Source organism: Trachypithecus francoisi, unplaced genomic scaffold, assembly GCF_009764315.1.
Source record: "Trachypithecus francoisi isolate TF-2019V2 unplaced genomic scaffold, Tfra_2.0 Lachesis_group2, whole genome shotgun sequence".
NCBI classification, from domain to species: Eukaryota; Metazoa; Chordata; class Mammalia; order Primates; family Cercopithecidae; genus Trachypithecus; species Trachypithecus francoisi.
The window spans coordinates 104,996,705-105,068,793 of record NW_022681465.1 but is presented as its reverse complement, the minus strand read 5'-3'; the positions used below and the strand labels follow the sequence as shown (position 1 = coordinate 105,068,793).

Below are 72,089 nucleotides of genomic sequence, written 5' to 3'. Positions count from 1 at the left end.
AATGCCCAATAAATGGTGGTTATAATAATTAAAAATCAAGGTTTGCACAGGAACCTGCTGAACAAGTGATTTTTGAAGCACTATAGTCACCTAATAACTTGTGAAAGTTGTGAACATTTTTCTTTCTTTTTTTTTTCTGAAATGGAGTCTCACTCTGTCACCCAGGCTGGAGTGCAGTGGACCGATCTCGACTCACTGCAACCTTCACCTCTCGGGTTTAAGTGATTCTCCTGCCTCAGTTCCCCCAGTAACCGGGATTGCAGGCATGTGCTACCACACCTGGCTAATTTTTGTATTTTTAGTAGAGGCAGGGTTTTACCATGATGCCCAGGCTGGTCTTGAACTCCTAACCTCAAGTGATCTGCCTGCTTCAGCCTCCCAAAGTGCTGGGATTATAGGCGTCAGCCACTGTGCCTGGCTGTGAACGTTTTTCAAGTGGCCACATCTGAAACCCAAAGAAAGAGCAAAAGAAATGATAGCCATAGCATCTTTTTATTTAACCATTTTATTTCTTCGATTATTTAGTGAAAAAGATAGATGAGGACTTTTCAAAATTAACACTCTCTTTATAAAGAATTACGATTTTGGAATAATAATGTGAACATGTTTGATTGGAAGAGCTTTGACAGGCTTCCAATCATCATCTGGTATTGATAAAACACTTCCTGAAGGGCCACTTTGAGTTGGCACCTGTCTGCTCCGGCTCCACTCCACTGCAGAGATCAAACAACCGTCTCTGGATCTCTAGGCCATCCAGTTGGTCCTGAACCATCAGGAACAAACTTGGCAGAAAATTAAACACTTAATTCTTTTTCTTTCTTTCACTTTTTCTTTTTCTTTTTTTTTTTGAGACAGAGTCTTGCTCTGTCACCCAGGCTGGAGTGCAGTGGTGTGATCTCGGCTCACTGCAACCTTCACCTCCTGGGTTCAAGCAATTCTCGTGCTTCAGCCTCCTGAGTAGCTGGGATTACAGGCATGCACCACCATGCATGACTAATTTTTGTATTTTCAGTAGAGACGGGGTTTCACCATGTTGGCCAGGCTGGTCTCGAACTCCCGACCTCAGGTGGTCCACCCACCTCAGCTTCCCAAAGTGCTAGGATTACAGGCATGAATCACCGTGCCCAGCCTAAACACCTAATTCTTATGAGCAGGTAAGGTATGAAGTCAGTGTTAAGTGCCCAGTGAACTGTGGCCATCCAACTCCCATTGTGGGCATTTAGTTTCTGATTTCTACTCCATTTCCCTTGACTTAGACATTTCTACTACTGTGCTCCCTTTATCAAAATAGACAACCTTCACCCAGAAAAGAGGTTGGTTGGACAATTGCATTTTAAGGGCAGGGGGAAAAGAGCAAGGTGCAGAAAACAAGGGGGCATATTGTAGACATTTAAAAAGCAATAATAAAAGGAACTAAAAGTTGGTCTTCTGTTATCACCACGAGCTGACCATCATCCAAAACAATGTCAGTGACAAAATGCTCCCATGCTCTGCCAAATCTTTTGTTGGTCTAAGTTCTAAACAACTGACTTTTAATAATTATAATAAGCTTATACATAAGCTTCAAAAGAGCAATTTTTATTATTGTCCTTTACACATTGTACTTTCCATGGAATCTAATTCTAAGGACTCCTAGTTATACAATTGGTCTCCAACAGAGGCACACTCAGACCCATGTTTGTAACGATTCAAAAGCATTTGAGTTCAGTTAGGGTGCAAATTTGTCTCTCTATTGCTTTGGGAGCAAATATTCTTGCATTTAACCAGGGGATTAAAAATGAAAGTGATAGAACAGTGACATGAAGAACATGATCACTTGGAGTTTTTATGTGTGTTTATAATTTTAAACAGAGAATGTGAACTGCAAGATTCATTACTATAAGAGGCCAATATGTATGTATGAGTTTTTTTCTCCTTTCAAAAAATACATAAATGTAAATTAGAAAGAATTAATATATTTTTTCCTTTTATATATTTTAATATGTATTTTATTATTTATTATTATTATTGTTTTAACAGGCTGATTATACATAAGCAGTTCAATAAAAAAATTTCAGTGTGTTTTTTTAAACGTGATTATTAAACTTATTTCATGATTATTTCTAAAAAATAATTGTTTTCTATGGAGAGTGTTAAAAATAATTCACTCAAGGTCTTAAATACTCTGGCTACAACACTGAGTACGAACTCACACTACTTCTTTTGCGCTGTGGTTTGGATTATAGGCCATTCTTTTCCCCAGTGGATTCATTCCAGTATAGGGAGAAAATATTTCTTTCCCATTGCTAGGTTCATGGTGAGGCCCTTCTGTCAAAAGACAGATTAATAAGAGAAAAGCATACAAAGTATTCAATGTAAGTTTTATGTGGTATAGGAGCCTTCAGAAGGAAATGAAGCCCCGAAGAAGCAGGGAAAGCTGTCTATTTTTATGCTTAGGTTTGATGAAGAGTGGACAGTTGTGAAACGGGTGATTGGACAAAGAGGGTATGATCTAATGGTAATAAACTGAAGGAGCTTAGCAAGGCCTGTTTTGTTCAGATTCTTCTCTGTCCCCGTGTCTTCAGAGATAAAGATGTTCTTTTCCTCTGGGTATGGAGAGAGCATCTCTGAAATGAGGGTCTCATGACCTGCTTCAGGAGAGAAGGGTGACGGGAATGTGAGAGTGACCTTCCTGCTTTTGCAGTTTGTTCAAATGCCAAGGCACCTTATTTTGGGGTAGCATATTCTGAACCCCATCACCATCATTTATCATGGTCTCCTTATTCTTAGTTTATTTTCTACTGAAATACCAGCCTGCTTTGTACCAGACCTACTAGAGTTTTGACAGTTGAAGGACTCAATGACCATATCTCCCTGACAGCAAGTATTGAGATGAAATGAAAAGTCTAGTTAATCATCTACATCTTTTGTTTACTCAAAGATAGACATCTGGTTAATTGAACATTTTTATTAGTATAATGATATGGTTGATGCTAGTCTGGTATACTTTTATCTTTCAAGTTCATTAATGGATAATAGTCATGTAGGTGTCCTTCTTATCAGTCAGTAAGAATGGTTAATATTGGCAAAATTAGTCTCTGCTGAATAGAACCCGAATCAGCCATGACTACAGGATCCTATTTGAGCTTCCTTTTGCCAGTACTGGTTTCAAGGGCTTGATTATAATTTGGGCCCCATGTGGTCCAATCTCAAAGTGCTTCAAATAAGTCATTGTTCAACAGAAAAATATGACTAACGCCAACTTTATTTTTAACTTGTCTAGAGAAACCGTAAAAGGAGAGAAGGAAATACATCCTTAATTTATACCATATTATCTTCAAAATCTTGTTTTGCCATTTCAGCCACTCTTAGGGTGCTCTTTACAGAAAGGAGCTGTCCTTCCCTATATCTCTCTCCAGCACCCTTAATTCCCAATCAATAAACAACTCCAAACCCCAAGAAACAAAAACTCTACCATATCCAGCTCCTTTTCTTCTCTTGTTGTTTCCTGTCTCTTCCATTCCTTCTTCTCTCCAGTTCTCTTTCCATTTCCCTGATTCTGCATCACACAAGTACAGAAAGCAGAGCTAAATGAGCAAAGCCCACTTTTTTAAAAGCCTGTAGGAAAGAAAGGTATGCAGTGAACACACACAATAATGACTTTTGTCTCTAAAAGTTTCCTAGGTGTGCTGCTTTAGGAATTATACCTACATGACTGTTATACTTTGATATAGTGCTATACAAATAATATATTTACTTTTTTCCCCTTGGACAGGTAGCACTAATCAGAAGGCATCTAAGGGACTTAAACTCAACACTTGATTAATTGGACCTAATAGAAATCTACTCCACCCATCAACCACAGGATATACATTCTTTTTATCTGCACACAGAACGTATTTCAAGATTGACCACATGCTCAGCCATAAAGCAAGTCTCAATAAATTCAAAATAATTGAAATCATACCAACCATACTCTCAGAACATAGTGGAATAAAAGTAGAATTCAATATCAAGAAGATCTCTCAAAACCACACACGCAAATTAAACAACTTGCTCCTGAACTTTTGGAAAAACAGCAAAATTAAGGCAGAAATGAAGAAATTCTTTGAAATAAATGAAAACAAATAGACAGCACAGCTAAAATCTCTGTGATGCAGCAAAAGTAGTGTTAAGAGGAAAGTTTATGGTGCTAAATGTCTATAACAAAAAGTTAGAAATATATCAAATTAACGATCTAACATCACACCTAGAGGAACTAGAAAAACCAGAACAAACTGACCTCAAAGCTAGCAGAAGAAAGGAAATAATTAAAATCAGAGCAGAGCTGAATGAAACTGAGACGTCCAAATTCATACAAAGAATCAACAAAACCAAAATTTGTTCTTTGAAAAGGTAAACAAGATTAATAGACCACTAGCTATATTAACAAAGAAAAAAAGAGAGAAGATCCAAATAAACACAATTAGAAATGACAAAGGTGACGTTACAACCAATCCCACAGAATACAAAAGCTTCTCAGAGAGTATTGTGAGTACCTCTATGCACACAAACTAGAAAATCTAGAGGAAATGGATAAATTTCTGGAAATGTACAATTCCCAAGATTGAATCAGGAAGAAATTGAAACACTGAACAGACCAACATCGAGTTCTGAAATGGAATCATAATTTAAAAAAAACCTACTAACCAAAAAAAGCCCTGAACCAGATGGATTCACAGTCAAATTCTACTAGATATACAAAGGAGAGCTGGTACCAATTCTAATGAAACTATTCCAAAAAAATCGAGGAGGAGGGACTCCTCCCTAACTTATTCTGTAAAGCCAGGATCACTCTGAAACCAAAATCTGACAAAGACACAATGAAAAAAGAAAACTACAGGCCAATATGCCTGATTAACATAGACACAAAAATCCTATAAATACTAGCAAACCAAATTCAATAGCACATGAAAGAGTTAATTCACCATGATCAAGTAGACTTCATTTCTGGGATGCAAAGTTGATTCAACATACTACACAAATCAATAAATATGATTCACCACATAAACAGAATTAAAAACAAAAACCTATATGATCATCTCCATAGATGCAGAAAGAACTTTCAATAAAATCCAACATCTCTTCATAATAAAATCCCTCAATAGATGAGTCATCAAAGGAACATAACTCAAAATAATAAGAGCCATCTACGACAAACCCACAGCCAACATCACACTGAAAGGGCAAAAACTGGAAACATTTCCCTTGAGAACTGGAACAAGACAAGGATGACCACTGTCACCACTCCTATTCAACATAGTACTGGAAGTACTAGCCAGAGCAATCAGGCAAGAGAAAGAAATAAAAGGCACATAAATAGAAAAAGGAAGTCAAACTATCTCTCTTTGTGGATGATATGATTCTATACCTGGAAAACCCAAAGACTTTACCAAAAATCTCCTGGAACTGATAAATGACTTCAGTAAAGTTTCAGGATACAAAATCAATGTACAAAAACCTGTAGCATTTCTATACACCAATAACATTCAAGCTGAGAACCAAATCAAGAATGCAATCCCATTTACAATAGCCACACAAGAAAATAAAATACCTAGGAATACATCTAACCAAGGAGGTAAAAGATCTCTACAAGGAGTACCACAATACACTCCTAAAAGAAATCACAGATGTCACAAACAAATGGAAAAGCATTCTATACTCGTGGATTGGAAGAATCAATATCATCAAAATGGCCATATTGCCCAAAGCAATCTACAGGCTCAATGCTATTCCTATCAAACTACCAATGTTGTTTTTCACAGAATTGAAAAAAACTATTCTAAAATTCATGTAGAACCAAAGAAGAGTCCAAATAGCCAAAGCAATCTTAAGCAAAAGAATAAAGACAGATGTAATCCCAGCACTTTGGGAGGCCGAGACGGGTGGATCACGAGGTCAGGAGATTGAGACCATCCTGGCTAACACGGTGAAACCCCATCTCTACTAAAAAATACAAAAAACTAGCTGGGCGAGGTGGTGGGCGCCTGTAGTCCCAGCTACTTGGGAGGCTGAGGCAGGAGAATGGCATAAACCCGGGAGGCAGAGCTTGCAGTGAGCTGAGATCCGGCCACTGCACTCCAGCCTGGGCGATAGAGCAAGACTCCGTCTCAAAAAAAAAAAAAAAAAAAAAAAAGAATAAAGACAGAGGCATCACTTACTTGACTTCAAACTATACTAAGGCTACCACAACTCAAAGAGAATAATACTGGTACAAACACAGACACGTAGACCAATGGAACAGAATAGTGAACTCAGAAATAAAACTGCACACTTACAGCCACCTAATTGTCCACAAAGCTGACAAAAACAAGCAATGGAGAAAGGACTCCCTATTCAATAAATGGTACTGGGATAGCTCACTAGCCATGTGCAGAAGAAAGAAACTAGACTCTTACCTTTCATCAAATAAAAAATTAACTCAAGATGGATTAGAAATTTAAATGTTACTACATACCCACAAAAAATAAAAATAAAAATAAAAAATAGACAAAAATTTTTAAAAGTTTTAAATATAAGACCTCAAGCTGTAAGAATCCTAGAAGAGGCCAGGCGCAGTGGCTCACACATGTAATCCCCGCACTTTGGGAGGCCGAGGTGGGTGGATCACAGGGTCAGGAGCTCAAGACCTGTCTGGCCAATGTGGTGAAACTCCGTCTCTACTGAAAACACAAAAATTACCCAGGCGTGGTGGCAGGTGCCTGTAGTCCCAGCTACTTGGGAGGCTGAGGCAGGAGAATCACTTGAATCCAGGAGGCAGAGGTTGCAGTGATCTGAGATCACGCCACTGAACTCCAGCCTGGGCAACAGAGAGAGACTCCGTCTTAAAAAAAAAAAAAAAGAAAAGAATCCTATAAGAAAACTTAGAAACACTCTGGACAGTGGACATGGAAAGAATTTGTGATTAAGTTCTGCACAGCAATTGCAACAAACCAAAAATTGACAAATGGGACCTAATTAAAGAACTTCTGCATAGCAAAAGAAACTATCAACAAGGTAAGCAGACAACCTACAGAATAGGAGAAAATATTTACAAACTATGCGTCTAACAAAGGCCCAATACTCAGAACCTATAAGGAGCTTAAACGATTGAACAAGCACAAAATAAATGACCCCATTAAAAATGGACAAAAGACATGAACAGATACTTCTCAAAAGAAGACATGCAAGCAGCTAACAAACATATTTTAAAAATGCTCAATATCACTAATCAGAGAAATGCAAATCAAAACCACAATTAGATACCATCTTACATCAGTCGGAATGGCTATTATTAAAACGTCAAGAAACAACAGATGTTGGTGAGGCTGTGGAGAAAAAGGAACACGTATACACTATTTGTGAGAATGTAAATTAATTCATCCACCATGCAAAGTGGCTTGACGATTTCCCAAGGAACTTAAAATGGAACTACCATTCGACTCAGCAATCCCATTACTGGGTATATATCTAAAAGAAAACACATTGTTCTCAGAAAGGACATGTGCACTTGTTTGTTCATTGCGGCACTATTCACAATAGCAAAGACATTGAATCAACATAGGTACACATTTAATGGCAGGTTGGATAAAGAAAATGTAGTATATATATACATATCATGGAATGGCATGCAGCCATAAAAAAGAACAAAATCACTCCTTTGCAGCAACATGGATGCAGCTGGAGGCTATTATACTAAGTGAATTAACCCAGTAACATAAAACCAAACACTGCACATTCTCACTTGTAAGTGGGAGCTAAGCACTGGGCACTCCTGGACATAAAGATGGGAACAGTAGACACTGCAGACACTAGAGCAGGGAGGGAGCGGGGAAGAAAGGGTTGGAAAACTATTGGGTACTATGCTCAGTACCTGGGTGATGGGATCATTCGTACCCTAAACCTCAGCATCACACAACATACCCAGATAACAACCCTGCACATGTACCCACTGGATCTAAAATAAAAGTTGGAAAAAAAAAGCATCAAAAGGCACAGGGAACTATAATGTTTGAGACTGATGACAGACCAAAATGCCTTAACAAGTCACTTGATTCAGGCCTCACTCAGCTCCAAGTCATTTCCATTTAATGGCTGCTCTGAGGCCTGTGCAAAGTGGTTCTCTGGTCTCAGTCCAGTCATTGGTGGTCAACTGTCCATGACCAATGGCCTTATTGTTTCACTGTGATGTGTTGGTTGCTGAGCTGTGTCAAATCTGCTTTCCTATTTCTCCTGTAAATATGAGCTCAGGTACTGCACTGTGGTTGTGGGGAGAAGTTTAGGAGCGGAAAGGACATTTTAAAATGTAAAATTACTATTGGCTATTGCTTGTTTTTTGCTCCAGGGGACCGGAAAAACAAGCTCAACCAGTGTCAAACTCCAAGAAGTCTATGAAGCTGCATGTTAATGGCTCAGGCCAGGTGTAATAAATTGCCAGGAACAGGGCATTTCCAGGTTGTTGTGGATTCTGAGGGAAAGCGGCATTTTCACAGGCTCCTGATTATTCTGAAGTGGAGTGTTTTCAGACATGCTAAGGAAATATACAACTGCACTTTCCATAGGCTAATCTTTCCAAAAGGGTGTCTAGTGTTATGGCTGGAGATGTTTTGTCTTAGTTGCTGTGATGGTTTTTTGATCAGTGAACTTTCTCTTTTTTCCTTTTCTCCAATTTCATAGCCCAGTTTACTAGTTCACTTCCTATTGCACATTCACCCTGTCGAATGCAGTTTCAGATGACTGGCATTTTTGTCTTGATCAAAGCTAAGAAGGATTTCATGTTTGCTCTGTTTGCTAGTTCTAAGTCAATGGGGTAATTTTTAGGATATAGTAGAGAATCAGCCAGATACACAGTTCTTCACTTAATTGGAGACCAGGAACCCAACTGTGTGGACCCCAGGAAGTCCCAATGCAGGAATTATTAAAAGAATATGAATTTAGATGATAAACCCAGGACAAACTAATACAGCTTATTCCAGGGCTGTTCTATTCTTTCTGAAAGCAGAACTTCATCTAGTAACTCAAGTAAAAATCAAGTAAAAAGGGGAGTAGATTTTTTCCATTTGTTTCTCCACTTTCATTTTCTCTGGAGTCAGTGACCTGTGGGCTTCTTTATGATCCTTGAGTTGGAGGGACCCAGGAGCCACAGTCCTGGTGCCCTCCTCCTCTCAAGAAAATCTCTCAGGTCAATAACCTTTTATTTCTGACCTTTTAACCGACTCTAGTGGGCCATGAAAACCTAAATGCCATTCTTTTAGATTCCTGGGATGCTCCAAGTCTCTTGAATCCAATTCTCTAGGGGAGTTTTACTCCCATATATTCAGGTCATTGATCCTGCAATAACAGCCCCAAGTCATTTGTGCAAGTCACTTCTCCAGGGAAGGAAAAGCTGCTGCTGAACAGCATCAAGGATGATGTCACTAGATAGCTACAGTCCTCTCCAAAGTCATGAAGCTCTCATTTCTAGGGGCTAGGAGACTTGGAGAAGCATTAGTAATAGGATGCAGATTGCCATCTTAGTGGAAAAGCTTGAAAGACGGATCAACAAGACAAGCTGCTGCTTATTCTGAGATGTATTGAAATTTTTATCCAGAGATCCTGTGGGCAGCACATGGATCTTAAAATAAGAAAGCAGATAGCACCTGTTCTCCAATGTGCTTCTGGTGCCCACGTTTTGACTTGACATGATTTGCAGAGTAACATTACAGGCAATGACAATGGCTTGCCAGAAATATTTGAATACAACTTGAAGTTTCTGCACAAGGCTGACCTGCAAAACAGTAAGAGCAGAAGTCAGACTGGGGAAGTATGGGTCTGCTCTTCTCTAAGGAACTTTGAAGGCCCACCCTAGGCAGGTGGTCTTTTCTATAAGACTTGATTAAATCACCAGTCATGTCATTTTTAGAGAATTAAGTATCCTTTTTCCAATTAGGAAACTGATATTTTACTTGAACAATTCCAGAGACCTTGACTGAGGGTCAACCAATACCTGGATTCTAGCCCTGGCTGTGTCAGTGTTTAGCTGTACCATCTTGGACTTTTAAATTCACTTTCTCATAATTTCTGCATCTGGGCAATGGGAACACCATTATCAGCATGCCTATTTCATAGGGTTGTTGTAGCAACCAGTAATAGATGTGAAAATGCTTTGATAATAATGAAAGCAATTATGCTCATTGTGTCCTTAGAATTTATTCAAACTTTTCTTGACAATGCCCTGGGGAAATAAGTTTCAAAAGTAGGCTACTCACCATATAAGTGATACTTCTTCACCCCTCTACCAATTTTAGGGAGGGCATAAGGTAGGAGGGTGGCAAAGCTTAACTTTGTGTTTTTTAGGCCTTAGTGTGAACTTTATACAGAATGTCTCTTTATCATTTTATTTATCAAGAAGGCTTATTTTTTTAAAATATGATATTTTGCAGCTAAATGGCTAAGAAATAAGCTGATGAATATAAACCTTATAATTCAACAGTTATCTCGTGTTTATAGCATCAATCATACATTTATTTTATTCCACACCAAGATACTGAATGAAGAGTTTAGAGTTTATGAAAATCTTACGTAAATCGTTCATCTTCCCTAATGCATGTTGGCTACCCTGCTGTGTGAGATGTGACTTCAGTTCTTTGCTTCTACTTTATAAACATAAAAGAAACAGAAAATTATTTAGTAAAGGCATTATTAGCAGGAGAGCAGTGATTTTGGTTGAATCACTGCTGGGCTTGGCAAATTAATTTTTGCCTGCATGGTAGGTAGGTTCATATTTAGTAAATGATTTGTGGCTCTCAACAGGTGAGGGGCTATTGTTAATTTGACCAGACTGTTAAACCTCATTTCATTAAAATATGTAGTCCTCTGATTCCCTTAAATCTTTGCCTCAAGCTTTTCTTCTATGCCAAACAAAACGGTTGCTTCCGTTATTGAAATGACAATGGTAAATTGTCAATGACAATGGTAAATGACAAATGACAATGAAATGACAAATGACAAATGAAAATGGTAAATGACAAAAGAATTCTCCTGTGGTAAAATGACATTGCAGTTAGATACATTATTTTCATCTAATTTAGGTTATACTATTTCATTAAATTTCCTAAGAACTCTTTACAAATAAATCTATATTTAAATATGTCAATAATCCACACATTTTTTGTTGTAAAATATTAAAATAACCCTGAAAATCTCCTGAAGGAAGCACTAAACATGGAAAGGAACAACCAGTACCAGCCACTGCAAAAACATGCTAAATTGGAAAGACCGTTGATGCTAGGAAGAAACTACATCAACTAACGAGCGAAATAACCAGCTAACATCATAATGACAGGATCAAATTCATACATAACAATATTAACCTTAAATGTAAATGGGCTAAATGCTCCAATTAAAAGACACAGACTGGCAAATTGGATAAAGAGTCAAGAACCACCAGTGTGCTGTATTCAGGAGACCCATCTCACGGGCAGAGACACACATAGGCTGAAAATAAAGGGATGGAGGAAGATCTACCAAGCAAATGGAAAACAAAAAAAAGCAGGCATTGCAATCCTAGTCTCTGATAAAACAGACTTTAAACCAACAAAGATCAAAAGAGACAAAGAACAGCATTACATAATGGTAAAGGGATCAATTCAACAAGAAGAGCTAACTACCCTAAATATATATGTACCCAATACAGGAGCACTCAAATTCATACAGCAAGTCCTTAGAGACATACAAAGAGACTTAGACTCCCACACAATAATAATGGGAGACTTTAACACCCCATTGTCAACATTAGACAGATCAATGAGACAGAAAGTTAACAAGGATATCCAGGAATTGAACTCAGCTCTGCACCAAATGGACCTAATAGACATCTACAGAACTCTTCACCCCAAATCAACAGAATATACATTCTTCTCAGCACCACATCGCACTTATTCCAAAATTGACCACATAGTTGGAAGTAAAGCACTCCTCAGCAAATGTAAAACAACAGAAATTATAACAAACTGTCTCTCAGACCACAGTGCAATCAAACTAGAACTCAGGATTAAGAAACTCACTCAAAACCACTCAACTACATGGAAACTGAACAACCTGCTCCTGAATGACTACTGGGTACATAACAGAATGAAGGCAGAAATAAAGATGTTCTTTGAAACCAATGGGAACAAAGATACAATATACCAGAATCTCTGGGACACATTTAAAGCAGTGTGTAGAGGGAAACTTATAGCACTAAATGCCCACAAGAGAAAGCAGGAAAGATCTAAAATCGACACCCTAACATCACAATTAAAAGAACTAGAGAAGCAAGAGCAAACATATTCAAAAGCCAGCAGAAGGCAAGAAATAACTAAGATCAGAGCAGAATTGAAGGAGATAGAGACACAAAAACCCTTCAAAAAAATCAATGAATCCAGGAGTTGGTTTTTTGAAAAGATCAACAAAATTGATAGACCGCTAGCAAGACTAATAAAGAAGAAAAGAGAGAAGAATCAAATAGATGCAATAAAAAATGATAAAGGGGATATCACCACCAACCCCACAGAAATACAAACTACCATCAGAGAATACTACAAACACTGCTATGCAAATAAACTAGAAAATCTAGAAGAAATGGATAAATTCCTGGACACATACACCATCCCAAGACTAAAGCAGGAAGAAGCTGAATCCCTGAATAGACCAATAACAGGCTCTGAAATTCAGGCAATAATTAATAGCCTACCAACCAAAAAAAGTCCAGGACCAGAGGTACAAAGAGAAGCTGGTACCATTCCTTCTGAAACTATTCCAATCAATAGAAAAAGAGGGAATCCTCCCTAACTCATTTTATGAGGCCAGCATCATCCTGATACCAAAGCCTGGCAGAGACACAACAAAAAAAGAGAATTTTAGACCAATATCCCTGATGAACATTGATGCAAAAATCCTCAAGAAAATACTGGCAAACCGAATCCAGCAGCACATCAAAAAGCTTATCCAAAACAGCATGGTACTGGCACCAAAACAGAGATATAGATCAATGGACCAGAACGGAGCCCTCAGAAATAATACCACATATCTATAACCATCTGATCTTTGACAAACCTGACAATAACAAGAAATGGGGAAAGGATTCCCTATTTAATAAATGGTGCTAGGAAAACTGGCTAGCCACATGTAGAAAGTTGAAACTGGATCCCTTCCTTACACCTTATACAAAAATTAATTCCAGATGGATTAAAGAGTTAAACATAAGACCTAAAACCATAAAAACCCTAGAGGAAAACCTAGGCAACACCATTCAGGACACAGGCATGGGCAAATACCAAGGGCAATGACAACAAAAGCCAAAATAGACAATGGGATCTAATTAAACTAAGGAGCTTCTGCATAGCAAAACAAACTATCATCAGAATGAACAGACAACCTACAGAATGGGAGAAAATTTTTGCAATCTACCCATCTGACAAAGGGCTAATATCCAGAACCTACAGAAAACTTAAACAAATTTACAAGAAAAAAATCAAACAACCCCATCAAAAAGTGGGTGAAGGATATGAACAGACACTTCTCAAAAGAAGACATTTATGCAGCCAACAGACACATGAAAAAATGCTCATCATCACTGGCTATCAGAGAAATGCAAATCAAAACCACAATGAGATACCATTGCACATCAGTTAGAATGGCGATCATTAAAAAGTCAGGAAACAACAGGTGCTGGAGAGGATGTGAAGAAATAGGAACACTTTTACAATGTTGATGGGACTGTAAACTAGTTCAACCATTGTGGAAGACAGTGTGGCGATTCCTCAAGGATCTAGAACTAGAAATACCGTTTGACCCAGCAATCCCATTATTGGGTATATAACCAAAAGATTGTAAATTATGCTGCTATAAAGACACATGCACATGTATGTTTATTGCAGCACTATTCACAATAGCAAAGACTTGGAACTGACCCAAATGTCCATCAATGATAGACTGGATTAAGAAAATGTGGCATGTATACACCATGGAATACTATGCAGCCATAAAAAAGGATGAGTTCACGTCCTTTGTAGGGAAATGGATGAAGCTGGAAACCATCATTCTGAGTAAACTATCACAAGGACAGAAAACCAAACACTGTGTGTTCTCACTCATAGTTGGGAATTGAACAATGAGAAGACTTGGACACAGGGTGGGGAACATCACACACCAGGGCCTGTGGTGGAGTGGGGTGGAGTGGGGTGGGGTGGGGAGGGATAGCATTAGGAGATATACCTAATGTAAATGATGTGTTAATGGATGCAGTACACTAACATGGCACGTGTATACATATGTAACAAACCTGCATGTTGTGCACATGTATCCTAGAACTTAAAGTATAATAAAATAAAATAAAATAAAAATAAATAAAATAACACTGAAAATCAAAGCTCTCTTGCCAAATTGTCCCATTCTCCTCTCTCCAGTGATGCTGACCCACTTTCCCCTCTTTTTTTTTTTTTTTTTTTTTTGAGACAGAGTCTTGCTCCATTGCCCAGGCTGGAGTGCAATGGGGTGATTTCAGCCCACTGCAACCTCCACCTCTCCGGTTCAAGCGATTCTCCTGCCTCAGCCTCCAGAGTAGCTGAAATTACAGGCACCCACCACCACACCCAACTAATTTTTGTATTTTTAGTAGAGACAGGGTTTCACCGTGTTGACCAGGATGGTCTCGAACTCCTGACCTCAGTGATCCACCCGCCTTGGCCTCCCAAAGTGCTGGGATTACAGGTATGAGCCACCGTGCACAGCCTCCCCTCTTTTCTCTATGTATTTACATTTATATGTGTATATGTGCATATAAAAAAGTATATTTCGTTTTTGTTTTGGGCATGTGTGTATATATTTTAGCATACATGGGGTTATGTTTGCTTTTCAAGTTGCTCTTTATTCCCTGAATAAGTTTTGGAGATCTTTCCAAGTTTTTACCTGAGGATCTATACCATTTTTTAAAACTACTAGCTGGTATTCTAAAATATAGGAGTATAATTTATTATGGTTTCATAGACTTCTTCTAATTTTTTTTATTAGAAACAATTCTACAATGAATATACTTACACAGGCCAAATTTATAAGTGGAAATTTTGGGTAGAAGGGTATGAAGATTTTTGTTTTCTAGAACCAAGGGAAAGGTAGTAGTAAGTTACATGTTGATTACGGTGTATCTGTTTTGTTTGTGATAAAAGATATTTTGGTTTCTATTTTCATAATCATTTCCTCCTGAGTCCCCTTTGGAGGCTATACCTGTCCTCATCTATAGTTGATGAATATGCTATTACTCAAAATAATTCTATCCCAGGAGCACATGGGTTACAGGGCCTTGGACACCAAACAATGCACAGAGACACCCAAATGAATAGTCCTTTGGAAAGAAAGCTGCTTGGCATAAAATTACCCTGGACTTGGAGAAAGCCAGAGAATGTTTTGTTCTCTCCATTATGAGTTGGCAGAGGTGGCTGAGGATGAGGCAATGGGGGAGGTAGGTCATGTATATAATCTTCTCAGGAGCTAATGCGGACTGTGATGAAAGGCCTGGCTTCTGGGTGGAATGAAGGCCCTACTCAGAGGACAGTGTTTTGTGGTGTCCACGCCCCAGGGGTGGTTTTGTGGTCTCCGTGCCCCAGAGTGAGGCACCTAAGTCTCCTGGTGCCAGCCAAGTGGGCACTGTGGCCACAGACTTCCTCTTCGAGAAAAAAGGAATGCAATGCTAAGGTGAGTCCTTTCTCTCCTTTCCAATGGAATATTTAAATTATGTTCACCTTTGATAAGAACATTTCTGGCTATATAGCGGGTCAGTGAAACCCATATTTCTAAGTAGAAAGCATAATAGATAAATCCAAAGCAAGAAAATATACAATTATCTATTTGCAATTATAATTATGCAGTTATCTATTTGCATAATAGATAAATTGAAAGCAAGGTTGAGAGTGTATAAGGTGGAAATGGCAAAATCAAGACAGCTGATGATAAATATAATTATGGTCAGGCATGGTGGCTCATCCCTGTAATCCCAGCACTTTGGGGGGCTGAGGTGGGCATATCACCTAAGGTCAGGAGTTCGAGATCGGCCTGACCAACATGGTAAAACCCTGTCTCTACTAAAAATAGAAAATTATCTGGGTGTGATGGCACATGCCTATAATCCCAGCTACTCGGGAGGCTGAGGCTGGAGAGTCGCTTGAACTCAGAAGGTGAAGGTTGCAGTGAGCCAAGATCGTGCCATTGCACTCCAGCCTGGACAACAAGAGGGAAACTCCATCTCAAAATAATAATAATAATAATAATTACTATTATTATACTAGCTCACATGCATTGAACATATACCATGAACCAGGCACTGTGTATTATTGCTTCATAGCTCATTTCATCTTCCCAGCAACCTTATTATCCCATTTTATAGCCAAAGAAACTTATGCTCAGAGAGGATGCAGAACCAGATCAAGGTCATATGGCTGGTGAGTGGTAGAGTCAGGCTTTGTATCCAGAGCATAAACTCTTAACCATTACTGTGTTTATAATTCTCTACACTCTTGCCTCATGGTGTTCTTTTTACATTTTCTAATTTAAATTTTTTATTTCCATGGGTTTTTGGGGAACAGGTGGTGTTTGGTTACATGAATAAGTTCTTTAGTGGTGATTTCTGAGATTTTGGTGCACCCATCACCCAAGCAGTGTATACTGTACCCAATTTGTAGTCTTTTATCCCTTACCCTTCTCCCACCCATTCCCCTGAGTCCCCAGAGTCTATTGTGTCATGCTAATGCCTTTGTATCATCATAGCTTTGCTCCCACTTATGAGTGAGGACATACGATGTCTGGTTTTCCATTCCTGAGTTACTTCACTTAGAATAATGGTCTCTTATTGCATCCAGCTCGTTGTGAATGCCATTATTTCATTCCTTTTTATGGCTGAGGAACATTCTGTGGTTTATATATACCACAATTTTTCTATTCATTTGATTGATGGGCATTTGGGCTGGTTCCAAATTTTTGCGATTGCAAATTGTGCCGCTATAAATATGCGTGTGCAAGTATCGTTTTTGTATAGTGATTTCTTTTCCTCTGGGTAGATACCCAGTAGTGGGATTGCTGGATCAAATGGTAGTTCCACTTTTAGTTCTTTAAGGAATCTCCACACTGTTTTCCCTAGTGGTTGTACTAATTTACGTTCCCACCAGCAGTGAAAAAGTGTTCCCTTTTCACCACATCCCCACTAAACATCTTTTATTTTTTGATTACGGCCATTCTTGCAGGAGTGAGGTGATATCACATTGTAGTTTTGATTTGCATTTCCCTTATCATTAGTGTTGAGCATTTTTTCGTATGTTTTTTGGCCATTTGTATGTCTTCTTTTGAGAGTTGTCTATTCTCATTTGGTGTTCTGAGAGAGAAAGCTTTTTCTCTTCTCTTTTGAGACGGAGTTTTGCTCTTGTTGCTTAGGCTAGAGTGCAATGGCTCAATCTCAGCTCACTGCAACCTCCTTCTCCCACGTTCAAGTGATTCTCCTGCCTCAACCTCCTGAGTAGCTGGGATTACAGGCACGTGCCACCACACCTGGCTAATTTTTGTATTTTTAGTAGAGATGGGGTTTCACCATGTTGGCCAAGCTGGTCTTGAACTCCTGACCTCAAGTGATCCACCCGCCTTGGTCTCCCAAAGTGCTGGGATTACAGGCGTGAGCCACTGCATGTGGCTGAAAGTTTTTTCTGCATAGATTGTTTGTGTACCCCAAATTCCTGACTTCTTTCTCAGCAGGATGAGCTGGGGTCTACCTAAAGTTCTCCAGGCTGTAAACTCAAGGGAAGGACAAACCAATTCTGGTCCAAGTAGCAGATGAATTCCTTTAGAGGAGAAAGATGATTTCCCAAGCTGTAAAACCTTGATAAAAATATACTTTAAGTCCAACCCTTTTAGCAACAATTTTATTCATTAAGCAAGCTTCTGCTATTATTATTCTTTTGTTGTTGTTGTTTTTGAGACAGAGTCTCACTCTGTTGCCCAGGCTGGAATGCAGTGGCATGATCTCAATGATCTCAGCTCACTACAACCTCCACCTCCTGGGTTCAAGGATTCTCATGCCTCAACCACCCAAGTAGCTGGGAGGTGCATGTCTCCAGGTGCATGCCAACACACTTGGCTAATTTGTGTATTGTTAGTAGAGATGTGGTTTTGCCATGTTGGCCAGGCTGGTCTCAAACTCCTGGTCTCAAGTGATCTACCTGTCTTGATCTCCCAGATTGCTGGGATTACAGGCATGAACCACTGTGCCTGGCCTTCTGCTATTATTTTGATTTTCCTACTGGGAACAGAAGGCTCTATGAGGTTAATATGAGAAGTCTGGTCATTTTGGCCATTATGTTTATTCCTAAAGTAATACACTAGAATTTTGGATTGCTGGCCAATCTCCTGTGATTTTAGTGAAAATGACATAGAGAGCATTCAGAGCAAGGAGAGAAGGAGGAAAGGGGTGTAGAGGAACACACTTTTCTCCTTGACCTGAGACATAGGACGACTGGTAGCCAGAGTCTTCCTGGTCTTGAAGAGAACCTGCTGTCGATTGGCCTGGGGGCTGCTCTGTTTCCCTGGGAGCTGTTGGCCACTCTCATTCTATAGACTGGACTTGGAGAGTGACTCTGCATTCATTTACCAGCTTGTGCTTCAGTTTCGTGTGTATTTTAATTGACTTCCATTTCTTTCCACGCACTATTTTGACTCCCTTTGCTCTCTTACTATTCTCAGAGAATCTGAGTAATCACATGTAAAAATAAAATTTCTGCTCATGGGGATGCCACCTTTAGATGTGGGGGCTGGGGATGACTGATAGCTGTAGGCCATTTTAAGGGCCACAGCATCCACTGCTCATTTGTAAAAACTGACTTTCCTGCCAGTTTCCTGCCAGAACCAATTCAAATCAAAGTGTCAGTTTCTTGACTAAAATAACATTTTTTTTTTTTTCCTTTTGCAAAAAGAGGTTTTCTGCAAAAAGATGCAGTGAGCCAGCGCCTTCTCGTGTCCCCGGGGAGATGGAAAAGCAGTGTGCTCTTTGACACTGCAGGAAGAGATAGTTACTCCTCCTCCCAGCCCTACCCCTCCTGGATTCTGCTCTTGACTGTGCCCAAGACTGAGTGGAGCAGAGACTCACGCTGGCAGCCCCTGGGGGCACATGCTCCAGGTCTCCGTGGGAGCTTTGAAGTCCCAGCAGAAGGGCTCCAGCTACACATTACTGGAAAAGGCCAGGGCTCTGGTCAGAGTGACACAACCTCTTAATCCTCTCCTTACATTCCCGTGACACCCCTCCAACACACATACACACATATGTACACATGCACACACACTCACATGTGCACACACATATAGGCACACACATTCACAATACAAACATATACACAGATACACACACGCATGTGCCCCTCCACATACACACTCTCACACACCTTTGTGCACACATATATACACATGTACACATACAAACACTACTCTAAGTAAGACTCAAGGCTGCATTTTTGCTGATGTTGTATAAAACAAAGCAAATTTATTTTCCATTGTACTCTAGGTAAACCTATACAGTCTGACTTCATTTAGGTGCAAGGACATAAACAGCCTGGAATTTAACTTCTTAGTTGTACCATCAGGTTATTAAAGATCTTTCAAGCAGATGCCATTGTTGAATCACATTCACCAAAAACAAAGGTCAAAAAATTGAAAAACAAAAAACATATTTTTTTCAGTCTGAGAAAAACTTGCTGGTTTAATTCAATTCCTTCCGCCTTGCCCCACCCTCGTTTGTCATAAGTTTTATCACAAGTTCAAAAAAGAAGGCATGACTATGTTTAATCTTTCAGATGACTGTTTCTTTGCAATTCCTTCAAACCTTAACAATTTTCCATTATGTCTTCCTTACCAAGATAAATGAAGGTGTATAACAAGCCTAAAGGGATTGAGAAGTCTGGGAGGTGAGAGAGAGTAGGGAGAGAGAAAACTAGAAATTAACCAAGCTGAACACGCAGGCTAACCTAGGTGCCTTGTCTTAGATTTAACAGCAAGTCACCATGATTTACAAGTTAAGATCTCATTCCTTGCATCTTATATCCCCAAGACATGAGGAATGGAAGGAATGAAAATGTCATTTATTTCTTACCTCAATGACTTATAGATTTTTAAGGAGGTTCTCTTGGACCTCAGAGCAAGTTGCCCTTGACAGATGACTTTGCTACTGTATTTGATTTCACATTCCCACTAAGGAGTGCAAGCAAAATCTGTTATGTTTTAAATTGCCATATATTTCTGCCCCCTTCCCTCTACTCCACCAATATGCCAAACTAAAAAATAAATCACACCAAAGTATTTTAACCACACTCTTTAAATTGAAACAAGCATAAGGGACATTTGTCAAGCAGACATCTGGGCCCATGGTTTAGGAAGAACTTTACCAGGTAATGTTCAATTTTCCTTGACAAATCACGGAGTCCGGCCCATTTGAGAGAGCATTCCAGGGCCATCTGAGGTGGCTGCAGTGCTTCCTTTTGCATCTGATATAGACAAATGACCTGCGAGAACACAAAAGGCTTTTAAAACTATCTAGTCATCCACCGGGTCAATTGAATCATCAAATGTAGATGCTGCCTCCGCCATATGGTCCAGGTCCAGCTGATGCAGCTTACAGAAATAGCCTCTGAACCTAAGGTGACTGAAGATGAAAAGAGAAAAAGAAGAAACAAATCTTAAAAATCAGGCTTAGCTCTTTCTCTCTTGAAGTTTCTGTATTGGCCAATCTGAGGAAGATATTTTCCGGAAAAAAGTAATCTCATGTTCTGCAGACAAGGAAGATGGTTATTATGAAGTCGTTTTGCTTTCTTTTTCTCTTCCTTTTGCTTTTTCTTTCTTCCTCCTCCTTCTTTCTTTTTCTTTCTTCCTCCTTCCCCTCTTTCTGCTCTTCCTCTTCCCGCCCCCTTCATCTCTTTCTTTCTATATTTCTCCCTACCACTCTCTTCCTTTCCTTCTTTCAGGACATAGGAGAGCTTTGGTTACACAGAAGGCACCAATACTTTTTGCTCTTGCTTGATTTGGGTGAGGAGAATGCCTGGGCAGACAGAGGCAGTGTGTCCTGTGGGAATAGTGGCAGTAGCAGGAGCTCTGAAGGAGGTTGTCCTGCACCGCTCTGCAGGAGAAGGAGAAGCCAGAAGGGTGGGAGGGAAATTCCAAAAGACCGATCAATCTCTTGCTGCCAAAGGAGACGAAGAGGGCTGAGAAGTGAGCCATCCAAGAGGAACTTCAAGAGGCGGATTTCTGGGCCAAGAAATGCTTAAAATCCAAACAAGGACGGTTTTCTAGGGAGACTGTGGATATAGCTTCTGAGGGGAAGCTATTGTGAACATGGAATTTAGAACCAAATAACAGCTTTGTTCCTGTTTAGAGTGTATTACCCACAGCGCCTTGTGTCTGATGAGGACAGTAGTAGAATTTCAAAAATTCCCCTGAAATGAATCAGTTGGCTAACATCTGGCAGGCCGTGGGGCACATGCGATTAGAAGTGAGGAAAAAAATGTTAACGTGTCTCATATTTTTATGGAGTGAGAGTGGGTCTCCACCTCATTTCTAGCTTTCCCTCCCTCCTTTGAGGGCAAAGAGTGCAACACTGAATGGCTGAGAAACACAAAGATCACGCAGTAACACAAACACATTTATATTGGTTTCCTGGCCTCAAGAAAGGGGATTTCTGGGTGTCAAAGCCTGACTTTCTTAGGGGTCTCTGAAAAAAAGAAGAAAATGCCTAGGGTATTTTAAAACCTTTAATCCTGGAATATTTCAAACACATAGAGCACAGTATACTGACCCCATCTCCTCATCCTCCAGAGTCAGCAGTGATTCACATGAGCAGACAGCACTTCACTCACTCTCCACCTCTTGCTCCCCACCCCTAACAGGATTATCTCGATACACATCCCAGACATCATATTATTTAATCTGTAAATACTTTACTGTGTATCTCTAAGAGCTATGACTTTCTTTCTCTCCTTTTTGAACATGCCCACAGTATCATTATTACGCTTAAAAAATTCCAACAATAGTTCCTTAATATCATCCACATTTCATGGATTTTTTGACTTAATTGGTTTGGGAACTTCCAGGCTGGTGGGGAGGGGCTCCCTGATGGGTCATTGGGCACCATGTCAATGCTGCTATTATGTAGCATCCATAGGTATAATTAGGCCTATGACCTTTTCAGATCCAGACAGCAACTAATGAAAATGCAGAGCAAAGGAAAAGAAAAATGTCCTGACTTAGCAGCAGCAATTCCCCTCAGGCATTGCCTTTTCCTCCTCTTATGCCATGACCAGTTACGATTTCACAGTTCCCCCATTCCATCCCTGTTCCTGTGCTGTCTAATCAGTGATAAAGCAGCACAGCCTTTGACGGCATTGTGGTGTTTCAAAGACAATCTTTTTCTATTTCTAAGTGTATCCCTTGGGTGCCAGCCATTGAACTCTAGACAGTTTTCAGATTGGGCTGTAATGATGGTGTGGGGTCAGTGACCAAGATTTGGGGAGAACACTAATGTTTCTTAGAGTTAAAAAGGAGACAAGTGAGGACAAGGAGGCCTTTGTTTCTGATGTAGCATCACTTCAGCACAGAAGAAAATAGCAAGGATTGAACCCTGAGCATAGAACTTTCTTTAGCATCTTGGGCAGAGATAACAAATCAACTGATTGTGGCTGGGACAAAATGTTTCTGTACTTCCAGTCTTCACAAGAGAGGTGGATCATGCTGACCATTATTTGGTGTCCATATTGAGTGTTGAACTATAGCAATTAATTCAAAAGCTCTTTAGACTACTGTTTGTGGGTTCGTTTATTTTTTCCAATTTTTAGGTACAACTGACATCTAAGAGCAATAATTGCCACATGAATTGAGATGGCCCAGCAATTGCTCTGTGTTGCAGAATGTTAATTTGAAGAAAGGCCTTCGATTCTTCTTCTATAGTTGCAGCTGTGTGCTGCAGTAGGGCTTTGCCTGTCTCCCTAATGCATTAGGAACATGATCATTATCACATTCCTGACACAGAGTGGTTCCATGTCTGTGCTATCAGGTGGAGCAGCGGGGAGATAACGTTGCCTTTTGTGTCCCCATGATAGGCCCAGACATGCTCCTCGGCGGTAGCCAACTCTGCTGGCCCTCCTCAGGGACTGTCTGGCAGGGTGGGATGTGTCCCTTTTCTTTTTTGCCTCAAAATGTACCTATTTGGGTTAGATTTCCTAGACCTTTGCTCTCTGTAGGTTGAATATTCAATGCGAATAATCACTTCAACACATTTAGCAGCCTTCTCCTACTAAACATGAGGTTTGCAATTCAGTGTGATAAACCAAGAAATAAGCAAGATACAGATTTTTGTGTTCAAGGAACTTAAAATCTTTTAGTGACAATGAGGCCTGTCCACAGATAACCTAATCCAATCTGATCCAATGTCCTGTTGGCTTTATCTCTTAGTTGCCACTAGGATGTGTCCATGTTTCTCCATGGCCATAACCCTCTCTGGCCCAAGCCACCATCATCACTGACTTGGAGGCTTGCAATGACCTGCATGTGGTCTCTGTGCATCCATCCTTCCCTGTCTACAGTCCCATGTCCTCTGTATAGTGGACAAAGCCACCTTCTCAAAATGGAAATGGTGATAAGTCACTCCCAGGCTTAGAGACTAAAGATTAAAATTCTTACCAAGGCTTTCAAGACCCCTCTCACTCTTTTCACCCCTTTTGTTTATCTCCACTTCAGCCTTCCTCTCTGTCCTGCAGCTTCTGGGCCATCTTTCAGCCCTCCTCACCAGGTTGCCTGTGCCACAACTCTGCCTTGCATGAGGTTCCCCTCTGCCTGGTGAACTCTTCCCTCCCATCTGCCTAATTAATTTCTAGGCATCCTTCAGCTCTCAGCTCAAACATCACTCCCCAGGGACCATCCCAGAGAGCCACATAGCACCCTGCTCCTCTCCTCTGCAGCAGTGATCACACTTGTCATTTGACACTTACTGTGGGGTGACTAGATATCTGTCTCTCCATGCTCGTTGGAGTGAAGTCGGTGTGCAGCACAAAGACAGGGACCACTGCTTTGTTCCCCATTGCATCCCTTGTGCCCAACACAGTAGCTGGTGTATGGTTTGTGGAATGGATAAATGAAGCAAAAACCCTAGCTCAGGGGTAGAAGTCATACTGAGAAAGATGGAATGGTGGCTGTCGAAATGGAAGGCAGAGAAGGGAGGGAATGGAGAGGTGAGAAAGACTTTGTGGTGGCAGAACTGAGGTGACTTGGAAATCACTAAAGGTAAGAACTTGAAGATGATTTTGCATTTCCAGGCTTGTTGGCTATTTCCTCATAATGTGTTGCTCAGCACACCTGTCCCGTGAGTTGATTCATAAATGGGAAAAGGGTTCCTTGGACAAATACGTTTGAAAAGTGTTCTAATCTAAGTCTTTCTTTTGGAGCTTCACAATATAAACTATTATATTAAAGACTCTATGGTTATAGGAAGAAAATCTATTTGACTTGAAATAAAGAAGTCAGAGGGAAGAACTGGTTGGGAGGTGAGGAGCATGGGGAAGAAAATTATCTTTTCTGATCTGTTGAGTACAAATGCCAATGGAGTTTCAAGAGGGGATGTTAAACAGGGCATTGCCAATGTAGGTCTTCAGATGAGAGAACAGATACGTGAAAATGCTCCTAAAACATACAGCAGAATTGTTTATTCAGGCATGAACATGCCAGTCTTTTAAGGGAAAGGGCTTTCTGGAGATATAGTCCTTTTGCCCACAGACAAACTGTCTCAGAGGAAAGTTCAGGCATGGGAGCACATTGAGAATTTCTTAGGAATCCATAGATACTTTGATGAGACTCATACTATTGAGCAGAGTGGCATGGTCTGCTGGTTCCCTATACAATGTGCTCTCTATCTCCTTTTTTATCTGTGGCGTATATAATTTGGGATTGCAAATGTGTCCAGGTAAGATACTGCTTACCCTAAATTCTCTTGTAGTTAGGGGTGGCCAATTAAAGCAGAATGCAGGACTTTCTATTAAGCTCTTTAAAAGAAATCTATGCCAATGTCGATAGCGATATTATTCACAATAGACAAAAAGTCCAAATCCATGAATGGATAAACAAAATATGGTATCTATAGGCAACCAAATATTGTCCAGTTCTAAAAAGGAAGAAAATTCTGACATGTGCAACAACATAGATGAACCTTGAGGTACTCATACCAAAGTAAAATATGCCAGCCACAAAAGGACAGATATTGTATCGTGCTGCGTATCTGAGGTACCTAGAGTGTTCAAGTTTACAGACAGAAGTTAGAATGATGGTTGCCAGGGACTAGGGGAGAGGGTGATACGGTTTGGCCATGTCCCCATCCAAATCTCCTCTTGAATTGTAGCTCAGATAATTCTCATGTGTCATGGGAGGGACCCGGTGGGAGGTAATTGAATCCTGGGGGTGGGTCTTTCCTGTGCTGTTCCTGTGTGATAGTGAGTAAGTCTCATGATATCTGATGGTTTTATAAAGGGAAGTTCCCCTACACAAATTTCCTGCCTGCCACCACGTCAGATGTGCCTTTGCTGGACCTTCCACCATGATTGTGAGGCCTCCCCTGCAATGTGTAACTGTAAGTCCACTAAACTTCTTCCCTTTATAAATTACCCAGTCTTGGATATGTCTTTATTAGCAGTGTGAGAATAGACTAATACAGAGGGGCATAGGGAGTTAATGTTTATTGGGTACAGGATTTTAGTTTGGTATGATAAAAAAGTTCTAGAGATGGATGATGATGATGGCTACACAATAATGGACATGTGCTTAATGCCACTGAACTGTACATCTAAAAATAGTTCACATATAAATTCTATTATGTATATTTTACCATAATAAAAACAACAACAACGAGAGATTTAAAAAAATGTTGTTTTTTTTGAGATGGAGTCTCGCTCTGTCGCCCAGGCTGGAGTGCAGTGGTGTGATCTCGGCTCACTGCAAGCTCCGCCTCCCGGGTTCTCACCATCCTCCAGCCTCAGTCTCCCGAGTAGCTGGGACTACAGGTGTCCACCACCACGCCTGGCTAATTTTTGTAGTTTTTTTTTTTTTTTTTTCAGTAGAGATGGAGTTTCACCGTAGCCAGGATGGTCTCGATCTCCTGACCTCGTGATCTGCCTGCCTCCGCCTCCCAAAGTTCTGGGATTATAGGCGTGAGCTACTGCGCCCGGCCTTAAAAATTCTTAAGTTTTTTAAAAAAGAGATTCACTTCACTAAGTGGGATGCATTTTTCTTTTCCTTCTTTCTGCCCTCATTCTAGATTTAATGACCGGTGCTCTAGCAGCCTCCTTGATCTGGAGGCAAACTTGAGTAAATAAGGAGGCAGTGCAAAGATAAAATAAGCCTGGATCCGTAGTGACTGCAGAGACATTATATCAGTTTGGATTTCTTAGCTCTCTTTTGTGCAGAAGAGAGAAAACTGTATCTTGTTTGAACCTCTCATTTTGGTTTTCAGTGATGTACCAGTAAACCTAATCTTAATGAGTACACTCATTCTTTTTTTTTTTTTTTTTTTGTTGTTGTTGTTGAGACGGAGTCTCGCTCTGTCGCCCAGGCTGGAGTGCAGTGGCGGGATCTCAGCTCACTGCAAGCTCCGCCTCCCGGGTTTACGCCATTCTCTCGCCTCAGCCTCCCGAGTAGCTGGGACTACAGGCGCCCGCCATCTCGCCCGGCTAATTTTTTGTATTTTTTTAGTAGAGACGGGGTTTCACCGTGTTAGCCAGGATGGTCTCGATCTCCTGACCTCGTGATCCGCCCGTCTCGGCCTCCCAAAGTGCTGGGATTACAGGCTTGAGCCACCGCGCCCGGCCACAATCATTCTTTTATTTGTTGACTTATTATTTTATAAAACATGTATTGAACTCCTACTATGTTTGAGGCACTGGAGATACAAAAATGAAAAAAGGCAAGGCACAGAGGCTCATACTTGTAATCCCAGCAACTCGGGAGGCTGAGATGAGAGGATTACTTGAGGCCATGAGTTTGAGACCAGTCTGGGCACCATAGCAGACCTCGTCAATATGCAAAATAAAAAATTAAAAAAATTGGCCTGGGTTGGTGGCGTGCAACTGTAATCCCAGCTACTTGGGAGGCTGAGCGGGGAGGATCACTTGAGGCCAAGAGTTTGAGGTTACAGTGAACAATGATTGAATAATTGTACCACTGCATTCTAGTCTGGGTGACAGAATGAGACCCTGTCTCAAAGAAAAGAAGAGAAAAAAAAAAAACAATTCTGCTCTCAAACCTCAAACTCTTGCTTTCTAAAAGGAAGAGCAATAACCAAAAAGCCTAGGCAGGACCACTGATGTGATGTCCGGTTGCTTCCTCTCTGGTAAGCTGGTGAATCATACTTTGTACAGAAATCTTTTTTGATAAAGCCTCTTTGTAAATAATTCAACACCTTAATAACTTTCAGGGGTGAGATTTTGCCAAGTTCTTGGCTGCAGCACATGGCTGGGTATGAGTTGCACTATCTGTGACTGAGCTAATTGTATGTTGCTGATGGTATATGTATATTTATTCAATATCAACCCACGTTTATCTGAGTTCCACTTTGTACTTGCAGTGAGCAGCAATGAACAATAGGCCTGACTGAGCCGCAGTGATGGATCTTATTGCAAACCACAGGCTTTTAAAATTCCCCATTCAGTGCAGAGAGTCTTCACAGAGGGAAAGAACTAAGATCCCTATTGATAACTACAGACACCATGATGATCTCATTGTCTCTGCCTCTCTCCACCGCCAGAGTGTTTCTTAAGGTCCCTAGATAATGGTAACACTGACAGGCTTCTTTGCAGATCAGTCATTAATTTCAATTTTAAAAAGCCTTGGAAACTACATTAGAGCTCAAGGTTAGAAGAATGAAGCACTTGAACCCAAGAGTGGTTGAGGGGTAAGTTGAGAGGAATGCAGAAGCCACCTTGGGTAAGTCTCTTCTCTTCAAACTTGAGTTCCTCATTTCAGAAATAAAAGTGTCGAATGTGATATATCAGGGGCCTTCCAGAGCTGATATTCTGTGATTTCTAGTTATTAGTTTGCTTGAGTGAAATGGCTTACTGGAAGATTCGAAATTGTGCCTGTCTGGAATCCTAGAGCCCTGGGTCACAGGATGTTCAATCACTCATTCACTCACTCATGCATCCATCCACTGAAATTTTTCAAGTGCTTTCCTAATGCCTTTTCTTAGGTGCTAGATCTGTCAAGATGGATATAACACAGTTGTTACCTGAAGAAACTCAGGGTGCATCTGGTGAGGCACAAATACTTTATGAGGCACAAATACTTTATGAGGCATCTTTTAATAAAGATGAGAACACAAAGGGGGAAATGAATGTGGTAGGTGGGGAAGGTTTTCCCAAGGCAACCAAATGAGAGTCATGAGGCACTGCTCGTGTTAAGAATTTTTGTTCATTTTCTGGTTGATACAAGGGAGTGATCAAAAGTAGTTTCTAAAAGCATCTCACTTCCAAGGAGAGTTCAGGACAAGAAAGTATCCAAGGAATTGTTCATATTCATAACTTGGTGGAATGTGACAGCAGAAATTGAAGGGGCTCCCAAGAAGATTCCATGGGCTTAACAGATAATCATTCCACCTGTCTTGCACTGTTAACTTAACACAGTAACATGCTTTAACGTGTCATAGAATTCAATGTCAAATGCTCGGTTTAGGTCCTAATTTTCAATACTGTAAAACAGAATAGACGGCTAAGTTGGATGTGGCTAGAATAAATAAAAGGCCTACGTTGAAGTTAATTAGGGAGTTGGGTATGGGGAGGGGTGCTCATAGGAGAAGGGCAATGGAGAGAGCTAAGGTTGGGGCGGTAATGTAGAGGGTGATGGTCGATGTTGAGGCTTTTAAGGGTTCTTTGGTGAAGAGTTTTATTGCGTCGGCGAAGGGTTGCGATAGTCTATAGGGGCCTACAATGTTAGGTCCTTTGCGCAGTTGTATGTAGCCTAGAATTTTTCATTCAATGTGTGTAAGAAATGCTATGGCAGCTAGTACGGGTATGATAAGAAGTAGGAGGTTGGTTATAGGCATGCTGTTGTGAAGAGGAGTTGAACCTCTGGTTGTAAAGTTTTAAGTTTTGTGCAATTACTGGGCTCTGCCATCTTAACAAACCCTGCTCTTGGGCGGGGTGTGTGATATTATATTAGATTGAGAATATATCATCTATAGGGAGAGGGCACTTTGTGAAGTAGGCCCTATTTTTCTTATTCTTTCATACTGGGTGACATATACAATAGATAGAAACTGACCTGGATTGTTCCAGTCTGAACTCAGATCATGTAGGACTTTAATCATTGAACAGACAAACCCTTGATAGTGGCTGCACCATTAGGATGTCCTGATCCAACATCGAGGTCGTAAACCCTATTGCCGATATGGACTCTAGAATAGGATTGCGCTGTTATCCCTAGGGTAACTTGTTCTGTTGGTCAAGTTATTGGGTCAATTGTGCATGGTAATTCACTTTAACTGGTGTAGTCTTAGCATAGGTTGTTCGGAGGTTGGGTTATGCTCCGAGGTCACCCCAACCAAAATTTTTAATGCAAATGCAGTAATTTAAAGCCTGTGGGTTTATATAGTTTTGTTTGCATTAATAAATTAAAGCTCCATAGGGTCTTCTCGTCTTGCTGTGTCATGCCCGCCTCTTCACGGGCAGGTCAATTTCACTGGTTAAAAGTAAGAGACAGTTAAACCCTCGTGGTGCCATTCATACAAGTCCCTATTTAAGGAACAAGTGATTATGCTACTTTTGCACAGTCAGGGTATTGCGACCGCTAAACATATGTCACTGGGCAGGCAGTGCCTCTAATACTGGTAATGCTGGAGGTGATGTTTTTGGTAAACAGGCGGGGTTAGATTTGCCGAGTTCCTTTTACTTTTTTTAACCTTTCCTTATGAGCATGCCTGTGTTGGGTTAACAGTACGAGTAGTAATGGTTATTAGTTATTTATTAATATTAGGCTGTTAATTGTCAGTGAAGTATTCTGGTCTGATGTAGGCTTGGGAAGTGGAGAAAATTATTCATGTTACTTATACTAACATTATTGCTTCTATAAAATAATAGATTGGTCCAATGTGATGTGAGGAGTTCAGTGATGTAATTGGGATCTTAGGTGTTCAGGTGTTGAGCTTGAATGCTTTCTTAATTGGTGGCTGCTTTTAGGCCTACTATGGGTGTTAAATTTTTTACTCTCTCTACAAGGTTTTTTCCTAGTGTCCAAAGAGCTGTTCCTCTTTGGACTAACAGTTAAATTTACAAGGGGATTTAGAGGGTTCTGTGGGCAAATTTAAAGTTGAACTAAGATTCTATCTTGGACAACCAGCTATCACCAGGCTCGGTAGGTTTGTCGCCTCTACCTATAAATCTTCCCACTATTTTGCTACATAGACGGGTGTGCTCTTTTAGCTGTTCTTAGGTAGCTCGTCTGGTTTCGGGGGTCTTAGCTTTGGCTCTCCTTGCAAAGTTATTTCTAGTTAATTCATTATGCAGAAGGTATAGGGGTTAGTCCTTGCTATATTATGCTTGGTTATAATTTTTCATCTTTCCCTTGCGGTACTATATCTATTGCGCCAGGTTTCAATTTCTATCGCCTATACTTTTGATTGGGTAAATGATTTAGTTGAGATTCTTTGATAATAATATTGGTTAGGTTTGGGGCTAGAATTGGCTCAAGGTAATCAAATTATATTGAAATCTTCTGGGTGTAAGCCAGGTGCTTTGTGTTAAGCTATACCTTGATCCATCCAAGTGCACTTTCCAGTACACTTACCATGTTACGACTTATCTCCTCTATATAAATATGAAGGGAATTTAGTTAAGTTAATCTTTAAATATACTTGAGGAGGGTGACAGGCGGTGTGTGTGTGCTTTATGGCCTTATTCAATTAAGCACTCTGTTCTTAATTTACTGCTAAATCCTCCTTTTGCCCTTAGATTTCATAAGGGCTATTGTGAAATTTTCTGGGGTGGAAAATGTAGCCCATTTCTTACCATCTCATGGGCTACACCTTGACCTAACTTTTTTTATGTGCGTATTTGTGCTTACTTTGTGGCCTTTACGAGGGTTTGCTGAAGATGGTGGTATATAGGCTGAGCAAGAGGTGGTGAGGTGGATTGGGGTTTATCGGTTATAGAACAGGCTTCTCTAGAGGGATGTGAAGCACTGCCAGGTCCTTTGAGTTTTAAGCAATTGCTTGTAGTATTCTGGCAAGTAGTTTTGTTTCTTTACCAACTGAAGTTTAGGACTAAGCATAGCAGGGTATCTAATCCCAGTTTGGATCTTAGCTATTGTGTGTTCAGAGATATTAAAGCCACTTTCATAGTTTATTTTATATCAGCTAGGATTTTTTACAATTGAGATGAAATTTAGCTTTATTGAGAGTAATTCTAAAACACTCTTTACGCCAGTCTCTATTAGCTCAAGTTAATCATATGGCTGTGGTGGCTGGCACGAAATTAACCTACCGTAAGTGTTAGCATAGCTTAAATTTTTGTTTATTGCTAAAGGTTTATCACTGCTGTTTCCCATGGGGATGTGGCTGAGCGAAGTGTTTTGAGCTGCATTAATGCGTGCTTGATACTTACTCCTTTTGATCATAGCGATTTAGAGGGTGATTTCACTGGAGTGGGGATACTTGCATGTGTAATCTTACTAGAGTTAATAGAAAGGCTAGGACCAAACGTGTCTGTTTATGGGGCAGTGTAGGTCCATCTAGACATTTTCAGTGTCTTGCTTTAGATGAGTTAAGCTACATAAACGGGGCCAGATTGGGTTTTAGAGGGCATGTGTGCGCATAGTTGTGAAGTACTGTCTTTGCGGTTGTGGTGGTTTAGGGTACGGATCTAGTAGTGGGCGGGTATATAGGCTGAGTGAAGTCACTGTAAAGGGGGGAGTTAAATTTGGTAGGCAGCGGAATAAAACTAAAAGAAAAAAGTTGTGCTAGTTGAGGGGTAACTGTTAAAGTTGTGTCCAGCCAAAAGATAAAAATTTAGGCTCTGGCTGAATTGGATTGAGGCTTTTGTTTTTGGGGTTTGGCAAAGGTGTCTTTTTCTGGGTTGATGAGGTTGGAGATGGGGGAGGGGGGACTTGTGGAATTTTATTGTTGTATTTAGTGTGAAAAGCAGTTGTTAGCCTATTTAATAATTATTGTTATGTCCTACAAGCATGAATTAATTAACACCTTGTGGTAGTCATGCACGGCTGGAATATTGAACGTAGGTGCAATCAATAATGGTATGTGCTAGGAATCAAAGACAGATCCTGCGACATAGGATGTGGTGAGACCAGGCCTTCCGCGATGTGGATGCTGGCACAGCCGAGAGATAAAATACCAAACGCATGGAGAGCTCTGGTGACTGGTTAATAGGGTGATAGACCCGTGATCCATCGAGATGTCTTATTTAAGGGGAACATGTGGGTGATCTTAGTTTTATGGCCTTGAGGTAAGAACCAGATGCTGGATACAGTTCACTATAGCTACCCCCAAGTGTTACGGGCCCGGAGTGAGGAGAGTAGCTTGTGCGGCATATTGATTTCATGGAAGATGGTGAGCAAGAAACCACTATCTGAGGCGGGTATCCATGGTGACCAGGATTTGTTTAATATAGATGTGCTATGTCCGATGGACGATAGAATGTGCTATGTACTGTTAAGGAGTTAAAGTACTAGTTGATATCCCTGGGGATAAGGTTTGGCGTTGGAGGTTTGCGGTTATGTTCTATAGTTAGTTAAGCTATTAGAGTTCTCACTTGTAAGCGTGTTTTTCAAGCATTGACCGTACTTATGTATTTGTAGGTGCTATGTACAGTTAAACATTTATAGTACTATATAATATTCATGTTGGCTAGCAGTAATGCACGATATACATAAAATTATGGGGTTAAGGGTAAGACTTTGAACTTAGACCTAGGTCAAATCCCAGTCATATGTAACCTTAGGCTGGTTTCTTAACCTGTCTGAATCCCAATTTATTCTTCCATAAGATGAGAATAATACTGCCTACTTTTTAGGGGTTATGGGAATCAAATAAGCTAATGAAAGTAACGTTTTTGGAATTTGTTAGTGCAATGATGCACTTGTACCTGTGATTTTTTTTTTTTTTTTTTTTTTGAGACGGAGTCTCGCTCTGTGCCCAGGCTGGAGTGCACTGGTGTGATCTCAGCTCACTGTGAGCTCCGCCTCCCGGGTTCACGCCATTCTCCTGCCTCAGCCTCCCGAGTAGCTGGGACTACAGGCGCCTGTCACCACGCCCAGCTAATTTTTTTTTTATTTTAGTAGAGATGGGGTTTCACCGTGTTAGCCAGGATGGTCTCGATCTCCTGACATCGTGATCTGCCCGTCTCACCCTCCCAAAGTACTGTACCTGTGATTTTTAAAACTGAAATCTCTCCCCACTAGACTGGGAATTCTGAGAGGGCAACAACTCTGCTTTTACTTCGCCTCCTATCTACGGTGCCTAGCACAGTGCCTGGCTTATGGTAACAAGTGATGATGGTGATGATGATGATGTTGATGTTGATGTTGATGTTTTCTTGTAAAACATGTTGGATGATGATGAGGGACACCCTTTCAGGGTTTCCTTCTACAATATTTGTGAAAGGACTCAGAAGTCAGATGCAATGGCTCATTCTGTTTGTATAGGCCCTGTTTCCAGGCTCTACACTGCCATGCAAGGTGTTTCATAGATGTCAGCTGGATCAGGTAAATTCTCATAGACTGTTAGATTCACGGTGTCAGCAGGAAGGGAGTCCTGGGGCCAGCTGGTTCATTTCCCAAGTAAGGTTCAGTCATCCATTAACATCCTTGTAGCTAGCCACTGGATTGTTTGAGTGATACGCTCTCACTTTCTCTGGGGCTAGTCTGTAGGAATTTCCTAAAGCATGGAGTTTGGGAAATGTAGAACATTAAGGCCTGAGTATTTTTCTGCTACTTGGATTAAACATATTCAGATATCTTCCTCTGTCAGATTTGAAAGTTAAAGACACATCTGCATTGGACCATTTCAAAATACAATTTTGGTGTTTTAGGCCTTATTCTCACTAGGATATGCGAAGAGAAATGTCTTTCATAAGCATAATTCTCTGCTTGGCAATTCCTTTCTGAACATGAAAGAAAGTGGCCCTTTCCTGTTTTCTTTCCTCTGAGATTGAACCTTTACCTACACTTTCCTGGGACAATCTCAAGATCACGGTGTCTTACAAAAAACATGAGCTTCAAAGTCAGACAGGTCTCAGTTCCAGTTTGGGCTTTCTGACTTAACTGCAAAAATGTGGACAAGTGACTTAGACTTATTGTGCCTCAGGTTCTTTATCTACAAAATGGAAATAATAATATATACTCCAGAGGGTTATTATAAATGTCAGAAAATTGAGGACATTGTATTTGCCTTAGTTTCTCATACAGAGACTAATACACTTACTTGGAAGGAATACTTGGATAAGGATAAGCCACTTTGGGTAAAAGACGAGACCCCCAAGAGCAAGCTGAGATGCACGATATGATTGACACACTGAATTGCATTAGATAAAAAAGGAGGACTTTATTTAGCTTCTAACTTGGGGCAGGTGGGACAGAAAGGGGGTGGGAGGAGAAACAGTGGGAGGTGGAGGGAGCTGTGTTATTTGATGGGCTCTTTCTGCATTTCTCCAAACATCTCCCTTTCCTATCCACTTGCAAATCTGTAAATTTGATTAAACTCACTGGATTGGTGTGGAAACAAGCAAAGGGGGGCTGGCTTTCCATTTGGGCAGAAAGAAAAGGCAGCAAGTGTGAATGTAGAAACCAGATGCTGAGAGATTAGGCTCTAAAACTCTAGGAATTCATGGAAATTGAGAGGAGGGCTTTGAACTTGCACAGTTTTTTTAGAGTTGGAAAGTTTAAGCCAAGTTTACTAGAGCTCAAGGGACGAGGAAATCCCACCGGATAGCCAGGTTCATGAGGATTTGAGTTAATGTCCCTCAACAATGTACTCCACAGTGATCACCTAATAATGGGGGCTACTATCTTTGGCTGCAATCAAATCCAAAGTTCAGTAAAGTGTTTGAGTTGAATTGTCCTTTCAATGTTGGGGAGCCCAGACCAAGAAAAGAGATGCAGAAATTAGTCACTTTCTTTTCATCCAGCCCTTTGCTGGGGAGTATCTGCACCTGAGTCCAGACACCAGCGTTGTTGTTTTTTGTCTCATGATAGCTAGTTGTTGAGCTTTTGACATAATCTTCTAAATCTCAGCTTCAGGTTTGGTGTTTATTATATTTTTTAATTGAATTTCCTAACAGTGATCTCCAAAGGAGTGTTGTTGTCAGGTTTGAATGGACAGTGGAAGTGCTTTGCCAACTATAAAGTATCATAGAAGAGTAGCGGCAAGTGTTATCCTGGCCTCCCTGGCCACACCCTGCGAGCCGCAAAAGGACATGAACTCGCTATCTGCTCGAGACTGTATCTCTTTGCCAAAGATGGTGCCTAACACAAAGAAAGTACTGAAAAAGTATTTGTTGAGTGAATAAATGACAATGTACCCCACGTTTCTATTTTAAAATAACCACGTGATAATGGACTCTTTGGCACTGTCTCCGTAGCATCTATGCTGACACTCCCGTGTTCCTCTGACTCCCCACTTCCATTTTCTCCCCTTTAGCCAATGACCTTGTCCACTGCCTTATGGAACACTTAAAAACTAGTTATTGCCATTCTTCCTCTTGAACCAACTGCACCTGCAGTTTCTATTTCTTATTCACAAACCCAAGCAATCTGGTTTCTACCCTGGCACTTGACTAAAATGATTCCCAACAGTTGATGCACATTCACTGATTGGAAAGCCAGTGACCTTTTCTCAGACCTTATTCTCCTTCACATCCTTGCAACACGAAAGACACTTTGCTCACATCTGCTGCTGAAGTGTCATCCCTTGGCTCTTTGACTCTACCACCCCCGGTCTTCTCATGCCCTTCCGACCATATAAGTTGCATATCCTTGTTAGCTTTCTTTCCTTTCTCTATACATCCCCACCAGTGGGCCAAATATGCATTCCCTGCTTACCTGCTCTCCACTGGGCTCTACCCTTTCAGTCTGTCCAACATGTGCCATTCTCGGGGCACCAGCGGCTGCGCTGGTGCCTTCTTGCCTAGACACCTGCTTCCCATGAGCTCCAACTCACTGCTTGATTCTTCAGCGAGGGCATTCTGTATTCTTGGTGCTTGGGATCCACCACCACCCACTGTTAGCCTGGGCAGATCCCCCTTTCATGAAGCTGGCAGGTGGGAGCTGATGTCCCTTCCTCAATCTCCTGCCTCGTGGAATCCATCGCAACATCCTCTGGGATCTCTGTGCAGATGATCCACAGACCTGTTTCTCTGGCTTTCACTTTACCCTCAGACAGCAGCTCTGTGGCTTCCTAGCTATTTCCACATGAAGCTCCTGCCACTCTCTCAGACCCAACTGTACTAGAATCACATCCACTTTCTCACATAACCTGGAGTCACTTTCTTCACAATCAGTAACACCACCATTTGCCCCAGTTTTTCAAGTTTGTCTTTGGTTCTGGTTTTCAATTTCACCTTTGATTCCTCCTGCTACTTCTATTTCTGCCCACTCTATTTGATTATACTAAAATAATTGGTTGCCTCTTCTCCATAATGTCTTTACACTTTTCTGTCTTTCCATTCCCATGCCATTTACATTCCAACTCCAATTTAGTTCATCATCTCTAGTCTGAATGAATACCGTATTCCCCAACCCATCAGGAGAGGGTAAGGTTTGGTTCTGCATTTGGAGTTGGGTTGCCTGGGTTTGTGTCAAGGCCTTGCTGCTTCTTACTGTATATTAAAGGGCTTGTCCTGGTCCCAAATCCCTGGCTGCAAGTCCTGCTCCCTTTTGCTGCTGGAATCCTAATCTTCCTTTATGGCTCAGTTTGCCTCCCCTTTTCCACTCAGCTTCCCTGACCCAGCTAGCTCACATTGCTTTCATGCTCCCCTGAAACACGTTGGTACTTGGGTATTAACACTACCATATCCTAGTTAGAAAACTTCTATCAGACCAGATTAATTCATTTAGCAAATGTTTACCGAGCTCTTTCCTAGGGACTGGGAAAATACTGTGTAACAGGGCATATAAGAAAGCTTATATTCTAATTGTGTGTGTGTCTGTGTGTGTGTCTATGAGAGAGGTAGTTAACAATCACATAAGTATGTAAGCAATCAAGAAGGTATCTAGTGATAAGTGCTATGATGAAGATTTAACACTGATGGACTTGAAAGTGTTTGATGGTCTATTTTGAGTTAGCTGTGCAGAAAAGGATTTTCCAAAGAGGGAACATTTAAACTGAGATGTGAGTCATAAGATGTGTCAGCCCTGGGAAGATCTGGGGAAAGAATTTTCTAGGTAAAGAGGATAGAAAGTTGAATGCCTCAAGAATAGAAGAAGCTTAGTGGTTGCAAGAAGAGAAAAAAGGCCTGTTGCCTATGGGGATGAGGAAGGGCGGTTGAGAGAGGTGGTCCCAAGGGCAGGGAAACCTCAGATCAGGCACAGCCTTGTAGCCTCAGGTAGAAGGTTTTATTATTATTATTATTATTATTTTTTGAGACAGAGTTTTGCTCTTGTCGCCCAGGCTAGAGTGCAGTGGTGCAGCCTTGGTTCACTGCAACCTCTGCCTCCGGGTTCAAGTGATTCTCCTGCCTCAGCCTCCTGTGTAGCTGGGATTACGGGCATCCACCACCACAACTGGTTAATTTTTATAGTTTTAGAAGAGAGAGTTCCACGATATTGGCCAGGCTGCTCTCGAACTCTTGACCTCAGGTGATCCACCCTCCTGGGCCTCCCAAAGTGTTGGGATTACAGGCATGAGCCACCGTGCCTGGCCAGCAGAAGGTTTTAGATTTAAGTTTAGGTGTGACAGGAAGACATTTGAGGATTTTCAGCCAAACAATGATATGATTTAACTTTAAAAATATCATTCTGTCTGCTGTGTGGAGAAATAGTGGTGGATCAACCAAGTGGAGACAGAGAGCCTAGTGAGGAGGCTATTGCAACGGTCTGAGTGAGTGATGGTGGTGAGTGCAGAGAGAGAGAGAGAAGGGTGCAAATTGGGGTATGTTTGGGAGACAAAGATGGCGGTCCTGGTTGAGTGATTGATGTAGTTGTTGGGAGGTCTTGGTCTTGGCTTGGGAAGTCGGGTGGTAAGTGTTGCTGTTTACTGAAGTGAAAGTGGCAGAAGCCTGACAGGGGCACAGGTTAAAGTGTTTTAGAGGAAAGAAAAGTCAGTAGGAGTTGGATGGCCTCATAGTGACTTCATAGAGGGAGTGAGACAAACTAAGCCTTGAAGAAGAATTAGGAGAACAGTGAAAGGGATGGCTCGAGATCCTGGGAAAACCAGGGTTTGTTTTGGACATGTTAAAGTTCAAGGTGTCTACTAGACATCTAAGTGGGGATGACATCTGAAATGTTTTTATTCACCTTTTTTATGTGCACATTTCTTGCTTTGCAACCTAGACAGCAAGCAACTCAGGGTCAGGGATCATGTCTAATATATTTTGCATCTCTCACAGTGCTAGGGAAAAGCCCTACATACAGCAGGCCCTCATTAGATTGGAATGAATGGATATATTTGATCAGCAGGAAAAGTAAGGACTAAAGATGACTAAAGATGCCAAAACTAAGCCTTTTCTAATTAGCTCCAATAATCTTTTTGAACTCAAACTTCATTAGACTCTAGCAATTTTTCAGCCCCTGTTGCAAGAGAGTTAGTATTAGGGAAGAGAGAATCCTAAAGAGCTGGGAGTCCAAACGTCACTGCAGAGGGACTTTTGTTACAATTTTGACCCTCTCCAAAACCTCAGACTTCCAAACAATGGCCTTTTCTGTTAACAATTGTGCTGGGTCTATGCTTTCTGACTTGTCTTCTTGCCTGTGATGGCACCCCAGGTTCTGCTCCCTGCGGGGCTCCTCTAATACCCCTCCCCTCACTGATCCCCAGTCTCCATTGCCTGAGGAACTCTCTTTATCAAAAGCATGTCATCAGAAACCTATTCAGCACCCTACTGTGGATTAGGGAGCTAGACATGCTTCTGGCCTCAAGATTTCTGACAATTCTTAGAGTCTTTCTGCAGAAATTGTCATGGCGCACTCATTTCCATCACCATCTTCAGAGGGTTGGGGAAGTGACAGTGAGGACATGGTTCAGGCTCTGCAGCATGTGCCTGGATGTGGGTGTTAACCAAAAGCAATGCACATCTCCCGGGCTTTCTGCGTTTCAGTGAAGTGGCTGAGAGACAATGCTTGGGAATCACACAGAGCAGGCTCTGAATCCTGACTAGTACTTTCCAGCTGTTTTTCTAGACCTCAGTTTCTTCATTTGGATCGTAGGCTTTTAAAGATCTACTTTGCAGTGTTGTCAGTTATAAATGAACAAATGTATGTAGGGTCACAGTGGCTGACACAGTCAGCATTCAATAAATGGTAACTCCTGCTATTATTAGTATAATTATTTGAGACAGAGTCTCGCTCTGTCACCCAGGCTGGAGCACAGTTGTGTGATCTCAGCTGACCACAACCTTCACCTCCTGAGTAGCTGGGACTACAGGCGTGTGCCACCACACCCAGGTAATTTTTTGTAGTTTTAATAGAGACAGGGTTTCACCATGTTGGCCAGGCTGATCTTGAACTCTTGGCCTCTCAAGTGATCCACCTGCCTTGCCCTCCCAAAGTGCTGCGATTACAGATGTGAGCCACCGCACCCAGCCTCCTGCTATTAATAAAACTGGACACACCATGTAGAACACTAACAAGGGGCTGAAAACAGACACAGATACAGAGAGAAAGTGCTGATAAAAATCTTTTAGTTATGAGAGAGGACAAAACAGAAAAAGGAAGAGTTGTTGCAAATGTAGGTGGTGAATGCACACATGGAAACCTGAAGGCTACGTTATCAGCCTGATTCAATTCACGGGGACCTGATAAGGGAAAGATAATATTTCCTGGAACTCACTCCATCAAGAACACGAAGATTTTATGACTTCTTCCAGATATGCACAAAGCCAACAACACAGTAGATTATCTTTCCCAAATCCCTTCTTTAGAAAGCTTTGCAGGTAAGGACAGCATCTCTATGTAAAAATCCACTCCAGGGGGTCACTGACTGCCTCTGGGGTCAGGAAGTGGCTCTCTGAAGAGCTTGCTGGGCTTTGTGGTTGGATGCCGGGGCTGAGGATTGCATTCAGTTCTTCGAATAAACCTGTAGTTTGGCAAAAAGGCTTTCCTCCTGGGCAGCTGAATAATTTTTAGATGATTCAGCTGGCACGTCGTGGAAACACGCTAATGAGTCAGGAGTGATCTAAGGCTCCCACCTCACCCCACGCCCCCCTCCCCCTTGCTCAAGGGTAGAGAATTTCCAGGGAAGCCAGTGAAAGATTTATGAGACTAATCCCGGAAATATTTCTTCCCCATCTATTCTTCTCAGCAGGAGTGCCAGCAGCCCTGGCTTTGGGGTGTGAGGGGTAGAGAGGGCAAATTAGAAGGGGACAAGAATGCTGACTTCTGCCTTCAAGTGCTGGAGAAATCAGCGACTACAGAAACCAAATTAGGGTTCCACTGTCAATAAAATATTCAGGTCTTTTTTGGAAAAGGCCTGCCTGCAGGCCCCACAGAGCTTCATGGATGAATTTGAGGAGGCTTGGAGCATTGTGGCTTGTGGAGTATGGAGTGGAGGAAAGCTTGTTTCAACTCTGGGCTGGGAGGAGTCTGACAAGTGAGCTCCTCTTACTTTACAGGGATGAGGGGGAGGAGGCTGCAGGGATTTAGTGGTGTAGGGCAGTGTCTCCCGTCACCCATCACCCGTGAACTTCCCTCTCCATGCCCTGCATGCGCTACCTCTTCTTTGGGTGGGCTGACCTCTCCATGATGTCCTGGCCTGGAGGGCTACCCTGTCTTTCCTATAACACCAGGCTCCTTTTATAGAAAAGCGAGGGCATGGGAGTTGGGTCACTGGAGAATATCTATAACAGGGTGCTACTCTTTGGTTAAAAAAAAAGTTCCTGTGTGCACTCAAAATATGATTTTAAAAAATATATAAAAAGGTAAAATGGAGTAAGAAAATTCAATCCTTCTGGCTCAGATTCAGTCACGCATGGGCAAAGGGAACAGAACTATCAGGCATGATCATTTGCCACAGCTTTCCCATTTTCTGTTTAGAAAAATATTTTAGTTGTAAAGGTTGGGAAAAGTAGGCTATTTGAGTTTCGCCTCTTATGTCTTCCCCCACCCTGTTTTCTGTAAAGACACTGCTAGAAATGGCCAAAAAGGATGTAAACACTGGAAGAGGCTTCAGGCGCCAGCAGAACCTGCTGGAGAGTAATGAAGAGAGGCATAAACTACAGGAAAGGCCCTTCTCTTGATTAACACGTATTCCATTCAGCATCACCTTTCCTCATTGTTTCAGGTAGCCTCAGTCCTAAGATGGAGAGACCTTCTAGTCTCTGAGGAGAATGATCCTGGGCTAACCTTCAGTTTGGACTTCCCTCAGACCCTCAATGGCTGCTGCCACCTGGGCACAAGAATGGCCTTCCTACCTGTGTCCTCTACCCAAAGCTTTTCAAACACAGATGTACTATTTAATATAGGTAAAAGGGAACTTTTTTTTTTTTTGGAGACAGGGTCTTGCTTTATCACCCAGGCTGAAGTGCCTCAGTATAATCACGACTTACTGTAGCCTCAACTTCCGAGCTCAAGCAATCCTCTCATCTCAGCCTTCTGAGTAGCTAGGACCACAGGTGTGCACAATCATGCTTGGCTAATTTTTAAATTTTTTGTGGAGATGAGTTCTCCCTATGTTGCCCAGGCTCGTCTTGAATTCCTGGGCTCAAATGATTCTCCCACCACAGCCTCCCAAAGTGTTAGGATTGTAGGCATGAGCCACTCCCCATCTGGGGACTTTTAATAGTATAATTTTGTGTAACTACTGACAGTCTTGGTAGCAGAAAGGGCAACCATGCCATTTCCCTTCCAGAAATTTCCAAATGGTCTCTGAAGATCTCAGAAGTCAGACTCTCATTTTTGCTAACAAAAGGAGGTTACCTAGCTAACTCCACCACTGGATTAGGTGTGTAAATTTTGAGTACATCCATTTTTTTTGGTACATCTTTTTTGAGTATAACTTAGTACACTAAGTTATAAGCGGACTGGACTTGAAAATATTCAAATTTTAACCAAATATTTAAGAAAACTCCAATTTGACTACAGGCTTCAGGTCCTTACCATATGTTCCAGATTTCTGGGATAGTCCCAATTCCAAGTATTGTGGTCAGACAAGTATTTTGGTTCAGGAAGTATGAAGTCTGCCTCAGGGAAAGAGGTAGGTGGTTCACCATAGCCCTAGTTTGCATTTTATAGTTTGCTTATATGGAGAGCAGATCTTTGGGCAGCTTTCCAAAATACCAGCATCTGAATTATCTGTTTAAAATTATGAAAAATATCAAGTCATCCAATGTCAGGACTATTTTCAGTTTCCTGTCACTATATTCAACCTGAGCCCAAACACAATCTATTTAATAAACCATTTCTCCCTACCTGGGTAGCCCTAGAGATGAACAATTGTCACGAATCCAGGGAAGATTCCATTCAACGTGTATTCACTCATAGCCAAGCATGCCCTGGGTTCCGTATGAGGTGAAGTATGTTACAGCAAAATACTTCTCCTTTCAAAACCAGAAATAATAATCATTAATAAACTTCTGATAAGGGTTTGTCCCATACTGTCAATTTATCTTTTGGAGGAAGATCAAAATGAATTAACCATAGAGAAGTGGAGCCAAACGGCACGGGCTCAAGATTTGACTGTAAGAACAAAACTTTTAATTAGGAGTTTTGAATTCTTCTCATGAGATCTGCAGGATTCCAAACCTTATCAGCACTTGGGAAAATCCAGTGGATTTTTTTTTTTTTTTTTTAAATAACCCCATGTTCTTTGCTAACAGGAAACAGAAAAAGCCTGCTTTTTTTTTTTTTTTTTAATTTGAAACCGGTTCTGTTGTAAATTAGGATGACACCACTAAACAGCTTCAGATATAAATTACTTCCAATGATTTTTTTCCCTTTCATCCAGAACCAGAGCTTGTATTTCCTGTCGATAAAAGAAAAAAAAAAAAAAAGGCACTGTGTTTACCAACCTCCCTGATCTAGCCAATCCCTCTGGCCTCTGTCTTTCAAACGAATGTGGAGTTTGCTTGAATCTGAGGCAGTTTAGAAGCGGATCTCTAGACCACCCACTTTCAGGATCTATAAGATAGTGCTGGAGTTAGGCTGAGCTGAGGCACTAATGCAAGCTCATGGGTTAGACCAGAGGTTCTCTTGACTCCATCAGAAAAAGTATTTTGCAAGTATCTTCTTGCTAGTGTCCTCCAGTGGAGGGGCTGACTCCAGGGCCTCTGGCTACTGACACAGGTTAAATCAATCTACTTGCATGTGTGGAGGAGCCTCTTTTTAAGTTTCCTGGCTTCTTGACAGACACAAAATGTATCTAGGCATCTTCATTTTTTATAAAGTGGGATAATAATGCCGAACATCCTTCCATCCATTACCTATTATGTCTTTCTACTAGGAAAACTGCTTTGAAGTCAGAGACGCTCCACATTTTCTGGTGAAGCACTGGTGCTGATTTTACCAAGTCCTAGAATCATAGAATAGTCAGTCTGGATCCTTGGTTTGAGTTCTTTTATTTGACTGATGTGGCAACCATGGTCTAGAGCACTATGAGGACTTTCCTAAAGTGATAGTGCTACTGCTTATTTATTTACTAATTTATTCATGCAAGAATTTTTTTACATCTGCTATACGCTGGGCATTGTGACAGAAAGAACTTCCGTCCTTAAGGAGCTTACAGTGTGTTCTGAAAGACTGCTGATAAGAAAATAAACATTACAGCCAGGCGCTGTGGCTCATGCCTGTAATCCCAGTACTTTGGAAGGCCAAGGTGGGAGGATTACCTGAGGTCAGGACTTCAAGACCAGCCTGGCCAACGTGGTGAAACCCTGTCTCTATTAAAAATATAAAAATTAGCTGGGCATTGTGGCGGGCACCTGTAATCCCAGCTACTCAGGAGAATCGCTTGAACCTGGGAGGCAGAAGTTGCAGTGAGCCGAGATTGTGGCATTGCACTCCAGCCTGGGGAACAGAGTAAGACTCTGTGTCAAAAAAAAAAAAAAAAATTACAAATGGTGATATATTTCATGAATGAAACAGGTAGGCTACTCTTGTAGAGAAAAGACGGGTGAGTGGTCAGAAGGGCCTCTTGGGCAGAGTTGTCAGGATACGTCTTTGGGAGATGAGGTTTTAGGCAGTGGGAAGAGGAAACTGGGGGTGTGTTGAGAGTACATTGCTGATAGAAGGAGGCAGGGGAGTTATGGTAAAGAAATGAAGACAACCACAGGCCTTGATTCTCTGGCAGAAATCCTCTTCAGATTTCAAGTGAATATCACTAGATCTTGAATGACCAGTGAGGTTTATTAGTAGATGTCATCCTAAACTCTTTTTTCTTTCATCTATCACAGTGGAAATAATATAAAGACTACGCCAAGTGAGGTTTTAGATAAAAAAACTTATTCCATTACATTCTGATATAGAGAAGAGATGATGTTTACACCACCAGCTCGTTGGGTTCTAATAGAGATAAATAAGCCCTGAGTACGAGATATGCACAAGGATAACTCAACATAGCCCAACTCCTGATTGCCCCTCCTCAGCTAGAAATGGACTTGCCTTTGGCTGGGTGCGGTGGCTCACACCAGTAATTCCAGCAATTTCGGAGACCTAGGCAGGTGGATTGCTTGAGGTCAGGAGTTTGAGACCAGCCTAGCCAATGTGGGAAAACCCCATAATTTTTGTAAAAATACAAAAATTAGCTGGATGAGGTGGCGCATGCCTGTAATCCCAGCTTCTCAGGAGGTTGAGGCATGAGAATTGCTTGAACCTGGGAGGCAGAAGCTGCAGTGAGCTGAGAACGTGCCACTGCACTCCAGCATGGGTGACAGAGTGAAACTCTGTCTCAAAAAAACAAAAACAAAAACAAAAACAGAAATGGACTTGCCTTCCATCTGGCTCTGGGTCTCCCCAGTGGCACTTAGGACAATCTAGTTTTTCTGCATCCATCTGTCCTCTATGGTGTCTTGTAAGTTCCTTGAGAGCAGGGATGAGTTGAATTCATCCACCAGCAAACCCAACACCCAGCATATTGCCATGCTCATGAAGACTGCTCAGTGAATGGTTGAATGGTTGATATAGAAATACTTAATCTTTAGGAAAATGGGATGCTGGAAAAACAGGCCCATTTTTCCCTTTTATGGCTTTTGCACAGTGCTTGTTATAGGGAGCCCATAATTATTACTGTTATTACCAATAACTGAAAAAAGGCTATTAAAGGATCCTTGCTTAGTTCCTTTGATGAGGCCATTGGCTCAGTGACAAGAATATTACTGAGGATGGAGAAACAAACATTGAGCTGCTTAGCAGAACTTACAGCAGAGCGATCATTGCATCATTCTGCTGAGATGTGAAGTAATGTCTGAGCTTTCAGTTCCCAGTGTAGGGCAGCTCGGTCTGTGCTCCCAGTCCAGACAGCAACATAAACCCTGCATCCTGTCTCCTGACCCTTGCTCTAGAGGCTCCAGGCCAGTCCCACAAGAGGCAGCTTGGCAGCCAGGCCCATCAGGAAGTACATGCAGCCCTAGGAGGGTCTCACAAGTACATATCAACACTGTGTTTGCCACGGAAAGTTTGGAGGAAAGACTGTCACCACTCGGTGAAATCCTTTCCTCTAATTCTCCGCTCCTGTCCGGCTTGCAAGCAAGGGAGAACAGCACAAGGAAATTGGGAACTGCATTGTTCTGGTGCCATCTACGCAAATGAAAAACAATATAAATATTTCACACAAATCCCAGGTCAAATTCCTGTATATACCAAAGCAGAGAAATTTCTCTGAAATGATGGTTGTGGATGTAGTACAAATGATGAGAGAAGTTTGGAGTAGAACCTAGAGCCAGTCTGTCCCTGCATGATGGGTACCAGGGGAGATCCCTCCTACTGTATTACCGTTCTGCAGTCACACTACTTCCTTATTAGAAAAATGCTTTCTCAGTGCGAGGCAAAAGGTTTAAATGCTCCAGAATCTAAGCTGACAATGGGATGTTGTTGCAGGTCAGAAGTGACAGATAAAAACAAAGATAATAAAAAGGATCAATGCTCCTAATTTGTTGATTGGCTCTCTGCCCCAGCTAACCACTCAGTCAATGCCCAGGGAAACTGGGCCACAGTTAACTGGGCATTTGGGCCAGAGGCACTAACAGGTGCTTATTGTTTAGTAGTGGATTCCTGGCTGGGCATGGTGGCTCATGCCTGTAATCCCAGCACTTTGGGAGGTGGAGGTGGGCAGATTGACTGAGGTCAGGAGTTCAAGACCAGTCTGGCCAACATGGTGAAACCCTGTCTCTACTAAAAATACAAAAAATTTAGCTGCATATGGTGGCATGCGCCTGTAATCCCAGCTACTTGGGAGGGTGAGGCAGGGGAATTGCTTGAACCAGGGAGGCGGAGGTTGCAGTGAGCCGAGATCATGCCACTGCACTCCAGCCTGGGTGACAAGAGTGAAACTCTGTCTCAAAAAAAAAAAAGTGGATTCCTGAGAAGCCCAGTGTGCTGCTTACCTGTTGTCCCAGCTACCTGGGAGGCTGAGGGAGGATCCATTGAGCCTAGGAGTTTGAGTCCAGCCTAGGTGACATAGATTCTGTCTCTAAAAAGAAAAAAAAATTTTTTAATTGTTGGATTCCTATATCCATAAGGAAGACTTCAGGAATGGCAAGCTTCCCTCCTAATTTGGCTCCTCCTGAAGACACAGTATGACCTGGTTTACTTTGGGTTTAACACCCTATAATTACTGTCAGATGAAGAGAGAGAAAGATGCACTGTATTTCTTACTAGTTTCTTTTTCCTTTATTTTTACCTAAAACATAAGCTGCAAAGCAGCAGAAAAAGAAAGAGCCAAATTCAGGTAAGAAAGACCCAGTACTTCAGACTAGCAGTGGGGCAAAACCCTCACGGTTAAAAAGGGATACTAGTTTATTGTGTTTGAGGTTGGAATCACCAAGAGACCAATTAACACCTTATTTTTAGGATTAGCCATTCTGGTATTTGCAGATCGTTTCTTAAGCAGGACTGTTTGGAGTTCACACTGTAGAAGTAACTGAAGTGTTGATAAAAGAGATTCCAGAACAAATAAAGATTTCTACAGTAAAAGCTGGGGAGGTGTGCAGGGCTCCAGTCTTTGGGTTCACAGCTTGGCTCTACATTCATTGCTGGAGGAATCTAAGCCTCACAAAAGACCGCTTTTAAAGAAAAAAACTCTTTTTTTCTTAGAAGAACTAAGTAAGTCTAGTTTTTCTCAGAAGTTTGTTTCATTACATGTCTCTGTTACCACCATTCATACAGTTCTGGGGGCCTGCATCTCCCAGGATTTGTAGCTTTCAGCTGAATTGAAAGTTTCTAACTTGGGAAGCAAATCTTTGTTGTTGTTCTTGCTTGCAACTCATTATTTTAAATTGCTTGCGTAATTGCCAAGGTAATTTGCATTTAGAAGAGATCGACTGCATTCTCTTTACCCATCCTTTGCTGTATTCATTTGGTAAGCTTTTAAAGAATAAGTTTTGTAACCTGAAAGGTGGAGATCAGATATTGAGGGTCAATTTGGTGTCTCACTCAGAACCTGCCTCTCTGCAGCATTAATGCTGTCTCCAAGCAGAAATCATAATGGTGGTTTCTCTATGCTGTACTTTCCCACTGCCATCTCCTGGGGAAATAAGACGGGTGGGCTTCTTTCGAAGAGCCTATAAAGATTAGATTAATTACTGACCCACAATCCCATTATGTGAACTCATAGAGCCAAAGAACATTAAAGCTGGCAGAGAATAATTTAACCGTATATTATAGATGAGGAAACTTGGGCCCAGAGAGGAAAAATAATCCCCCCACTTCTCCCGAAGTCTCAAAGCTAATTACCAGCCGAACTGGAACAGAAACCAGGTCTTTTGATTTCTAGATTAGGATTCAACAAGTATTTAACTCATTAATTAGAATTGTCATAGTTCCAACCTGGATGTCTTTCAGAATGGGTGGCTCAAGTTTTATGTTTGCTGTTAAGATTCCCTCAGGGCTGCCTGGCTAATTTTACTATTATTTTGATTTTACTAAGTCAACATTTCAGATATTTGCAGTCTTCCCATCATCTGTGTCAGAACTATCTGTTAAAAATGCAAATCCCTAGCCTTTTCTGATCTTCAGAATCCGAGTCTCTTAGAGTGCCCCCAGGATCTGCATCTTAATAAGCTTCCTTGGAAGAGTCCAAGGCACTTGAGAACCATTTTACTTGGCTCAAAGTCAAGTGAGTTAATGTATTTTGTTGATTTAAAATGTTAACATTTTGGAAATCAGGTGGCACCTTCTCATCAATGGTTAAGTAAGAAAAAAGTTGTTTTTTACGTAAATGTTGTATCTGATAATCAATAGGAACTTAAGAGTTGAGGCCATGTTAAATTTCTCTTTTAAATCCTTTAGTTACTAAAAAGCAAAAACTTAAATTTGTATCTGAATTCAATTTCATGGCATTTGATTCTTTAGTGCTTAAGTTCTTCTTTAGTAGCAAAGAAAAAAATATTGGGAAATTTTATTTTTTCAGGCCATGGGCAGCCTTCAGTGAACTGTTACCTCCACGACTCAAGTCCTAGCCTACAGATTTTTCAAGACTGTTCATTATAAGACTCTGGCTTCTATTTTATAGTTTTTATGTTCTGAGATTACCTCTAAATTTTCATGTATATTTATTGTACAATTTCTAACAAAATCTAGAATGATTAACTATCTCTATATTCCTGAAAGGGTTAAGGAACTTACCATGCATTTTCTATTCATTGAATACCACTACCATAGTATTACTATCTAGGTTTTTAGATTTGTCTTTTAAAAACACACATTAGTTACTTAAAGTAAATGGTTAATCATATTTATCAATGATTTCTCAATTTTGGGACTTAGCATGTGAGTGATGACACACTTAGTCTTTTTGCTTGAAAATGATTTATTTTACTGTGCTGTGAATGATAGTTTACCTGGGTATAGAAGTCTTGGTTGATAATTGGCTGTGAAAAGATTCTTCTGCTGTTTTCTGGCACCCATTGCAGATGGGAGTCTAACTGTCTTTTCCTTGCAGGTCAGCTGTCTTTTTGCTTTGGAAGCTTTCAAGATTTTCTCTCTACCTTCAATGTTCAGTAGTTTCACTGAAAAATGTTTCCTGTTATAGATTCATTACTATGTATTCTTTTTGGCACTTGGTGTATGTAACCTTTTCTTCTGAGAACATATATCATTTTCTTCCATCTGAAAAGTTCATAGTATCTCTTTGACTATTGATTCACAGATATTTTCCTCTATTTTATTCTTGAACTCCTATTAGACATATATTAGATCTTTTCAATATGTCTTCCACATCTCTTAATTGCTATTTCCTGTTTTCTCCCCTTCCTTAACTCTTTATTGCTGCATTCTGGGTAAGCTCCTCTATATAACCTTCTAATGTATTAATTCTCTGTCTTGTTATATCCAATATAGAGTTAATCCTGTTTATTGAGTTTTTCACTCAAATACTGTGGTTTTTATTACCAGAATTTCCAACTTGTCCCTTTTCATATCAGCCTGCTCTTGTTTCATTTTTTACTTGTTTTCTTTCACAATTTACTATTCATTTCTACAAATATTCCTCCTTTCTTTTTCTCCTTGATGGTTCTAACAATCCCTATTTTATTTTATTTTTATTTTTCTGAGACAAGGTCTTATTCCAGTTGCCCAGGTTGGTGTGCAGTGATGCAATCTTGGCTCACTGCAGCCTCCACTTCCCTGGCTCAGGGGATTCTCCCACCTCAGCCTCCTGAGTAGCTGGGACTACAGGTGCATGTCACCACACCTGGCTAATTTTTTGTACTTTTAGTAGAGATGGGGTTTTGCTGTGTTGCCCAGGCTACAATCCTTATTGTAATTTCACTTTCAGATTCTGCTATTACAGGCATATCTCAGAGATCACTGTGGGTTCATTTTCAGTACAATGCAATAAAGCAAATATCACAATAAAGTTAGTCACACAAATTTTTTGGTTTCCCAGTGCATATAGAAGTTATGTTTATACTGTTCTATAGTCTAAGTATGCAATAGCATTATGTCTAAAATTGTATGTCTCTTAATTAAAAAATACTTCATTGCTAAACATGCTAACAATCATCTGAGCCTTCAGCAAGTTGTCATCTTTTTGCTGGTAGAGGGTCTTGCTTTGATGTTGATGGTGGCTGACTGATCAGGGTGTTGGTTGCTGAAGGCTGGGATGTCTGTGGCCATTTCTTAAAGTAAGACAACAATGAAATTTGCAGCATCAATTGACTCAGAAAATTTTTCTGTAGCATATGATGCTATTTGATAGCATTTTACTCACAGTAGAACTTCTTTCAAACTTGAAGTCAATTCTCTCAAACTTTCCCACTGCTTTATCAACTAAATTTATGTAATACTCTAAATCCATTTGCTGTCATTTCAACAATGTTCACAGCATCTTCATCAGGTGTAGCAGATTTCATCTCAAGAAACCACTTTCTTTGATCATCTGTAAGAAGAAGCAACTCCTCATTCTTTCAAGTTTGATCATGAGATTGTAGCAATTCAGTCACATTTTCAGGCTCCATTTCTAATTCTAGTTGTTTTGCTATTTCCACCACATCTGCAGTTACTTCCTCCACTGAAGTCCTGAACCCCTCAAAGTCATCCATGAGGGTTGGAATCAATGTATTCCAATATCTTGTTAATGTTGATATTTTGGCCTCCTCCCATGAATCAGAAATATTCTCACTGGTATCTGGAATAGTGAATCTTTTTAAGAAGATTTCAATTTACTTTGCTCACATCTATGAGAAGAATCACTATCTATGATAGCTATAGCTTCATAAAATGTGTTTCTTAAATAGTTAAGACTTGAAAGTTGAAACTACTCCTTAATTCATGGGTTGCAGAATAGATATTGTGTTAGCAGGCATGAAAACAACATTAATCTCCTTGTTCATCTCCATCAGAGCTCTTGGATGACTAAGTACATTGACAATGAGCCCTAATATTTTGAAAGAAGTCTTTTTTTTCTGAGAAGTAGGTCTCAACTGTGGGCTTAAAATATTCAGTAAACCATACTATAAACAGATGTGCTGTTTCCCAGGCTTTGTTGTTTCACTTACAGAGCACAGGCAGAGTACATTCAGCATAATTCATAAGGGGTCTTAGTTCATAAGGATTTTCAAATGGCAGATAAGCATTGGTTTCAACTTAAAGACACCATCTGCGTTAGTGCCTAACAAGGAAGTCAGCTTGTCCTTTGAAGCTTTGAAGCCAGGCATTGACTTCTCCTCTCCAGCTAGGAAAGTCCTAGATGGCATCTTCTTCCAATTGAAGGCTGTTTCATCTCCACTGAAAATCTGTTGCTCAGTGTAGTCACCTTCATCAGTGATCTTAGCTAGATCTTCTGGGTAACTTGCTGCAACTTCTGTATCAGCACTTGCTGCATCACCTTACACTTCTATATTATGAAGATGGCTTCTTTTCTTAAACCTCATGAACCAACTTCTGCTAGTTTCAAACTTTTCTTGTGCAGTTCCTCACTTCTCAGCCTTCATAGAATGACTTAAGTGAATATTGTGGCTGGGTTGATTTTCTATCCAGACACTCAGACTTTTTCTATATTAGTAATAAGGCTGTTTTGTCTTCTTATCATTTGTGTGTTAATGGAGTAGCACTTCTAATTTTCTTCAATAACTTTTCCTTTGCATTCACAATTTGATTAACCATTTGGCCTAGCTTTCAGTCTGTTTCAATTTTCAACATGCCTTCCTCACTAAGCTTAATCATTTATAGCTTTTGATTTAACTTGAGAGTTGCAGGACTTTTCCTTTCGCTTGAACACTTAGAGGCTTTTATAGAGTTATTAATTGGCCTAATTTCAATATTGTTGTGTGTCAAGGAATAGGGAGGCCTGAGGAGGAGAGAGATGGGAAAATGGCTGGTTGGTGGAGCAGTCAGAACATATACAACATTTACCGACTAAATTCATTGTTGTATATGGGTGTGATTTGTGGCACTCGAAAACAATTACAATAGTAATATCAAAGATTGCTGATCACAGATTATCATAACAGACTAATAATAATGAAAAAGTTTGAAATATTGTGAGAATTTTCAAACTATGACTCAGAGATATAAAGTTAGCACATGCTGTTGGAAAACTGGCATGATAGACTCGCTTGATGCAGGATTGCTACAAACCTTCAATTTGTGAAAAACGAAGTGTCTGCAAAGAGCAATGTAATAAAACCAGGCATGCCTGTATTTCTACTTCATCTGAAATGAATGTATCCCAAATATTGATTTTATTGGCTCCTTTTCTTAATGTTAGTTTTCTTTAATTGTTTTAGAATTTTAACTTGTGTGATGTACATTTTGAGTGACATTGTACACACTTTCTTTCTTCTTGTTATACCTTTCCCTCCCTGCTTGGCCACAGGGCCCCAGTTCACAACCTGGTTTTATGTTGGTGGCTCTGAACTTTTATCTTACGGTGGTACTCAGATATTACAGATTTAGTCACTGAGTCAGAAGGCAGCTTGGCCCAAGTCTTGGTTATACCTGCTTGTTTCTACTTTTCTAGATGCACGTTTATATAAGTCCTAACCTTAGGTAACAGCTGCACCTTTTTTGGGGCAGAAGTTCCCCACCCCATTTAGGTTCAAGCAATAAGCCTGGATCCAGGCTTCAACCATCTAGGGCCCCTTTACTCCCAATACTGCAGAGGAGTTATCTTGCCTATCTATGTGTGTCTCCAGAGCCCACAAGCTCACAGCTTTAGTAACTACTGTGTTATATTTCTGGTCTGTTTCTAGCACATAGATATTTATTTTTCTTTATGTATGTATGGGCATGTGGTTTACTTTTTTTAAAACTTTCTTTTAAATTCGTTCTTAAAATATTTTATTTATAATTGCTAAGTGTTTGGAGTTCAGGTAGTGACTTCAAAGCATGAGCTTACAATGTCATTTTGATCTGCAGAGGCAGGCTCTGGGGATGAAAATAGCGGCAGTTCCTATGATGCCATCTTTGAGACAGCTACCATTACTGCTACTGCTACATTAATATTGTCCTTTGTTTCCCATCTAACAAGCATTATTCTCCTAAAAATGGCTCTGTGTCTGACAAAGCCCATTCAATATAGATTAATTCTCTCTTAAATGACTATATTAAGCTCATTAATGATTCACTTAGCAGCCACTTTTGTAATAAATTTGCAATATTCTCTAAAGAAATCGATCTGGAGAAATGCCAGAATGATTTAGGAAGGAACATGGTTTAAAAGTGAGTGAATCATTCTCAAAAGCACACAACATGGCTGTAGAAATATTTTAATGGGTTTCTATCTTTCCACAGATTAAACTAAGATCCTTTGCCAATAAGAAGACAAACAATAGAAAATTCCTGCAGATTAAGAATCCCAACCAAGCTTTCAATGAACTGACTTGCTTCAACTCTGGGAGAACAGTTATGACATGGTGCTGAATTACATCAGTGAGGAACCAGAGGTGAGGCTGTGATACAGGGGAATTGGGTTTAGAATCCCCTTAGCAATGCAGTATGCAAATCATGAAACAGCATAAAGACACATGAATTATGCAAGAATATATAAGGGGTTTCCAGAGAAACCTCAATTTCCATTATTAAAAATGGTGTAGTAACGCAGTCCAAAAAATCATTTTTGGCAGGTCACTATTTTTAACTGAGCTTTGAAGTTCATCTACATTTTTTTCGCAGCATTATATTTGGTCGTTAGGACCTCTTGTTACAAGGGGCCATATTAACACATAATTGTGGAAATGGACAAAGAAACAATTTTAATTCATATGGTAAGAGACAGGATAAAGATATGCAGGTGAGGAGTTCCCTAACACAGCCTACGAAGGTCAGAGAGGACTTCCTAGAGGAGGTGATGTCAGAGCTAACCTTTCATAGACAAATAAGCATGCATCAGGCAGAATGGGATGGTGGTGACAGGTAAGAGTAAGGGGAGTTGCAGTATTTCAAGCATGGAGAAAAATGGGGTCATGACATACGTGATTGTTACTTTTCAGATGATCAGCATCTGCACCCTCTTCCTTTTTTATGTTAACATGGTGCTTTTATTTTTTAAATTTGTATTATTAATATACAATATTTGCACATACTTATGGGGTACATGTGATATTTTGTTAAATGCATAGAGAGTATAATGATCAAATCTGGATATTTGGGCTTTCTATCACTGTGAACATTTATCATACCTATGTGTTGGGGGCATTTGAAGACCTCTCGTATAGCTATTTTAAAATATACAATACATTATTGCTAACTATAGTTATGTTACTCTGCTATGGAACATTAGAATAAGGAACATTAGAATTTCCTTCTGTATAACTGTAGGCTTATACCCACGAACCAACCTCTCTTCATCCTCCCACCTCCGACCCTTCCCAGTTTACCCCCTTCCTTATATCACACCAACTTCCTTTGGGGAATTACCTCTTCCTGTACCTGTCCTCCATAGTTGTATTATTGGCAGGAGGTAATGTAGGGGTCGCTTCCTCCTACTAGGGAGTTGAAAGAATCACATTCTCCTTTAGCTGACCTCAGTACAACCATGGTACCAAGCTGCGGTATACTACTCAGATGCTTTTTGCTGAAACTTTGCTCTTGATCCCAGGCTGGACAGAAGCCTGGGAGGAAATTCATTGCAGGGTGGCAGGCCTACTGGACTATTCCTATCAGAACATTCTTGCTATACTTTCTATTTCTTCCCAAATGTCCACGGTTCCTGCCTTTTCCCAAGCTATTCGCAAGCTTCAACTCTCAAATCATTTCAGTAAATTTCATTTTGTTTTTAAATGGTAAAACTATTTCATTTTGGGAGACAGCAAGAAGTTCAGCATGGTGGAGTACAGCACATGCATAGTGGTAGAAGGAGGTCGTTGAGAGGCTAGAGAGATGGGCAGACTAGAAAGTGTCTCTCTCTCCTTTTTTTTTTTTCTTTTTTTCGTGAGTTGGGGTTTTGCTCTTGTTGCCCAGGCTGGAGTGCAACAGCACAATCTCAGCTCACTGCAACCTCCACCTCACGGGTTCAAGCTATCCTCCTGCTTCAGCCTCCCAAGTAGCTGGGATTACAGGTATGTACCACCATGCCCCGCTAATTTTGTATTTTTAGTAGAGACAGAGTTCACCATGTTGGTCAGGCTGGTCTTGAACTCATGACCTCAATTGATCCACCTGCCTCGGCCTCCCAAAGTGCTGGGATTACAAGCGTGAGCCACTGCACCTGGCCTAGACAGTGTCTTATATGACATCAGAAGCATCCCAACTTTATTCCCTAGGCATTGGAAAGCCTCTGAATGATTTTAAGCATGAACAGATTCATGTTATTTTTGTGGCAGCTCCATAGGGAACTATTTGGAAAAGGGTATGAGAGAAGACAAGACTCAAAGCAGGGAGAGGGTACTTAGAGAAGACGCAGTAATCTAGGCAAGAAGGGACGATGGCTTGAGTTTCCAGGAGTTGGACTACTCAGTAGTTGGACTATTCATGAGGAAGGGTGAGATGTGAGCCCTTGCTGTCAGATATGGAGAGCTAAAAGAATAATGGATCCATACCAGAGATACGGAGTATAGAGAGAGGGGCAGGAGTGTGTGTGTGTGTATATTAGCTGGAGGGCTCAGCTTTGGTTCCAGTTCCTAACTTTGGACCAGCAACAGCTCTTCTGCTGCCGCAGCAGTGAGGAAACATCTGTCTACCAACTAAGATGCTGACTAACCTGGTCCAGGTTGGTGATTTCACCTGGGCAGGCCTGGTCTGAAAGGTGGGCCTGGAGCCTAGTGAAGAGAGACAAGCTGGGCATGATGGGCTGTGGGTTGGTGAGAGTTCCAAGAAGTTCAGACGTAAGAGGCCAGGCCTCCTGCCAATACAAGCGCTGTTTCCTCTTCTCCCTCCTTTATCCCTCTGGTGCCCCCCAGGGCTGGTCTATCTTGTTCTCTTTCTCCCTCCCCACACCTGTTGCCTCCTGCAAGGTTTCCATCTTTCAATGACCCTCTGAAAGGTTCCTCTGATAGTGGAGAGAATGGTTTTGGTTTAGAATTAGACTGGGGTCCACACAACAAGTGTTTGGCTTTCTTGGTGGCAGAAGTAAGGCTAGGAAATAGAAGTAACATCTGGTTCAAGCTTGTTTATTGAGTTGATTGGTGCCAAGCTAGTCTAAGGCACCAGACCGTGTGACCATACTTTGCTTACCTTTACGGAGCTCACAGCCTGAGATTTCTTTACATTCTGGCAAAGTAGTTACTGGTAAAACTCAGTTTTGCAGAACATGGCATTCTAGAAGCACAGGGAAAAATTACAGTTCCAAGGGAGAACTGTAATTCTTTTGGGGAAAAGTCTATGGGGAAAAAGAACTTCCCTTGTCTTCTTCCTCATTTCCTTGGAAGTAGAAAAGAGGTACTCAAAATGCTCAGAACGCCTCATCTCTGGACTTTACCATAAAATGCTTTGATTCCAGGATATCATTTCATGTCAGCTTTGGCTTATGGATCCAGGAGGAACATGGGGTGGTTGTAGACAGGAAAGGGCAGATCCCAAAGATAATTTTAAAGCAGGGCAGTCTAGTTTTTAACATGAGGTGTGTTTTCTCCAACCTTATTTTTCTTTGGACTTCTCATGGCAATAGATAATATGCTTATCATTTTGAATGATATTTGCTTATCACTTGTATCTTCTCCTGGATTAAGAACTTCTTGAAGACATGACCTCGGTTTTACTCACTTTGTTACATTGTAGGGCCTCATCCAGAGCCTAGCACCCAATAAAAACGCTCAGTAAATGATTGTGAAAAAGATGTGAATGATTTTCAGAAACGTCCCTATTCTTCATGCTTCCCTCCCTGCCTCCCTTTTCTGGAAGGCCCTCGCCTATTCAAAGTTAAGGATAAGGGAGGCAGAGGAGAGCATATTCTGGGATCTAACACTTCCCTACAGGGATCTGTATCCCTTACCTACCTCTGACTCCTCCCCACCAGGAAAAGAATCTATTATTCAGTGAAGCCTTTGAAACATATTAACATTAAGGTCTTAATGACTAGTAATGGCAAGCTTGCTTATCAAAACAAACCCTTTTATTGATAATATAAGGCTAAACCTTGATTTTTTTTCTCTCTTTTTCTGATTCTCCCCATTTTCTCTTTCTTTCTGATTACCTCTGCATCTCTTCCCAATCACCTACTCCCCAAGAGATTGAATGATTTTCAGCCTTTCTTGGCTTTTAGTAAACTCTCATTTAGGGCTTGTTTTAAGAGACAGGCAATGGTCTGAATCTATATTAAGAAGTCTAAGAAGATAGGACAGTCTCTAAATGAATTCAACTTTTAAGTAAAAGAAAGCAGCAAGTCTTCCAAGGGACAAAAGAAAGGAAAAAAAATCTGGGCTTACGCACCTGCAGCAGGCCCAGCCAATGTGTGGCTATGCTGTCGCGGAATCTTAGAATCACTAGTGTGTGCTGTACTTTGATGATCACCTAGATTTTGTGTGTGCTTTATTTCCCTTTCTAATTTCTCCTTAGAATCTTAGCAAAGTTCTTTTGAAAAGCCACCATATGTCAGCTGAACCAAAAGAGGGAGAAGAAAGGGAGATTTGTGTACATTTAGATGAGAAAACAAGATTTGTGGTAAGAGTCTGATATAGCCCAGGGCTGGGATTTCTAATTTTGGGGGGTGCCAGACTCCTTTGAGAATCTTATGAAAACTATGGACTCCTTTCTTAGAAGAATGTACATATGCACAAAAGTTTGTGTCCAGTTTTAGGGAGCCAGAAGGCTCTGTAGATCCCAAGTAAAGAACCTCTATCTTGGCAGGGGGAGAAACTGTGGATGAAAGTTGATATTGGTTAAGGCCCTCATTCCTTCCAACCTGAATAAGTTCTTTTCTGAGCTAATTCTTGTCTTGTCCCTTGGATTATTTTATTCCATCAAGATCACTGTAATTAATAGGTTACATTTACTATTTGTTAGCATGTGATCTCACTTAACCCTGCCAACAACCTCACGAGGTAATTCTATTATATGTGTTTTGTAGATGAACCTGAGATTTAGCAAGGTTCAGGAACTTGTCCTCAGGTCCTACAGCAAGTAATTCAAATCCGGCCCATGCCCTTAATCCCTATGCTAAACTCATCCATATTTTTTGTGTTCTGTTGTTTTTAAGGATGACATTCCTTGATTCCTTCACACATCTCAATTATCAAGAACACCAAGGTGGCCCCAGTTTTACAACCATGTATAGATGCATCCATTTCAATGAGTGTCATATTCTTAACAGAGCAAGCTGTTTTCTGAATGTTCAACTGCCACTCTTTTCGACATTCTGGGCAAACCCATCCCTGTAGGGACTCTTTTTCCAATAGTAAGAACAAAGAGTTAAGTGCTTGTCTGAGGCAAAGAACATGATATTGTTCTCATTAGAGGACAACTGATGTCCTTCAGTTCCATAACTATTATTTGAGCACCTACTATAAGCCAGGCCCTATGTTGGTGCCTCAGCAGATCTCTCTGCTTATTGCTGACAACTCAGTGGGGGAATGGACACTGCTCAGGCAAATGTTGACTAGAATTGGTATATTTTGGACCAAAACTTCTGCAGGGTAATGGTTCAGGAGACTTAAAGTTTTCCTCCTAATTAACTTGAATGGAGTGATAAGAACTTGAAGGGGAGAAGTTTATATTGCTATTGGAATGTAACCATCATAAGGAACAAAGAAAGGTGAACTGGAGAGGGGCCTGGGCTTGGGCTTCCCTTATGGTTGTCCCATTAATTCACCATTATAGCTGGGAAAGCTATCAGCAACCATGGCATATTAGCCCATTTTCACATGCTGATAAAGACATACAGAGACTGGGCAATTTACAAAAGAAAGAGATTTAATGGACTTACACTTCCATGTGCCTGGGGAGGCCTCGCAATCATGACAGAAGGCAAGGAAGAGTAAGCCACATCTTACATGGATAGCAGCAGGCAAAGAGAGCTCATGCAGGGAAATTCCCCTTTTCAAAATCATCAGATCTTGTGAGATTTATTTATGTCATGTGAACAGCACAGGAAAGACCTGCACGAGAAGAAGAGCATGGAGTCCCTCCCACAACATGTGGGAATTTAAGATGAGATTTAGGTGGCGACACAACCAAACCATATCATTCCACCCCTCACCCCTCCCAAATCTCATGTCCTCACATTTCAAAACCGATGATGGCTTCCCAACAGTCCCCAAAAGTCTTAACACATTTTTGCATTAACTCAAAAGTCCATATTCCAAAGTCTCATACAAGACAAGGCAAGTCCCTTTCACCTATGAGCCTGTAAAATTAAAAGCAAGTTAGTTACTTTCTAGATACAGTGTGGGTACAGGCATTGGGTAAATACAACCATTCCAAATGGGAGAAATTGGCCAAAACAAAGGGGCTACAGGCCCACGCAAGTCCAAAATCCAGCAGGGCAGTCAAATCTTAAAGCTCCAAAATGATCTTCTTTGACTCCATGTCTCACATCCAGGTCAGGCTGATACAAGAGGTGGGCTCGCACAGCATTGGGCAGCTCTGCCCTGTGGCTTTGCAGGGTATAACCTCCCTCCTGGCTGCATTCACAGGCTGGGCTGGTGTTGAGTGTCTGTGGCTTTTCCAGGTACATGGTACAAGCTGTCAGTGGATCTACCATTCTGGGGTCTGGAAGATGGTGGCCCTCTTCTCACAGCTCCACTAGGCAGTGTCCCAGTAGGGACTCTCTGTGGGGGCTCTGACCCCACATTTCCCTTCCACATTGTCCTAGCAGAGGTTCTCCACGAGGGCCCTGCCCCTGCAGCAAACTTCTGCCTTGTCATCCAGGCATTTCTATATATCTTCTGAAATCTAGGCGGAGGTTCCCAAACCCCAATGCTTGACTTCTGTGCACTTGTAGGCTCAACACCACATGGCAGCTGCCAGGGCTTGAGACTTGCACCCTCGGAAGCCATGGCCCGAGTTCTACGTTGGCCCCTTTCAGCAACGCTGGAGTGCCTGGGATGCAGGGCACCAAGTCCCTAAGTTGCACACAGCAGACGGAATCTGGGCCTGGCCCCTGAAACCATTTTTTCCTCCTAAACTCTAGGCCTGTGATGGGAGGGGCTGCTGCAAAGGTCTCTGACATGCCCTGGAGACATTTTCCCCATTGTCTTGGTGATTAACATTCGCTCCTCATTACTTATGCAGATTTCTGTATCTGGTTTGAATTTCTCCTCAGAAAATGGGCTTTTCTTTTCTATTGCATTGTCAGGCTGCAAATTTTCCCAACTTTTATGCTCTGTTTCCCTTTTAAAACTGAATGCCTTTAACAGCACCCAAGTCACATTTTGAATGCTTTGTTGCTTAGAAATTTCTTCTGCCAGATACCCTAAATCATCTCTCTTAAGTGCAAAGTTCCACAAAAGTCTAGGGCAGGGGCAAAATGCTGCCAATCTCTCTTTGCTAAAACACAATAAGTGTCACTTTTGCTCCAGTTCCCAACAAGTTCCTCATCTCCATTTGAGATCACCTCAGCCTGGATTTCATTGTCTGTATCATTATCAGCATTTTGATCAAAGCCATTCAACAAGTCTCTAGGGAGTTCCAAACTTTCCCACGTTTTCCTGTCTTCTTCTGAGCCCTCCAAACTGTTCCCACCTCTGCCTGTTACCCAGTTCCAAAGTCACTCCCACATTTTCAGATATCTTTTCAGTAATGCCCCACTCTATTTGTGCCAATTTACTGTATTAGTCTGTTTTCACACTGCTGATAAAGACATATGCAAGACTGGGCAATTTACAAAAGAGAGAGGTTTAATGGACTTACAGTTCCAAGTGACTGGAGAGGCCTCACAATCATGGCAGAAGGCAAGGAGGAGCAAGTCACATCCCACGTGGATGGCAGCAGGCAAAGAGAGGCCTTGTGCAGGGAAACTCCCCTTTTTAAAACCATCAGATCTTGTCAGACTTATTCACTATAATGAGAACAACACAGAAAAGAAAAGGCGTGCCCCCATGATTCAATTACCTCCCACTGGGTCCCTCCCACAACATGTGGGAATTCAAATCTCATCAATGAGATTTTCGTGGGGACATAGCCAAACCATATCATATGGTGTGGCTGAACAGGATAGGTACACACCCACTTTGCAATGTGGGCCATTAACAACTGTGGAACATGCCATTTTATTGATAATTGCATTACACAATATAGAAATTGTAAGATTTAAGGGATAAAAGGGCAATATTAAGAATGTGTTGTGCCAGGTGTGATGGCTCATGCCTGTAATCCCAGTACTTTAGGAGGCCAAAGTAGATGGATTGCTTGAGCCAGACCAGGCTGGCCAACATGGCAAAAACCCTGTCTTTACAAAAAACACACAAAATTAGCCATGCATGGTGGTGCATGCATGTAGTCCCAACTACTTGGGTTGAGGGGGCAAGATTGCTTGAGCCTGGGAGGTGGAGGCTGCAGTGAGCTGAGATTGTACCACTGCATTCCAACCTGGGCAACAGGAGTGAGACTCTGTCTCAAACAATACAAACAACAACAAACCAGAATGAGTCGTGTAGAAGACTTTAGACTTCATTTTAGGCCAGGGCTCACCAGGTAGGATTCCTCACCCTCCTCACCTTTCTCATTTTCCAAATCCTAAATGTGACAAAGACACATAGCATGTCCTCCAGCCTTTTAGAACATATTGCACACCTCTTGCACAGGGGCGAACAGGCCCGCCCTCATTGTTCTTTTAAAACAAATAATCCTTATAAGATATTGCATCATGTCAAATACAAACACAGGAATTGTCTGTGTGTGGTGCACACAAAGCACATCTGAAGAAGTGGCTTCCATGAGTTGTTTTCGTTTGAAAAGTAAATACATATTTCCAGGGAGCATGAGCTATTCTAAATAGGATATTTTCTTTCATTCATACACAGTCCCAAAATTCAGCAAAACTCCGTGTAGGTGGTATTCACGCCATGTCACAAAAGCACAAAAAGCAGGATCTTCTCCACGAATGCAGATGTTGCCTTCACTCTTCCTAGCTGACATTTGTTTTTACAGTGGTGAGAATCAAGGATAGTGCCACCTCTCCCTGTGAACATCCTTCCCCACGAAGCTCAGGAGGCTGTGCTATTTAAATATATGTCTTGTGCCCTGAGAGTTAATGCTGGCGGTACCTTTGGGTGCAGTTATTTCCTCACTAGCTCAGAAAAACCAGGATGTAGCTTTTTCAAGCGGGTAGAATGGAGCTTTTGAAAATGCAAATGTGTGTGTGCGCTTGAGACAGAGGGTGGCTTATAATTAATGAACTTTTGTGTATTGCTTACTGTGTGTGGGGGGGTCAGCTCAATAAAAAACACATTGCCTTTTCTTTGTCAGTGACAGATATTCTTATCAGAAACAAGGCTCTTATTGTACCAGTTTCCCTCTGACAGAAGAACAAGTGACTGCTGTGTATGGTGCTGGCGGGGAGTGCAGGACAGACACTGGGAGTGGCCAGGGGTTTCTTTAAAGACCATCTGAAAACATTGGCATATTTATTGGAATAATCATTAAGAAGTAAGAAGTATTTTACTTAACACTGCAGTATGAGGTCCACTATAGGGTTAAAGTGGGGATTCCTCACTGGTCTTCAGTTTTTAAGGGGTAAACTTGCCAGCTCTTTAGAAGAGACTGAGCACTCATCACCTACTTTGTAGAGGGTAAATTAAAAAAAAAAAAAAAGCAAAAGAAACACATTTCTTTCCGTGGACTTTCTGGACTTACTCATTTTTAACACAAATTTAATATCCTCCATGAACATTCAAGAAACAATGCTGGCTGGGCACAGTGGCTCATGCCTGTAATCCCAGCACTTTGGGGAGGCCAAGGTGGGCGGATTGCCTGAGGTTAGGAGTTCGAGATCAGCCTGGGAAATATGGTGAAACCCCATCTCTACTAAAAATACAAAAAATTAGCCAGGTGTGGCAGTGCACACCTGTAATCTCCGTACTCAGGAGGCTGAGGCTGGAGAATCTCTTGAAACTGGAAGGCGGAGGTTGCAGTGAACCAAGATTGTGCCACTGCACTCCAGCCTGGGAGATAGAGTGAGACTCTGTCTCAAACAAAACAAAACAAAACAAAAAGAAACAACGCAGAAAACACTAAATAGAAGTTTAGGGGCTCAAAAAGAGACCTCATCTCACTGAAGTAAAGGCTGAAGGGCAAGGGTCCTCTCTGGGGGGTGTGTATGTGGTGAGCAGGGATCATGTTTCTGAGACACTGTCTGAGCAGTTGCCTTTGTGAAATTCTTTTACCTGGTGGCTAGTTTGAGGACAGTCATTGGAAAATTTATGGCCTTAAACAGATTCCAAAATTGACGTTGATGTTTTACTTTCTGGAATAAAAATAATTCTAGAAGGTTCTTTTTACTGAAGGTGTAGACACATGGAAGCTCTTTGAAATGAGTTTAAGGAATGAGAAGTATCCTTTGATATGCTGAGCAGTCTGCCTAATTTTCATTTATAATCATACCTACCTAGTCGTGTGACTTGGTCAAGCTACCTTTATTTCTCTGTGCCTCAGTGTCCTCATCTGTAAAATGGAGATGATAATAGTATCTACTTCAAGGAATTCTGAGGATCAGATGAATTGGTGGCTATAAAGCGTGTGGCACATAGGAAGTACATAGTCAACGCTATGTGTTAGCCCTTCTTCTTCTTCCTTCTCCTCTTCCTCCTCCTCCTGCCCCGACCCCCACCCTTCACCAACACTTCTTCTCTACCTCTAGGCAATTATTCTCACCAGATCATGAGAACACACTGATCTTCTAGCCCCAAATAATTTCATAATTTTCCAAAAGAAAAATTCCCTTGAAAAACAGAATAACCAAAAGAAGACAGAGAAAGAACTCACGTGTAAGATTCTCCTTTAGTCTTGGTTTTCTTCAGGTCCTTTCCCCAGTCTCATGAGCCTAAGGGCCAGTGCTTGTTTTCCTTGCCTTGGCCAAGGAGGTTAGCCTGGTCTGGGGAGTCTGGTCTGGAGGAATGAGCACTGGTCCCAGAGCCTGGTTCTGGTCTTTGTTCTGTTTTACCTCTGTGCAGGGTTGCGCTAGTCATTCCACTTCCCTGAGACTCAGTTCCCTCCAGTGCAAATGAGAAGTTTGGACTAATTGATCTTTAGGCCTCTTCGCAGTTTGGACAGCCCGGGGTTTCAGCCCCCTTGGAACCTACAAACTGCATGTGTAATTAAATATCTCCTGGCTGGAAACATCCTCTGAGCTCAGGATGGGCAATGTCTAAGATTCGGGGTGTCAGTGCATTTCAGCCCCATTAACGCCTGTATTTAGGATGGGAGCTTCGTCTGTCCCAGGGCTGTGGCCATCATTCACCACCGGGGATCTGTACTGACTGTGGGCCATTCCCCTTTCCTCTCCTGACCCCAACCCCGACTTCTTGGCACTTCCACTTAGGAACAAAGCAAGAAGTACTCAGATGAAGGCGCAGTCCTGTGACGAGCAAGGCCGCAGAACCCTGTGACTTGGTGGAGCAGGCACGGTCAGTCAGGGAGGGTGTCACTGAAGAAAGTAAATCCATCAGCTCCCCTTATTACTATGTAAATGAATTTATCATGACTGGGGGGTGGGGCAAGAACAGGGAGGCCTCCTGGAGTCCCAAGGAGACTTTCTGATTTGCTGAGAGAGCTGCAAACAGGAAGACAGTCCATGATCACACCTGTGTTTGACAGCAGCACTAGGGGCAGCTCCATGGCGAGTGTGGCATGCCCTGGGGGTGTCGTCATCATTGCCATCTTAGCACTAAGTGTTTCACTGGACTCAGTCTTTCCAGCAGTGTCCTGAGAAGTGTCCTAAGTATGGGGTGGGGCAGGGTGGGCACTGGAGAAGCAGAAGGGTTTTTTTTGTTTGTTTGTTTTTGAGATGGAGTCTCGCTCTGTTGACCAGGTTGGAGTGCAATCAGTGCTGTGATCTTGGCTCACTGCAACCTCCACCTCCCAGGTTCAAGCAATTCTCCTGTCTCAGCCTCCTGAGTAGCTGGGACTACAGGTGCATACCACCACGCCCGATAATTTTAGTATTTTCAGTAGAGACGGGGTTTCACCACATTGGTCAGGCTGGTCTCGAACTCCTGACCTCAAGTGATCCACCCACCTTGGCCTCCCAAAGTGCTGGGATTATAGGCATGAGCCACTGCACCCAGCTAGGAAGGGGTGATTTTGGAATAGAAATAGCATGGAGGGTAGAAATAGCATGGAGGGTAGAAAAACCATGAAAGCAGTGGATGCCTGGGGAGGAGAGATGCTGTTGACAGGAGCTGATGCAGAGGCAGAGACAGATGGACATCCTACTAAGACGGCAGTTTCTACATTGAAGTAATTAATGCCTGTGATTAGGCCTGGAGGAGTGTTTTCCGGGAGTGCTGGAGCTGGTCTTGTCCCTGGAGATTGGGGCCCTGGAGGGGGTTTACTCATGGTGGCTGCTCTTGTGCTCTCACATTTCTGTCTTCCTGCCCTGGCTCGTGGATCTCCCGGTGCCCACACCACCCCCTCCCAACCCAGTCTGGATCATAGTTTTAGCTTGTAAGTTTGCTCAGAGGTCCAGAGATGTGAAGAGAGGTGGCCAATGTCACACAGCAGGGCAGGACTGAAACCTACGTCTATGACCACTGATTCAGTGCCAAAGGGAGAGAAGAGGGAATGGGATTCAAATTTATTCAGAGCTTTTCTGTCCTCAGCAGAGAGAGCTCTAGTTACTTGTATATCAGCTATTTCATTCGATTTTACTCTGTGAGGTAGGAATTAGCACCCCACTTTATAGATGAGGGAGTTGAGATGTTGGAGAGGCAAATTAATTTGTGCTGACGAATTGTGAACCCTCATCAGATTCCAAGCCCCATCTTTGGGACCTTCACACTCATGTTCTTTCCTCTGTGCCTTGTAATACAAATGACCAGCATTTCCATTACTCATGCAGCTGGTGAATCAAACCAACATTAAGCCTGTCCCTGGCTCTTCTCCCATCAAAACATGGCTGATCTATGCTCCATTCATTTTCCATCCTTGGGAGGTCATGAGTTTCAAACAAATTATTTGGTTTACACAGTACAGTACTAAAGTGAAATTTTGTCTTTGTGCTTTCCAGGTATCCTAAGCAAGGGGTGTCTTCTGTCCCCAGGAGTTACTTGTCAATATATTTGGCTGTACAATGATTGTGTGGTGGTATTGGCAATTAATATCCTGGGATTAAGGAGGCTGAACATCTTTTAATACTCTAGACAGTACTATACAATGAAAAATGGTCCCAATCAGAATATCAGTTGCACCCTCTCTGAAAAATATGGTACTTCTTTAAAATGAATGTGTCTTCCCAAAGACTGCGTTTCATTGCAGGAATGTGGGACAGAGGTTAGCCCTCTAGCTTTTGGTCTGGAGATCAGTAGGACATAGTAGATGACTTGCATAGTGTTCAGAGAAGTCTGGCCTTGCTTAAATGCATCCTGTATAACATTCCTATGTTCTCTAATCTTCATTTCCCTGTGTGTAAAATGAGGATAATTATAGCATCTGCCATACAAGGATTGTTGTATTGCTTTAATAAGTCACTATGTATGGAGGGCTTAGACTAGTGCCTGGTATAATTAATCAATAGATGTTGGCTTCAATCCTATATATAATGGAATGCATTATACAGAATCATTAGGACTCCTTTGTAAAATGCTCAATTATGTGTATTAACACTTTGAAATTCTGGGCCAGGTATGGTGGCTCATGCCTGTAATCCCAGCAGTTTGGGAGGCCAAGGAGGATGGATCATTTGAGGTCAGGAGTTTGAGACCAGCCTGGCCAACATGGTGAAACCCTGCCTCTACTAAAAATACAAAAAAATTAGCTGGACATGGTGGCACATGCTTGTAATCCCAGCTACTCAGGAGGCTGAGGCAGGAGAATTGCTTGAACCTGGGAGACAGAGGTTGCAGTGAACCGAGATTGTGTCACTGCACTCTAGCCTGGGCAACAGAGTGAGACTCTGTCTCGAGACGAAAACAAAAACAAAAACAAAACAAAACAAAAACAAAAAAAGATTTTGAAATTCCTATTGTTTACTTAAATTTGAAGTAAAAGAACCCCCCAAATTTTAGTATTCTTAAAATATCCACCAGCTATTGGAGAATAAGGATTCTAGTAGAAGTTGAAGGATTACAACTATATCAAATTAAAAAAAAAAAAACAGATACACCTATGAACATTTTCCCAGGCTTGAGTGATGCCTCTGAGAGTGAGTTTTCTCTTCCTATCTGGATCCTGGAATGGACACTGGTGTCCATGGGGTAATCCATCTGCATTCATGTCACATGCTATGGCTAGGAATAACCAGGAAATAGTGGAGTGAGGATTCACACTGGCTCTTTTACATTTTCCCGAGGAGGAGAAGGAAAAGAAAGAGGAGGAGGAGGAGGAAAAAAAGGAGAAGGAGGAGGATGGTTATAGTGGTTCTTACAAATCCCTCAGCTGGATGGCTGGATTTCGGGCTGGGCATTTGTGCTTTCAAGAGCCAGGTCATTCTAAAGGAATGTGAGAAGTGCATCTCTGAGGACAGAGATTAAACAGTGGGAAAATAGATAAGTGATCTGGGGGCCTGTCCACTAATTGCTAGCTAAAAGTTAACATTTCACTAGCTCCCGCTGAGAAGGTAATGGCCAGGCTTCACATATGGAACTTTATTATGAGAAGAGAGAGTGGAAAGTGGGGTAAGACGAATTTATCATCCCTGCACACAGTGCCTCCAAACACACCTGTTTTTTTCTTAAACAGCTCCTTGTTTAGCATTCTTACAAAAGGCACAATAGTGTTGGAGGATCAATGTAACATACCGTAAGCGATGAGAAGTACTAAATGTCAATTTTATGATATTTTCAATATCATTCAGTCTATTAAAGGCCTGTCGTGTCCTGGAAGCTGTACTAAAGCCTACGGAAGATGCAAAGAAGAACAAGGAGTGAACCTTGGCCTCAAGAGATTTACAATATATTAAAACACCTAAGACACCAAATAGGAATGCTTTTCAAAGAGTAGTTCTTAGAATCACAGGTCGGTTACAAAAGGAGATTCTTAAGTTCCAAAGCAGATGGGACCCAGGAATCTGCATTTAAACCAAATTTTCCAGGTAATTCTGATCTACACTGTGGTTTGAGTAGCCTTGGCCCAGAGCAAATGTAGGCTCTAAGCCTGGGGTATAAAGGCTTCAATTCTGTGTTACATAAGCAGTGTAGCCATATCTTGTAGGAGAGTGTCAAGGGATATTTTAAAGAAGTGTGCAGCCTGTAGGCCTCAAGATGAGAAATATGTGTCAGGTGTGTTTGCAAAGTGGGGAAATTAGCATTGGGAGGTAAAAAATAGCATGACCTTCATGGTGACCAGTGGAATAAATAAATATAATCCCAATGTTTATGGAACGTCTCGTTGAGTTACCAACGTATTCATCATTAGGGTTTAATGCTAATACTTTTTAGTATGCTGTCAGACCAGGGGGGAAATCCAGAGGCTTGCATCTTCACAAATATTTATCAATGGATGTTTTGGGAATTAAAACATGCCAGGAAATAGGGGCAAAGCACACAAGTGCCTGTCTTTGTGTATGTAGGTTTCATAGATTGGGATATTCACTGGATGGAATAGTTGGTGACCTGTATTTATTTGGGGTGTTCTTGTTTGTGATGTTGAAGGCTAATTCCTGGGGGAAGAAACTGTGAAATTTGCAAAGAAGAATTTACAGAGGGCCAGTGAGCAGACAGAGGAATGAATGTGTTGGGAGCAGGAGGCAGCTCAGGAAGCTCGGCAGTTGTTCTATTCCCTGGCTGTCTTCCTGGGGGAGTTTCTGTGGCAGAATCCAGGGCATGTTGTCCATCCTGGGATCAAGAGGCTGGGCAGGAGGTGTAGGAACATAAAGCCTAGAAATGGACCTGTGGCCGAGAAGAATGGTCCCTGCTTTCTGTGACTAAGGAGGCTCAGAGAGTGCTCAATTTAAGCCTGGAGTGGAAATAGATGAACTTGCTGGAAAGAAGCATGATCCTCTGGCATTGCTGCAGGAGAGTGGAAATGTGAGTACATGGAAGGAAATTGGTTCATGCTGAAAGCCCAAGTCCCGTTAACTGAATTGCAGAGAAGTGTCTCTTAGCCTAGTCTTGAACCCTGAGATGTTCCTCCACTGCTTTTATGTGACTAGCCATGGGAAAAAGGAGAAATAGAGTCCTAGGCTGGGAGAGTGATAGACTGGGGTGGAAGTCTTTGGACAAATACTTTTCTTATTTTCTAGGTAGTAATGGGCCATGAGTTGAGGAGTCAATATCAAGAACCCATAGGGGAAGACTTGGGTATGTGTTTGGGATTCTGCTTTTGGGATTTTTAAAATCCTGAGATGAGGGAACAGACTACTATGAAGGCATGATGGATCCTGTGAACTGACCTGTTTACTCTGTCCCTGGGACAGTTATAAATTGAATGCTATCCTGGCTGGAAAACAAAGGACACTTAGTTTGCCCTTTTCCTGGCCCCTGATTATACACTTTGGCTCAAGGTAGACCACACTATTTTTGTTTAGTAGTTTCTCCAGGCTATTCTTTTGGTTACTGTAATAACTAGTTAAAGGTTGTGAAGCATGTTCTCTGACCTGCATTATAACTCTTGATCCATCTGCAGGGCACTGGGTAACCTCATCCTCCTGGTCCTTGGTTTCTTTTTGGCCCCAAGCAAGTAGTGAAGGGATGCTGGGCTCCATCACATCGGAGGTTCAATTTTGCATGGTGAGTAAACAAGCAGAGAAGTCTTAGAAGAATCCCTTTTCCAGGAGTACCTCTCAAGGCTGTTTTGAAGCAAGGCTGGAGCCCCAGAAAGCTGTACCTTAGCTCCACAGTGGCAGCATCCCCTGTAGGAACCCTTCTGATCCTTTGTGACATTCTTGTTCATGGTCCTGTGAAACGGTGCTCTGTGGGAGACTCCAGTCTGCTAGGAGAGCTCTCTTATTCTCAGCACAGAGAGGGGGAAACCATGAAGTAAGGGACCTAATTTATTTTTCAACAACACAACACACCAGTGCATACTCTTCCAAGTAAGTGAGTGTGAGCCCTTTCAAAGTAGCTCCAAAGTGGAGTGAAAGTCTCCCCTTGCCCCTCTGTCATTTTCTTTGACTGTATTCAGTGAGGAAAAGTCTTTATGCTTGGAAGGTAAATTGATTCTCAAAGACCATCCACAGTCCTTAGGAGTCAGGTTCAGTAAATAAAGTAGGCCTGATTGTAATATCCTAATGTTATTTTCTTCGTGTAAAATGGCTCTGAAAGTAATGACAACAATAATTCCAAAATGATTCCAAAAAATGGCAGCCCAGTTGAAATCATCCTTCAAGATGAATATTTTCATGACAATGTATAAACCTCTTAGTAATGTGGCTAATTTATTTTTTAAACCTATTTCTCTCATATATATAATTCATATGCCTACTATTATTTACCAACTAATACTAAATTTATAGTTCTCAATGAGAATTGTTTTTGTCTAAAACAAACTGTTTCCCTATTTATGAGGTTCTTTACACAAATAAGGTGATTAAAAAGATTGGCTTTGAGCAAAAGAAAATGCAGTATATTTTATTAGAATGAATGCTTTGGTCAGCACAACTATGATGGACTAACAGCTTTTCTTTACTACATGTTGATAGAGTGAGAAGATTTAAAACAAGCCTAATGTACATTAGCTGGGACACTTACTATTAGTGGCAAATACTAATAGAGAGGCTCTACTTGAACAGGCTCAAACTTAACTTAAACATTATTTTTGCCTGTAATGGACCTTTTAGTTGCCTGAGCAATTGAGTGCTTTAGATAACCCCCATACGTATCAAGAACATTCTAACTTTTTTTTCCTTGGCATTTGGAAATTTCAAGTTAAGGATGTCTGCCCTTGCTCAAGTTACACACTCTTCAACTTGGGCAGTTCAGCAGAATTCAAAAGATAAGATGTGAATGAGTCTATCTATTCATGTCATCACACTTCGCTAAATTGCCAGGCTATTTGATGAAGGGATAGCTCAGTTCTCACTAAACTGCAAGTGGGTTTGGCAGATCTTCAGCTGGAATCCAATGAGGTGCTCTTATTTCTGAACACTAGATTGAGAAACCAGTTGTATTTTAAAAGCTCTGAGACCCCTTTAAATCTCTGTCCGTTTTGAGAGACCCATTGATTTGTAGTAAAATATGAATGTAAGAGATGAACTTGTGGCATCATAACTAAGGGCTGTTGGCACTCTGGAAACTTGCTCAGAAGGTAATCAACAGAGCTAGAACCATAGTCTTAGTTTTTGCTGTAGTCAATCAAGCAAAGGGGAACATTCTACTAAAAAACGCATAAATAATTTTGTTTTTCTCTGTATTACGTTGAAACTTCAAATGGGCTTATAAATAGGAAGAGAAAATATTGCTAGATGGGTTGTATTCAGTAGTTATTTTTAAATAAAATAAAAAATTGCGGCTAAATCTATTGCCTAAAAACTGTGCTGTAAAATATGTAAATAGCCTGTATCTTTAAAGCCTTTTCTTCGAGATACAAATAAATGGTTTACAGTCCAAATTCTTCTTTAAGAGTTCAGTTTAATTCTTCAAATTCCTTAAGCTTGAGTTAGGTTTTGCAGTTAAATATTCCTCATTTGAATGCTTAGTCAGAAGGGAGTATTATATATAGATTATATAGAATCTTAGCCTATTTACAAATAATGTTACTGAAAATATTCTGTCATAGAGACACATGCATGTGTATGGCCATCACAGCACTGT

At 41.3% G+C, this 72,089-nt stretch overlaps 1 protein-coding gene and 1 long non-coding RNA gene across 2 annotated transcripts in view; one reads left to right on the top strand and one right to left on the bottom strand.

Annotated features, from left to right (window-relative positions):
• Positions 1–29,374: 29,374 nt before the first annotated feature.
• Positions 29,375–30,737, bottom strand: LOC117065256 (humanin). The gene has a single exon (XM_033179866.1). It carries the CDS (start codon positions 29,781–29,783, stop codon positions 29,709–29,711), a length of 75 nt encoding a protein of 24 aa, XP_033035757.1. The 5' UTR covers positions 29,784–30,737; the 3' UTR covers positions 29,375–29,708.
• Positions 30,738–67,183: 36,446 nt separating this feature from the next.
• Positions 67,184–72,089, top strand: part of LOC117065255 — a 13,409-nt gene continuing 8,503 nt past the window's right edge. The window contains exon 1 of the long non-coding RNA XR_004429864.1: positions 67,184–67,237. This is a non-coding gene — a long non-coding RNA (uncharacterized LOC117065255). The remainder of the gene's footprint in view (positions 67,238–72,089) is intronic.